Raw genomic sequence first — 60948 nt, 5'->3', positions numbered from 1 at the left:
CCTGTTTTTAAAATCATCATATTTGAGTCTTGCTGATGGGAGAAGGAGGAAGTAACCATGCTGCCTCACATAAGGTGCTTATTTGAGCAGCTTAGTTAAAAAAAGCTATGGCCTTAGTTCCCAGGATAGGCAATGTAAAGTAAGACTCTTCCAGAAGGTGAAGCGCCTTGTTCTGAATTGGGAGAGAAACTTCTCTCAGTTGATTCTGTAGGGAGCACACAAGGAGTAAATACCCTGCTAATAACTACCCTTCACATAGTTACATGCTGGTTAGTAGGTGGTGGGAGTATCTTCCACTGCTAAAATGTTTGAACAACTTGCAAGCAGCAGAGCAACTTAACAGTTAATTGGGTACTTGGACACACGCACACTTAAAACAAATGATCTTTTCTAAATGGCCCTTAATAACCTGCACTTTTACTCATTTATTGAAGGGGAATAAGCTCATAACCCACTTAGGGAGTCCACATTGCAACTTTTGAGTATGTAACCCACTATATGTAGCTACAATAGCAAGATTAATCCTTTTATTATCTGGATTTATGGAAACATAAAAAGCTCTAGGCACCTAAACATATAATAAGAAAGGCAAATTAACATCAACAACATGAGCAATCCTAGTAATTTCCTCTGTGTGTAAAGGGAAAATAAACCTCTTTGCTATGTACTAATCCCAGCCCAAATATTCCCGCAGCCCTCAGCTGCCCTCTTCCTCCCCAAAAGCCCGGGAACAAAGAAGGGGGCTTTACAATATGCCTAAAAGATCAGCAGTAAGCTGGCTTCAGAAAAAAGAAGAGGGAGTAGGAAAACACTAGGAAAAACAAAGCACAACCCTCCTCATCCCTCCTGAACAACTCTTGGCATTTTTTGATATGAAAAGAAGCTTTCTGACACCCCCAGGCTATGTTCATCTTTAGCAAACAAGGATTGTGTGTTCCTTCCTGTTACCCTGATTGCTTGCTCTCTTGTTGTGGGTTTCTTTTCTCTCCCAAGTGAGGGTATGTCCTGGGTTCAGCAGTAGCAGTCATTTTTCCTCCTGACCCATGGGACCCTGGGTTTAAACCACGACAGGGTAACACACAAAATCAGGGGCACTTGGATCGTCAAACATTTATTTTTTAAGCTTCCTAATTTGACATTATCCGCACTCTGCAAACAAACCAAAAATCAGGATGTGGATAGCGAAGAGAAACAGCCAGGTCACAGAACTGCCTTTCCACAGCACTGACAGTTAGGCAGCATTACTAACCCCAACAACTGAAAGCCATTTACTAGATACCCCCAAGCTGGGAAGCTGGTTCAAAACCCACAACATTTCCCTTTTGTGATCTGTGTTTTCTGCCACAGCTGTTTCATGGCATGTATTTAAGAAAACGAGCTAGGAGACTATCTTGAGAACATCCTTTTACTGTTGCTTCCATATATAATCTCCTAATATTTGTAAAGGCAACAAAACCAGATATACTGTCAGAGATCTGTCTTGTGAGTTCACAAATGCAAATCTGAGCTTTCAGCTTCACCTTACACCTCTACCATTCTGGTCAACTTACAAAATAATTCTCCCACTTCAAATGATTGCAGAGCTACAGTACACTAAATTTTGTAAGAAACAAGTGACAAGAAATCTGAACCAATACCAGCACTACCAATTACAAGTATAATTCTAAATAAACTTGGGTATTTCTGTATCTAAAGAGAGGCTGAAGAGAGGAAAACTTGCATATATTTGAGGGAGAGGATGTACACTGTAGCGTTACATAGAAATAGATGCAATCCTGTAAGACAGTAAATTCCATGAAGTGAATGTTATTAAAGACAAGAACATCTGTTTAAATTTCATTCCAAGTGTTCTTAAAAGTTACAGAACAGCTGATGCCATAAAAAGCCCATAGCTAATTCTTAAAAGAATAAAAATAGATAAATCAGATTAAATCCACAGTGCAAACTAGTAACCCTTGTGAACAAATGGAATCAAACCAAAGAAAATGATCAAAACCTCACACCTCTCTGCACAACCCAGCCAGTCACATTAACATTTGATCAAGTTCCCTACTCAGACATGAATTCTAGAGAAAGTGTGAAAGAAAAAACCTGAACGCAAAAGCAAGACATCCTCCACGTCCTACTGACTGCTCTGAAGGCTCATGAACACTCCTGATCATTACACTGAGAACAGTGACAGATGTGAATATAATCTAAGTGCTGGTCAACATGTTGAAAGCAGAGTACAAGTATTTTTAGACTACACCTTCATCTATATTATAAGTCTCCTGCTGCTAGTGATGCTCACAGAAGACCCTGTCTTTCCATGCTGACTCCCCACATAACCCCACAGTATCTTGCCGCAGAGTTTTCAGCCCCAAAAAGAGAAAGTACCCAAAGATCCCCCAAGTTCATTAGCTGCACCACCAGTGCTCCTGCAGAGGAGACAGGCACTGGTGTTCTGTGGCAGGCAAAAACACAGTGACTGCTGTGGGTCCCACACAACAGGGCCTCTGCTGCAGGGACACAGGCTGGACGTGAAGCAGGTGTTTGATTTACCAACCTTATAGCCTTCTATGAGGAAGTGACTAGGTGGAGGGATGATGGTAGAGCGGTAGATGTAGTTTTTCTTGATTTCAGTAAGGCATTTGATACTGTCTCCCACAGCATCCTCATAGATAAGCTAAGGAAGTGTGGGCTTGACGATCAAGTAGTGAGGTGGATCGAGAACTGGTTGAAAGGAAGAAGGCAGAGAGTTGTGGTCAATGGCGCAGAATCTAGCTGGAGGTCTGTGACTAGTGGAGTTCCTCAGGGGTCGGTGCTGGGACCGGTGCTGTTTAATATTTTCATCAACGACCTGGATGAGGGAACTGAGTGCACCCTCAGCAAGTTTGCTGATGACACAAAACTGGGAGGAGTGGCTGACACACCAGAGGACTGTGCTGCCATTCAGCGAGACCTGGACAGGCTGGAGAGTTGGGCGGGGAGAAACTTGATGAAATTTAACAAGGGCAAGTGTAGAGTCTTGCATCTGGGGAAGAACAACCCCATGTACCAGTACAGGTTGGGGGTTGACCTGCTGGAAAGTAGCGAAGGGGAAAGGGACCTGGGGGTCCTGGTGGATAGGAGGATGACCATGAGCCAGCAATGTGCTCTTGTGGCCAAGAAGGCAAATGGCATCTTAGGGTGCATTAGAAAGGGAGTGGTTAGTAGGTCAAGAGAGGTTCTCCTCCCCCTCTACTCAGCCTTGGTGAGGCCGCATCTGGAATATTGCGTCCAGTTCTGGGCCCCTCTGTTCAAGAAGGACAGGGAATTGCTTGAAGGAGTCCAGCGCAGAGCCACAAAGATGATTAAGGGAGTGGAACATCTCCCTTATGAGGAGAGGCTGAGGGAGCTGGGTCTCTTTAGCTTGGAGAAGAGGAGACTGAGGGGTGACCTCATCAATGTTTACAAATATGTAAAGGGTAGGTGTCAGGATGATGGAGCTAGGCTTTTTTCAGTGATATCCAGTGATAGGACAAGGGGCAATGGGTGTAAACTGGAGCATAGGAAGTTCCACGTTAACATCAGGAAGAACTTCTTTACTGTAAGAGTGACAGAGCACTGGAACAGGTTGCCCAGGGGGGTTGTGGAGTCTCCTACACTGGAGATATTCAAGGCCCGCCTGGACAAGTTCCTGTGTGATGTACTGTAGGTTACCCTGCTCTTGCAGGGGGGTTGGACTAGATGATCTTTTGAGGTCCCTTCCAACCCTTGGGATTCTGTGATTCTGTGATTCTGGACTGCAGCGCATGCTTGTGTTCAGTCTGTGCTCTGCCTTTGGGAGTGCCCAAGGCAGAGACCAAAAGTCTGCACTGTGTTTCTGCAGGAATATTAACAGATTGGTAGAGCTCACTGTAGATACAAGTGTAATGTTTATCTGGAGAGAGGGATTTCCTTAAAACTACCAGTGTTCTTACAGTGCTAGCCATAAGAAAAGCAATTCTCACACACTAAAAATTATGCTTTCATATTGACTGGCCAATGCAAGAGCCAGAAGGTCTAGGGAAAAAAACTGTAACCTTAAATACAGGTCTTCCTCCTCTGCTTCTCCACAGCAGCAGTAAGTCCTAACAGAAAGGTCACAGTATCTCTTCTTTCTTGGCAGTTAAAACTCACAAAGCTTAGATGCTATCCCTAGACATACAAACCTCCCTCGCTCTCTTTGATTTGCATTTCCATTCTTTCTTTACTGGGAAGCTTTTCTGGTTACTACCCCTGCAAATAACCTAAAAACAAGGTTCGATGCTTCCATTTGTTTTGGAAAACACAGATGTGGAAATATTACAGGAAAACAAACTTTTGGAAGAGCTACTGGCATTTTGTACACAAATGAATGCCTGTTTATATTGCTGGAACAGCAGAAACACATGGCAGCTCGTTCTGCAGGTGGAGCACAACCAGCACCAGCAGCACTGTGAAAACAACTGCTGCAATGTACTCAGCATAGCAGTCCAGACATGGTCTCTGGAGAAGATCCTTCCATCCCTGCGGTAAAACACTGGCTCTGGGTTTGCTCTTTTCTATACTTCAGGCTACACACTTGGGCTCTAAAGCTGCAGTCCTTTACAGCACTCACTATGCCTCACTCCACTGCACCGGGCCACACGTTAGAAGCAGAGCTTGCAGCAGGTAAAAGGCTAAGCTGTGACCGCTTAAAGAGCCTCCCATGACAGCCGGCAGGAGCAGGGACCTCCCGAAGCCGCCGTACAAACCAGGCAGAGGCTGCAAGTGCCTCAACGTTTTCACTCGTGGCACAACACAGCCAGAGAGCGTTGGGCTTGCCAGGAAGAGCCATCTCTCGGTGGTTAAGTAGCAGTGCCTAAGGGAGGTAACCTGAACTGCCAGGCTGAAGGCATACTTTCCCGGCGTACTCAGAGGTTTTAAGCACCATTTTCACAGATGTTAACACTGCCGCAGCTGGTTATTATGAGCTTCAATGCGTATGAAGCTCATAATGAACTGCAATGAACTGAGCTGTAAGAATACCTGTGAAATACCTCATAGGGAAGGAACTCTGCTTTTATCTAGGTTTATCAGACTCTGAAACATCTTCCCTACTTAACCGTGGTGAAAAGTGCTGGTAACCCGACGCCGTATTCAGAAGCTACCGCGACTGTTCCCGTAGCTGGAATGTGACCACGCGGTGCCTGCCGACGGGACAGAAACCACGCTTCTCCAACAGCCGCCCCGCCGCCCTCAGGAGCACCGACTCGGGCGCGGTGTGCCCCGCCCGCAGCCCGCAGCCCCACCACCCCGGCCGCCTTCCCCCGCAGCGCAGGCGCCGCGCACCCGCACGCAGCCGGACGGGGCCCCGGGACGCTCGCCCCAACCAGCGGGACCCCCGCGGCCAACTGCGGCACCGAGCGCCCCCTGCCGACCGCCGCCGCCGGGCCCCGTGCCGTCCGGAGCACGTGACCTCGCCCAGCTGGCGGGCGGGCTGAGGAGGACGAGCAACCGCCGCGCCGCTGGATCACGTGGCCTGGGCTTCGCCCCACCCACGTCGCGCTGTGGCGTTTGGCCCCGGCTGTACGCCGTAGTGACGTCGCCACCGCGTCCCTCTCCGGGAGCGGCACTTCCGGTGCGGTACTTCAGTTCCGTTGCGGCGGCCGGGCAGGATGGTGAGACGGCGGTGCGGGCTCGGGGAGGGCCGGGCCGGGCGCCGGGAGCGCGGCCGTGTGCGGCGGGGGCTCGGCTGGCGCTGCCGGGGCGGGGCGGGGGGGGCAGGCCTCCTCAGGCATCGCCCCGCCGTTCCTCGGCGGTTTTGCGGAGTCAGCGCCGGGCCCGTAGGCCGCTCCGGCGGCAGTGCTGAGGCCGAGCAAGGCTGTGAGCCGGGCGGGTGCTGTGGGAGGCTCACCTCGCCTCGCCGCGCTAATAGGAAAGTGGGTTTGTAGCGGTGGGCCTGCAGCGTCCCGGCAGCAGGGCCATCGATCGCGCCGCGCGTCCGGCCTTCTGCTAGAGGGGCAGCGGGGCTGGCCCGCTCTGCTCGCGGGAGAGGTTGGGAGCTCTGTGGTACGTGCTGCTTCGTGTCGCTTGTGAATTTACACTGGCAAGGAATGAGCTAAACCCACGATGCACCGCGACAGTGCGGGCAACACTGAACGTGGCCTTCCTGTCTCATAAACCCACGCTTCTCGTTATTTATTTGTGGCAATAAATTGAAATATATTAGTGATTTGTTTGGATAAGAGAAATCTAATGATGTCATTTTTTACATGGACCTGCCCATGGGTTTCACAATTCACAGCAGTGTGCTAATGTTGTCTGTTGTTTTGGTTTTTCTTAGGGTCAAAGTCAGAGTGGTGGACACGGTCCTGGTGGGGGCAAGAAGGATGACAAGGTAACTAAAACCACAACAAAGACTTTTACTTATGGGATGAACTAAGTATGTCTTACTACAGAGAGTGGCCGCAATAGGCTTTATTTTACAACCTACAACTGTTTTTTGGTTTTGTACTCAGAACCGCACGAAATTCTGTTCTTGCTGGCTTTGATGAAATGCCTTCTCTTTTCTGGGTGCACAATGGAGAAAAAGGGTTGCTGTTCAAAAATAGAAAAAGAGGGTAACTGTAAAGGAAAACTAAAGTTATTTGACACTAGTAGTATATATGTTAAAATAAACTATAAATCTGTGAGGGTTAGGAAAGATGAGTTGCCTTCAAGCTGTCAAGTCAGTAGTTTTGGTTTGAAAATGACATCATACCTTCATCTGTATAAGGTCTGTACTTGATGTTGTGGACCATTGGAGATCTTTCCAGTTTTTTTGGACATAGAAGTACAATGCACATGAGAAGCTATGTCTGAGCTGACCCACTGAATGTGTTTTACCTGTGAGTTAAACTGCAGCAGAAACGTTCAGATTCAGCATTTGCCTCATCCTTTTGCGCCTGAGTTTAGTTGTGATTTCCTTCAGGCTTCGCCTTCTGTGTGCTGTATTCACTGAAAATTGGCAGAAATATATATTTGTTACTAAATGTAAAATAAGCAGGAGAAGACGTTTTTAACTTTGATAAAGAATAAGAATATTTCTTTTGGGCTTCTTGTTGTGTATCATAAAGGAGACAGTTTTGTTATGTATCCATTCACTTCAGCTGAGCATTCTCGTTCGGTGCACCTAATGTCTGTATTTTTCGTTGTTAATAACAAAATTGTTTTTTCATTAATTTTGTTTTTATGAATAAGGATAAGAAGAAGAAATATGAACCTCCAGTTCCAACCAGAGTGGGGAAAAAGAAGAAGAAAACAAAGGGACCAGATGCTGCCAGCAAACTCCCCCTGGGTAAGTGTCCTGCCAACCCCAGCAGTGCTGTGGACAGTGGCCTTTGAGAGGTGCAGAGCTGTCCTTTCCCCTTAAGATGGCTGGGTGTTGTGTCACAAGTGGTGTAACAGAAGGGCAAATGTAATCTTACTTTGTTCTTTTACGTTAGTTAGAGTAAGTTATTGTTATTCAAGACGCAGCCAAGAATTCGTGCGTGAGACAGACAGAAATTGAAATGAGGAGAAATGCAGGGGAAACATTATCTTTAAAGATGTTTTTTTTATGTAGGATTACAGTGAGACAAGTAAAATAGTGGATGCTGCTCACGTAGAAGTTATTGGTAAAAAATAAAGCAGAGTTTCTGGTAATGAATTAGTGAATAATTGGTAATATGTCAAACTTGATCTAAAATATTATGATTTCACTTGGATTGCAGTGACTCCTCACACACAGTGCAGACTCAAATTGTTGAAATTGGAAAGAATTAAAGATTACCTCTTAATGGAGGAAGAATTTATCAGAAATCAAGAACAGATGAAACCTTTGGAAGAAAAACAAGAGGTGAGGCTTGAGTTAACTGTTACGTCTAGTATTACAGTAAGTGCTCTAATGGGAAATACAAACAATGGGAATAAAGTGCCATGAATATGTAAGTCAGTACAAACATACTGTATGTGTTACAGTTATTTGTTAAATCTCAATTACTGTCCAAAATCCAGAAGACTTTTTTTTCTAGTGGTATAATGGTTCTAGTCCAAGCATTGGTTACTACAGATGAGGCCATAGTGGGTTTTAGCTTTTTAGTGGTCTGTCCAATTGCAGCTCCCAGGTAGCTGTCAGCAGAGACAGAAAGAATATTCTAGCTGTTCACATCCATATAGCAGCACCTATAGAATAGGACGAAAACAGTAGTGGGTTTTGTTACTGGCCTCTGCTATTACACCACCTAGTGCAGAAGATCAACCACAGGAAAAAACAGTTCTGTTCAGTGTGAACTGTTGAGCCAGTGTTGTACAAGAATGTTTTTGCCTGTGTGCTTGAGTTGTTTCTTGGGTTCTTCTTGGCAACAGGAAGAAAGATCAAAAGTGGATGATCTGAGAGGAACACCGATGTCCGTGGGTACCTTAGAAGAGATCATTGATGACAACCATGCTATCGTGTCCACATCAGTAGGGTCGGAACACTACGTCAGTATTCTGTCTTTTGTGGACAAGGATCTGCTAGAGCCAGGCTGCTCTGTCTTGCTAAACCATAAGGTGAGCTGGTTTCACAAAAAGAAACACAAGTTCTTGTGCGGTTTTTAACTGGCCTTTTTTTCTGAGAATCACAGGAGAGCTGATGCTGTTTATTTCATGCATCTAAACAGATGGGCATTGGGATTAGGCTTGAGCCTGTATTAACAGCACTTGCTTGATTTGACAACTCTTATGCTTGAATTAGGTTCATGCTGTGATTGGAGTCCTGATGGATGACACAGACCCTTTAGTTACTGTGATGAAAGTGGAGAAGGCTCCTCAAGAAACATACGCTGACATTGGTGGCCTTGACAACCAGATTCAAGAAATCAAGGTACTCTTTTACTGATTTGCACTATTCAGCAAGCTGCTGATGTAGCTGCTGTGCTGGGGGCTTGTAAGTGTCACGACAGGGCAACTGCTGATCACACAGTGTTCTGTATCTTGCTCTAGAACTTTTCTTCATTTGGTTTTGCTAGGAAGGCTCATAGGCCTAAGTCTCTAAGGTGGGAGCATACCCATCCACAACAGTACGTACAGCAGCCTTTCATTGGGGAATCTGTAGAACCCTGAGCTTGTAAGATCTCTGCAATAACTTTTGCAAAACTATTGTTTTGCAGTATACAAAGTTACTGATTGTTGCATGATGACAGTTAAAGAAGTGCAGAGGTTGTTTTGAGTGTGTGGTGCCATGCAGTCTGAGGATTTAGTGGGTAGGGGCTTGGGACTTGTTTTGTGTTTGCATTTGTTGGTTGGGGGGTTTTGTGTTCAGTTGGGTTCTGGTGGTTGGTTTTGGGGTGGGTTTTTTTTTGGGGGGGGGTGTGCATTTTTGTTTTCCCTACCAGCAGATCTCTGTCTGAACCCTAGTAAAACTCAACCCTTTTGCTTTGATTTACATGTTTTCAAAATCACTGATGGGATCTGCAGTGTCTGATAACTCATGGTGGAAGACATCCTTTCATAAGGAGTCTTCCATGAGCGTTTGGGAGCCAGGGACTCCAGGGCTCTAGATTCAGTGTTGGAGGAGGAGGAGCACTCAGTGCTTCTCTTCCCCATGTCAGGTGGGAACAATAGGAAGACTGTTCAGATAGAGTAGTTGTCTGCCTTAGAACTGAGGCAGTAGAGAGACAGGCTTTTCAAGGTCTGTCTTGAAATCAGTTAAATTCTTCTTGCCTTCGTTACTTTTAATGCTGCTGAGACCCCCACAGAACTGTGCAGAGCATTCACTCACTGTTTTTCTTGTGCTGCAGGAGTCTGTGGAGCTTCCTCTCACCCACCCTGAATACTATGAAGAAATGGGTATAAAGCCACCTAAGGGAGTCATTCTGTATGGCCCACCCGGCACAGGTATCTTTTTACAGTACAGTAACAGCTCTGCTGTGCTAACACAAGTGAAATAAATATACTTGGTTAGTACTAAAGCAATGCCAAGTTTGTCACAGATTTTATGTGACTGTTTTATTAAAGCACCTCCCTTCCCCCCCCCCCCCCGACTAACTATAGTATCTTTTGCCATCCAAACCTAGGTAAAACTTTACTAGCCAAAGCAGTGGCCAACCAGACTTCAGCAACCTTCCTGCGAGTGGTTGGTTCAGAACTTATACAGAAATACTTGGGTGACGGTCCGAAGCTCGTGCGTGAGCTGTTCCGTGTGGCTGAAGAACATGCCCCATCCATTGTCTTCATCGATGAAATTGATGCCATTGGCACAAAGAGGTACAGTATTCCAGCTCTGGCTTCACACACAAGTGTTACCAAGGACAGTAAATGGTTTACTAGAACATTTCTTTTGCAACCATGTTGGTAGCTCTGCTGCCATCTCATAATACGTTTTTTGATGTAAGTATTTTTAACAAGTGAGACTTCAAATAACTTCTCCAAAACTAAAATACATCACAACCTTTTCATTTTAAATAGGTATGACCGGAAATTTAGCCCCTGTTCTCTAGCTACCTGTTAGCATCTCTATGACATAGTATCTTAGGCGGAAGGAGACCCTGTGTACAAGTTCATAGGACATCCCCTAAGGGCAAATCCAAATACAGTTATCAGCTTCGCTGGTTCAACTGTAAAGCAACATCCTTCATGCAGAGTGTGTCCATTTCTCATTTGCATTGCAGATAGGTGGCTAAATATTTACATTCTTAAAGTATTACATATTAAGCTACAGAGTGTGATACTATGTAGAAGCATTGCTTGTGCCACACTATTGTTCAGCCTGTATCTGAGTTAGTATTACTTTGAAAATTTCATAGGTTGCATGGAACTGTCTGATACAAGTAGTCTTTAAAGTAGTCAGGTGTTTTTAAATAAGTAAACGTGCTCATACATACTGCTAAACAGCTATTATCCTGAAGCTGCAGCCTAAGGCAGCTTCTGCCCCGTGTAGCATGTAGAAGGGATTGGACTGATGGTGAAGTGTGTAACACATGTAGTTATTCATAACCTTTACGTTGCTTTGCACAGTTGCTGTATATGGCTGCGCTGGTTTGGGTGCTGATTGTCTAGTCTGGTCTGGTACTAGCAAAACGAAATAGCTGAGCTACAAAGCGGAGAGCTATGGCCACTGGTACCTGCGCTTCAGGAAGATCAGGGTTAAACCAGGATCCGCACTAGCAGGGCTGAAGGGTGCTCAGTCACAACTGTGTATGTAAGGAAGAACTCTGAAATGGAAAAAGGTGTGACAAGGTGTTTTTTCTATGAAGTGGATGCATGTGCTTTAAATAATGAGGGATTTTCCTTTTTATGTTAATTTTGTTTGGAAAAATGACAGGATTTCCTTTGCAGGATTGCTATTGCTTTCTCCAGCTACAAGAACAGTTCAGTGTGTCTTTGTACCTTGATGTTACAGTATGATTCTGAAAAGGTGCTTTTTATTTTCTATGGTTGAACATTAAATTAACTGATAATCTATTATGGGTGTTACAAAACCCCAACATGCACCACACACTCTTATACTGGTGTGCTTGTAGCAGTCTTGTGAAATACGTTCTTAAGTTCGCCGAGTGCTTTTTTTGACTCTGTTGTGTTATAGGTATGATTCAAATTCGGGTGGTGAGAGAGAGATCCAACGTACAATGCTGGAGCTGCTGAACCAGCTGGATGGGTTTGACTCTCGGGGGGATGTTAAAGTTATCATGGCTACAAACAGAATAGAAACGCTGGACCCAGCTTTAATTAGGCCAGGTAAGAGACTTCCTGCTGTGGGAAGTCATTGCTGGGGCAAGGTGTGGTGCAGCAGCAGCATTTCATTCCTGCCTTCAGCAGCTGGGGGAAGTGGGGCAGCACCACTCATGCCTCATGGGTAAGAACTTGGTCCTGGATTTTGACACCAGGAAGCCGGTCTGCTTCTCTACTGACCGGGGCTGCTGCTGTCATTCAGGGGACAAGTAATGCCGTATTTTGACACATGTAATACATGTTGAGCCAAGAGCTTGAAGAGGCACAAGTAGTATTTTTAAATAGCCACTAAAAATGTACAGTAACGTAACACATCTGGGGTCTGTTCGATTGGAAGGTAGGAAGCAACACGAGATAAAAGGAATAAGCTAAGCCTCCCCTTGGGGTCCTCAGGTAAATCCACAGTATTGAAGAGATTGTGAAGATTCTCCTAAAGTAATAGAGGTAAGATAGAAAGAAAAGGTAATTTAAGCTGAAATTGTCAAAACTGTGCTCTGAGCACTCACTGGGCTGCAGGGTTTATACAAACCTCTGCAGGGTGGAGGTGCTGAGGTGTGTTTGTGGTTTTTAAAAGAAGTCTGGTTTTGTCACCACACTCCTCCAAATCACAGCCAGGAGAGCCCAGAGGAGATACTGTTACATCAGTATTGAAAGACAAGCTGAGATGATCTAAAACTTGATGGAAGGAAGCATCCTACACCTGTCAGCTATTTCCATTACTACCATTCTGTGAGCAATCAGGGCATGTCTAGCAACTGACAGAGCTGCTGTTGTGTAGGATCTTCTGGGGTATTGGAAGTGGTGCCATCAACCCCTTAGAGAAGATGCTGTAAAACTGAAGAAAAGCAGGAATGATCCTGAGATGGAAAATGTCTTTAAAAAGATTGCTCATTAAACTGGAACAATGGGTACCAGAACATCCAAAACCCCTGCTGACACACAGGAAACATCTGGCAGGGGCTTGCAGCACAACTCTTATGGCAGCAGGTTTTGCCTGCAGTTGAGGGTTTGGGTTTTTTCTTTGGGGTTTTTGGTTATAGGATGTTAGTTACACAGGGAGAGGAAGCTGCCATGGTGTTTTGTGTATGTGAATGTGGCAGAAAAATTTGAGAGCTAAGTGTCATCTCAGAGTAGAATGAAATTGATTACAAAACTCTTTATTTGATTAATCCTTTTCTATACTATGATGCACTGGGGGGGAGAGGTTCATGTTTCCCAGGTGAGGAGTCTGTTACTTGCTTGCAGTGACACAGGCTTTTCCAGCAGTGTGGCATCTGTCAGCTCCTATGGCTTGCTGTTCATGGCCAGCAGTCTGATCTTGCTTTCTGTGCCAAGATGTGATTGATTGTGGTGGAAAAGAACAGTTGCTGTCAGCCTCACCTGGAGATGTTCTTCCTGTGCTCTTCCCAGTAGCTGTGTGCAAAAACCCTAAGACTGAGCTTTCCTTTTGCACAGGACGTATCGACAGGAAAATAGAGTTTCCCCTACCTGATGAGAAGACCAAGAAACGCATCTTTCAGATTCACACAAGCAGGATGACATTGGCAGATGATGTGACTCTGGATGAGCTGATTATGGCAAAAGATGATCTCAGTGGTGCAGATATTAAGGTCAGTATACATGACCATTGTTTATACTTCAGAACACAAACTGGACCTCATTTTTACTGCATTCAAAAACTGACAGTTGAAATTATTCTCTAATGACCTGTGGCTCCATCGCTGGGGGACAGTTGGCTGGCTTTAAACTACCTTTTATGAGTGCCATGCACTTGGCTTTACACAGGGGGAATTTATCAAACCTGTAATGATGATGTAGCTTCTGTTGAGAATAGCATGTATCTGTTACCTATTAAAATATTACATTTTAGAAGTAGTGAAGTGGAAATTAGAAGGGGAATGTGGAATCTTGCACAAAGATGCAAGATTTTTAGGTATTACTTAAAATTGCTTCTTATCTTGTGCATCATATAGATTCAGTTGCAAGCAGCTAAAAATGCAGCTGTAGCTCAAGCAGGTTCAGACATAAGGAGTCTGCTTTTCTGAAGTAGCTGGGGCCCTTGCCAGAGGTACTACACATGACATTACCCTCAGCTCACTGCAGAAGGGAATGCAGTCCACATTACTCAAGCTGTAGGTACCTGTCCTCACAGGAGAGAAGTAGCATGGTTATGAAGGTGCTTTTCTGTTACAGCAGCATTACTCTTGCCTGCAGAAGATGTGCTCTTCTGGCTTTATCCAGTGTTCTGTGTGCTTCAGTGCTACTGAACAGTATCATACATCAGAATGCAAGTTTTGTTAATGCTCCTCCCTTCCGCTGGAGCCACTCAGAGGAGTGTGGACGTGCTACTGCCCTTTGAGGTGGGGCTTGAAGGGGCTGTGCAGGGATGGTGACTTACTCTTTCTCCCTGTGGCAGGCCATTTGCACAGAAGCTGGACTGATGGCTCTGAGGGAACGGCGAATGAAAGTAACAAATGAAGACTTCAAGAAGTCTAAAGAGAACGTCCTCTATAAGAAGCAGGAGGGAACCCCCGAGGGACTGTATCTTTAAGTTACCTGCCTCTTTAGGGCTGCCCAGGAACTCTTTCTGTGTTGATGACAGTTGATATCGATGATGTAAAACCAGTCCGGTTAATTGTCATTCTTGAAGAGGTTAAGTGCTGCTGGAGGTTTTCAGTCAGCGTAACGCTTTGCTACCAAAGCAGTTCAATTCAAATAAATGTTTTATTGGGAAACAAAGACCTGCCCTTTACAGGGCACTGGCTGTTGCTTTTGTAAGACTTACGTGAAGTGCTGGTGTCATGAGTGCTTGGCTTGGTGCTCCACACCACACTGTACAGGCAGGAGCCCCACCTCTCAATCATTGTAAGGCACCAGTCTTCTACAACTGCTAATTGCTCCTGCTGTTCAAGTTTTAATTACCATTCTGTATCTCTTCTTAGGGGCCAAGGAACTAGGCCTACAGCAGTCCCTTCTCAGTGTCCTATGTCATATACATATAAATTAATGAAAAACATTCAAATATGCTTTAAAAGGACCAGCTTTCTTTACCACTTGTGCTTACAAGAAAGCAAGGTAGGCACTTGTATTCTTAAAGATCTAAACATGTTTGGGTAAGGCAGCATTACAGAGTTCATGCTTTTTTTTTCCCCAACAGGATTACCGTTCCAAGCATGCTTTCTTTACTGAGTTAGAGGTCTCCAATAGGAACCAAGACAGTAGGAGCTTCTACAGCTTAGTGCTGTCCACAGCAAGATGTAGGTACTACTAAGGCCAAGGTGCTCTGCAGCGAGAAGTTCACAAGTCACATACATGCTGTTCTGCAGCATAACCTTAAAGTGAATTCTGGCCCTCTGCACAAACTCATGGCTGCAGCTCCATCCCCATAGGAGCTGGATTTCTATTTTGCTAGGTGGTGGCAATGCACGTACTGCTTATAAAGTACTTTGTGTAGTGCACTTCTGTTAAGTTCCAAGTAATTAATTTCCAGCTGTTGACTCTTAAGGTTTATGTAAAGTTCCATACACAGAAGACAGCCAACCAGTGTGCAGTCTTTGTTCTGGAAACTTTCTGTGGCGCAAATGCTGGCCAGTAAGACACCAAGAGCTGCACACACATCAATCCCTTTGGTAACTGCCAGTGCTGCAGCAACAATGGCAGCACCAAGGCCAAGAGATTTTGGGTTTCTATGTTAAAATTATGTGGTTCATTGTTAAAAACAAACCCTACAGATGAATGGATTCTTGAATCCGGATTACAGGAACCCTGAAATAGAGTTGGTTTTCATCTGGAGATGATGGACAGAAAAACAACAAGCAGAGTTTTATTACCCATTCTTACAAACCTTAGGAGAGCTGTCTCCTTGGAAAGGTCACAGCCAGCCATGTTTTAACACTTCCTAATCATGGCTGTTGATCTCATCATCACTAGAGAGCTCAGATGTGTGGCGAGCAAGGCTTTTTATTTGGGACATGGCTGGTAATGCTGGCTGGAAACAGCAACTACAAAGCAACTGAAGGAGCTGCAATGTATTAAGCTAAACCAAGAACTGGGTCCTAGTATGCTCTCTGCCACAGCAGTAACTGAGGAAGAAAGAGATTGGAAAATTAAGTTCTTACCTTTTAGAACAGAATTTAACTTCTGCCATTTTCTCCAACATTTTTGAACCTGAGTCACAAAGATCAAGACAAAGGTAATAAAGATCAGGAGCAAGTGAACAGTGAGCTCGCTTATTCACATAAGGGCAGGAAAAGCCACTGGAGTTTCAATTACAAAGCAAGACTGGCTTCAGGAAGGGAGCAGCCTCCAACCGCCCCAAGCGAAGGGGCAGCACCAGTGCTGCACAGTTTGAAGCTGTGCAAAAGGAAGGGCTGAGGAGGGGATGTACAGAAAAGTGTCTGAAACCAGAGTCATTCCTGCCTCCGTCACTGCAGTTTCCACAGTGCAGTTGGGTAGGGTGCTAGATGATCTCACCTAGGCTACCTGTCCCCGTAAAGGTTGGACCAGATGATCTTCCAAGGCCTCTCACAACCTGAGCTGCTCTGATTCCATGACTTTGAAGAGAAACACAAGCAGGAACACAAGTGAGCTTCCCCCGTCTCCATGTCCCTTCCGGGTCCTTACAGGAAATGGCATTCCACTTTGATGGGAGAGAAAACCACACACACCATTTGTGATGTTCAGCGCACAGAGTGACTCCCACCTCCACTTCAGGGGCTCTCAATTCCTGAAAGCAGCACAGATTTTAAATTTTTTTTTATTTTTTTTTTTTTTTTACACAGGCCATCAGTTACTTGTGTAGCAGAACCAGCATCACTTGCAGCCACAGCAGTGGCACATGGCTCTCAGAAGTGCTGTAATGCCATTTAGAATTGCACATCTTGCCTGTAGTGTTTAAATCATTTTAGAAATAAATAAATGAAGCGCAGCCTCAACTAACATGTACTGTATCTTGTATTGTGGTGCTAAAGGGAAACCTGACCCACAGGTTGGTATGGCTTTGTCAAGCCACAGTTTCCATGTAGCCAAATCTCACCAGCCGGATGATCCTAATGGCCTTAGTGCTGTTAGTGACAGATTTCTCCTGAAAAGCCTCTGAAACACTTCTGGCTATTCAGTGCCTGCAGGTGCCCTCTTTTCAGATGAGATCCAGTTTCTGAGTATTTGGGTCTCAAGAGCATGGATGTTAAACAGCCTGGTACATATTTCAGCACAGTCAGTCCTATAAAACAAATATGTAGAATCATAGAATCATAGAATAGTTTGGGTTGGAAAGGACCTCAAGATCATCTAGTTCCAACCCCCCTGCCATGGACAGGGACACCTCACACTAAACCATCCCACACAAGGCTTCATCCAGCCTGGCCTTGAACACCGCCAGGGATGGAGCACTCACAACCTCCCTGGGCAACCGATTCCAGTGCCTCACCACCCTAACAGGAAAGAATTTCCTCCTTATATCCAATCTAAACTTCCCCTGTTTAAGTTTTAACCCATTACCCCTTGTCCTGTCACTACAGTCCCGGACGAAGAGTCCCTCCCCAGCATCCCTGCTGTAAGTGTTACATCCCTGTGTGTAAGTGTTACAGTTTAACCATATCTTTAAATTTACTGTATTTCATACTACTTCTCAAGGAGCTTGCCTAAAGACTCTTGGAATAGAGACTATTAATTTAACATTCATGTTTTGACTACTTTGCCACCTTTGGTGAGGATTAAATACAGACTAGACGTCTACTTCCCTTATGATGATTGCCTGTATTTAGGTCAAAAGCAAGTAATCAGTTACAAAAACTTGTTTATAAGTGAGCTGCTTAGAGGTGCATTATGGATACAATTTCAGTTTTAATACAATCACAGTTTATTAAATTAAGAAATAAAAATAATTCAAGTTCCTTTTGATTTTTCAAATAGGTATATTTTTCATAAATATTCATATTAAAAGGGTCATCTGTCAAAACATACGAGCCCAAAATAGGTGCCTGCTCAAGCAGAGATTCAGCCTGTACTAACAGTTTACATACAGATGTAATGGCTGTTTGACTCTAGTTATGTATACACGCACACGCATACCAAGCTGAACAAAACTACTGAAGCCTGCCAACGGGAGGACAGTGGAGCATCTGTTTGGCAGATGTTTATTTCCTGTGCTGCTCACCAAACCATAGTTGGCATGTACTGACTCTCTGCTGAACTCTAGGGAATGTAATTTCAAACAACAGAATAAGAAATGTGGGCAACGTTCAGCAGGAGGCTATTTATATGAGGGTACCCTTCTGTAGGAGCCAGCAATACTTCAGAGAAATGGATGCATTTTTGTGGGCAAAATGCAGTACTTGACTCCAGAATACTTGCAGCTAATGGAACTCCATTTGCATGGCAATTTATATCAAAGCCTAAAAAAAAATACAAAGAAAACCAACCAAAAAAAAAAAAAACCCAAAAAAATCTTAAGGGGAAAAAAAAAAACAAACAAAAAAAAAACAAAACAACAACCCCAAAACAGAGTATCCAGTCCCAACAGAGTTCCTGTTTGGAAAGAGATAGGTCCAACTGTTCATTTTGGAACTAGCTTCTGTATTTTCCCTGCTCATCTCCAGTCCTTTTTTAAACCTCTAATAGCAGATCCAGCTCTTCCATAGGCAGCCGCACTCTCAGCTCTTTTTCAGTCATTAGGTCAAGTGTCTCCTGCAGGTCATCAGGGAAGTACTCCACTGCATCCATATAGAGCACCTAGAAAGACAATGAGAACGTTTTCTATGCCATCTTTGTATCACAGCCAGAAACATAGTATATAGAAGCACAGAGATATACAAACAACTCCACAGAAACAATGTCAGAAATCTCATAGAATCATATAATATCTCAAGCTCAAAGGGAGCCATAAGGATCCATGCTCCTTGCAGGACTACCTAACACTAAGCCATATGACTTAAGAACATCATCCAGATGGTCCCTGAACTCTGACAGGCTCGGTGCCATGACTGCCTCCCTGGGAAGCTGTTCCAGTGACCAACCACCTTCTCAGCGAGAACCTTTTCCTAATTCCCCATCTGAACTTCCCCTGTCACAGCTTCATGCCATTTCCTCATGTCCTATCACTGGTCACCAGAGAGAGACTGGCACCACCCCCTCCGCTGCATATGCTGCTTTAAAATAACACAAACAGAGTTACTACATCTGCAGTGACACCAATGTCTAATCGAGTCTTTTCCAAGTCTTACTGAATAACTTCACTCCAAAAGATACAACATAGGTCAAGAGGCACTGGAGCATTTGCAGCACATACAGACATTACTGAGGAGCTGCATGTGCTCCTGAATAGTTGCTGATACTAGGCTCTAGATTCAAGTTTATTGGCCCATATATTTGTTACAACTATGCTCACAACGTAACAGGGTCTGAAAGACAGGATCACTTCATCCTGAGGGGAATTATCTCCCTGCCTCATGCAATACAACACCCTTCTGTTCTGAAATGCAAACAGCACTGACCACTGTTTGTTTCCATTTTGGATGCATCTCTTACACGCAGAAAATCTTACAGTACCTCTTCACAAACCTCTCCTTTCATTTGCACATAACTCATTACAACAACTACCAGTGTCTTATCTTCCCTTTTTTTCAAATACAAAACTTCAAAAATTAAAGTATGATGCCAAGTCTGTATTTTTTTGTGCTTACCTTTGCCCAAGGACAGTTTTGAAGGGCTTTATAAAATAATCCTTTACTCTCTTCTTTTTTTCCTACTGAAACCTGTGTGAGGAAAGAAAAATAAAAGATGTTCATGTTTCAGTGCAGTAATAGCTGGAATAATGAAACAATTATCTCCGAGACAAAGAAATTACTGCTGGAAAGCTCAGCGTTCTGCAGAGGAATCCTTATTACTATATATTGTGGCTGTTATGCAACTTGACAGGTTACACTCGTGATACTGCTTACACTCTCCAAATTCATCGAAGAGGCTTTACTTGTACGACAAGTAACAGAACAAGGATAAGCAGAAAGAGCCTCTGCCAAGTATTTCAGTTAAAGTCAGTGCCTTGGCCTATTATTTGACAACAATACTGCAAGAGTGCAAATCATTTAGCAAAATTTACACCTATTATACTACACATATACTACACAGGAGCATCTTTAGTACACTGAAGGCAATAATACATTATTTTTGTGCACTGGAGAGATCATGCCACACACATTCCCTACTCAGCAGAAGCTTGTTAAGACCCTTACATATGGATGTCAAATTAGCATCTATCTGGAAGGAGTTAAAACTTCTTCCTCCAAGTACTCATTCCACTACGTGATACAAGCACACAGCTACCATGAAGAGAAGAGTAGCAGAGGTCAGTGCTGAACAACCTCCCCAGCTTCAGTCAACCCAGTTACAGGAAGAAATAATTATGACTTCTTGTGAAGAAATCTTTTTAATTGGCTACTTCAAAAACCACTGGCTGTAGAAGAAACCTGTGCTGTTCAGGTGTGTCATGATCTCCCTTTACTGAATTGCAATGCATTTTACTCACTGCAAACCCTGCTGCCAGAGCTGTGCACTCAGATGCACACACATCTTTTGCAGCTCTGCAAAGAGCTGTCAGTAGCATTCTGCCTCTACATTTTCACAGAATCACTGAATTAGGAAGGAACCTCTGGAGGCCATCTGCTTCAACCCCTCTGCTCTCTCAAAGCAGGGTCAGCAAAAGCAGGTTGCTCAAAATCATGTCTATTTGGGTTTTGAGTATCTTCATGATGAAGACTCCATAACCTTTGCACAACCAGTTTCAGTGTTCCATCACCCACACAGTAAAAAAGCTTTTTCTTATGCTTAAGTGGAAATTTCTGTATTTAAATTAGTGGCCATCGCCTCCTGTCCTGTCACTCAGCAGCACTGAGAAGTCTGGCTGTCTTCACACACTCATGTGAGGTATTTATACACAGGGACAGCATCTTCCAGGAGCCTTCACTTCCCCAGGCTGAACTATCACAATTCTCCCAGCCTCTCTCTGTACAGTACATGCTCCAACCCCTTACCCATCTTCATGGCTCTTGGCTATTCAAAGGGACCTGGACAGGCCAACAGCAGAAGATGGCGGATCAGCCACTCTTCTTGACTTTTATATCATCTGCAAACTTGACAGTAGATGCTCTCATCATCCAGATCATTAATGAAGACGTTAAAGGGCTCTGCTCCCTGGGGTACAGCACCAGCAGCTGGCCTACAGCTGGAGTTCACACCGCTGATTACAACCCTTTGAGCCTGGCATTTCAGCCAGATGTCAGCCCACCTCACTGTCCACTTACCTAATCCATGCTTCATCAGCTTGTCTGTGAGGATGTTATTGGAGGCAGTGGAAAAGGCTTGCTAAAGTTCAGATAAACTATATCCCCTCATCCACTGAGCTAGTCATCTCGCCGTAGGGCAGCTACCAGATTGGTCAAGCATAAACAATAAATAGGAATTTAAGAGAAATATTTTGTTTCAAAATTTATATAAAAGTTCTGTGTTTTTAACCAGCGAGAAGCTTTTTCCCAAAATACCAAAGACTATCTAGACATATCCAAACAGAAAACAGATCTACAGATCTTAAGGTAATATTAGGCAATAACAACTTCTTCCATATCTGAAAATGTTAATGTTTCTAGTTGATTTTTCTTCTCTGAACAATGCTATTCAAAGCTATTACTGTAAAAGCATTATTTTCCTCCATCTTATTAGCATCTAATAAATACTCTTTCTTGTAAAGAAGATACCTTCCATGAATGCATCATTAGTGACAGAATGCATACTGAGTGATTTCACTTCAGTATTTGTGCATAGTGAAGTCTGAATTACTGTTCTTTACAAACTACTAATTAATTGTACATCCCCATATACAAGTTGTATAAAATATTTACAAGCACGTATTTTGATTGTAATTCATATAATAATTCATAGTACTTTTTATTTATATATTTATTTAATAGGATTATATTTATTATTATATTTATTTATTAGGATTAAATCCATTACGGTGAGGGTGGTGATGCACTGGCACAGGTTGCTCAGAGAAGCTGTGGCTGCCCCATCCCTGGAAGTATTCAAGGCCAAGCTGGACAGGGCTTTGAACAACCTAGTCTAGTGGAAGGTGTCCTTGCCTATGGCAGAGGGCTGGAACTAGATGATTTTTAAAGTCCCTTCCAACCCAAACCATTCTATGCTTCTATGATTTGTTTAGAAATGGACACTGTAATTGTGCTACACAAGACATGTTCTCAAACACAAACCAAGTTTTTCCTTCCCCTGCCTCCCCTGTATTTCACAGCATGCTGACTGCTGTTCCCTGCCCACTTACTTTTATATCCTTACTAAGACTGGGTGCAATCCATCTATTGACATCTTATGATGTAGTTTTTATCTGTGTAAGATGGCAGACACAATAACTTGCCTGCATCCATGTTAACGCTTCAATGCCAGAAGCTATTATTCTTTTTAATCCATAGCATTACATTTCATTAATATTCCCAGCAATAAGAGCATGAAAATTCAAACATTATCACCTTGCAAATCATGACGTATGGCAGCTTTTAGTATTCCTTTTCAATCTACAGTATTGTAAATGTGTTCATAAGAAATTTCAAATATGATAAAAAAAACAAAAACCCAAAAGCAGCAAAACACCAAACAAACCAAGCCCAAACCCACTACTACTTTTCTTACCAGAAAGTTCAAATACATTCTCCACAGCAGTGGACAATGGGTACCATTTTCACTCTGTACCGCATGTTCAAACAGAGCTACAATCCGATTTGTTAGTCCAGTTTCAGGAATAGTAGAATGTACTTCACCAACATCTGCCCTGAAACACAGAGGAAAAAAGAAACCAGAATCCCTTAAATCCAAGCTAAAGGACCACATCCAGGTAAAAGATCATAAAGATTAATGTACTCTCTGTTCACACAGCACTGTGTACTGCCAGCTTTTTCATTTGATGCTACAAACTGTGAAAGCCATAAAGCAGACTTTTAGCACTTGCTAATCCAGTCAACACAGCTCTAAATAGGAAAAATGAGGAAAATCAGTCTTGTGAAAATTCTTTTAGCATGTTGAAAAATTAACCCTGCCCAACTGGAGGAGATAATTTATCTTCGAGTACAATAATGCCTTAAAAACACTTATCTTAGTCTTCACTCAAGGTCCTTTATCATTCCTAGCCTGGCCTAACACCTCAAACCCAATTCAAGTCTACGTCAGCATGCCGCCTTCTGATGCCCAGGCAAGCCTGTTCAAATTTACCCCTGTCACCGTTTGTAAGACCATACACTGGTCTTGGATCAAGGCCTAGATTACAGCTCTGGATCTCAACCATGATTACAATAATGATTCGCTTTTTCACCCACAGTTTCAAATCCACAAAGTTCCAGGTATAATACAAAAGCAGGTACGTATCTTTCATCGAAGCACTGATTTCTATCTACAGCCAATACAGACAGGCTTATTTTTGATGCTTAAGCTTGAAGAGACAGCCTGGAGCACTCATGGCAACATCCCTTTTGCCTGTGTGCACTCTCTCAGCCTGCCAGCTTGTTCCACTACCCACCCTTAACACTTGCTCCTAACTTGCCTCTTTTTTCAAGGGACTCTGAGGTTGTATTTCTTCTTATCTTAAATTTTCTGTGAGGGAAAACGATGAAATTTACTCTGCAGGGAGTCAGACATTTAAAGCACTGTACCTCACACTGGCTTACACAGACTACTGCTTTACCCTTTGTGTTCATTTCTTTGAATAAATACCAAGCACTTAAGCAGAAATACAAAACAGAATAGGAAATCAGTCCCACATAGTACAGACATTTTCTTAGTTTGTCACAACATCATCAACCAGTAGTTTTATGCATGACTAACAGGACATTTCTTTCTCTGTTGCAGTAGTTCAGCTCTGCTCTTGCAATACCCAACTTATCCCTACACAAATATAACCTATAGGAAAGGATACACTAGCAGAGAACAATCTGGAAAGAAACTAAATGTCACAGAGAAAGTAATTGTTCTGGAATTTTAACATTGGTTTCCAGTACAAATAATGAAAAGCTATCACAGTGTCAGTCTGTAATTAACAATAAATTGAATTACAATCCTTCTTTACATTTGGTGTCTGTAGAATTCTTATTACAATTTAGGATGACACACACTGACAGCTCAGGAATGTCACTATCGTGCATGCATGCCTCTTGCCAGACTGCAGCAATCAAAGCAGTGGGCGCACTGTCATTTGAAAGTATACTGATAATTCCGTAATTTCATCAAGTGTGAATATTGTAAGCTTACAGCTATGCCAAGCTTCCAGATAACACTTTCCTAGAAATCACTATTGCTATGTGCAGACACAAAGAACCAAACTGCCAACGCTATTAGAGATGCAAAGGTAGCAGCGTATAGGTAACTCCAAGCAATGGGTAGACAACTGTTACAGACTAAGCTTTAAGAATGAATGCATACCTCTGTTTCCCACATCTCCTGCACTGTGGGCAAAAAATCTGGGCCCAGACCAGACTGTGAATTAAGGAAATTTCCAGCCTCTTTTACCTAGCAACAACCCCAAACGAAAACTACTCACTATGGCAACAGATCTGCCACAACTGTATCCTGTGATCCAGGAGTAAAGCAGGGCAGCAGGCTCAGTCAGAAACTGCAGTGTAGCTCTGTATTACACTCCTTATTGCTGTAATATTAAAATGCAGCAGTTTCTAAGCTCACAGGGCCTATCTTGGCCATCTAAGCAGGCTCTTAGTTATTTACAAAATACTTAAAGAAGTGTGTACCATCTTGATATCAGTCACAAGTAATCAAACACAAAGCCACACACAGCGTGATCCAGCAGAAAGGACGTGAGACTATCACCTATGTCTTTTAATGCTATGCAGGATTCTGCCACTGACTCTTGAACAAATAACCTTACCCAGCTACAGCTTCATCTGCAAAATGAGAACTATGATGGCATTCCTTCTCCTCTGTTAAATGATTAGACAGATTTAAAAAAAAAGCATAACCATAAGGAGCTGCAAGATACTACCTCTGGACATTGTCAGTGAGGTTTTTTCTCATCTGCTCCGCTTGGATTGCGAACAGCCATGGCTCTAAAGACTTAGTAGACCTTGTGACACCATCAAAAAATCTTCGTGCTTTGCTAGCACTGTGAGACTTCCTTTCGATGTGGATATAGGACCTCCAAAGAGACTGGTTGCTAGGATACCGTTTCAGAGCCTCCGTTAGTGCCTCCCGCAGAGGATTCAAAGGATAAATACTGATTTTCATGTGGAATCTCAGTAAATTCGTATGCAGCAGTGTGACACCTTCGAGAGCAGTGGGAAGATTCTGAATGCCAAAATTCTCTTCATTATTTTCACTTTTCTGTGGACCAGAAGCTTCCAGTTTTTCTGAAGTCTGTGCATATATCAATACTGCAGCATCAATCCCAACAGTTAAATACTGGAAGAGCGCATAACAACCAACCAAGTTAACCAGCTGATCAGCATCACTGCCCTGATCCTGATCAGAAACTGACATTTTACTTAAATGATCTTGCAGTGCTTTCTCATATGTTTTACGAGCTTTCAACATATTCACAGATAACAATTGTCCACTATATGGCACATATGGTCCACCCTCAGCCAATGTGGTCAATATATGAGCAGCACGTGACGTAACAGCTACTTCTACACTTTCTAGTATTTCAACTTCCAGCTGAGCGTAAAGCAGACTGAGGCTGCAGAGCTGGGGATTCTTCAAGCCTTCTGCTCCAGCTGCACAAAGAGCTGTGTCAAATACTTTTCTGGCATCATCAATGTTACCAAGCAGCCACTCCAGGTAGGCATACAGCTTCCAGAGAGAAAGGTGGTTTCGGTTGTCAGGTGCTTTAAGGAGATTCTTGGCCAACTTTTTACTCTTTCTCCCTTGTGCTTTCAGCTTCTTTTTGTTTTTTCCTTGGAGACACTGAACTACCTACAGGCGAGAATAAATAGAACAAATTGAGAGGGGTGGAGAACAAAGGAAAAACAAAAACCAACCTAAAATACAGCCTCACAGCATTTTTCAGATTTCATTACTGTGTTTGTTCTTATATTGTTCCATATTTCACCACCAGTCAGATCTGTTGTTACTGAGTACTGCAAGTTGTCGCAACTGCCTGTTGTCAGTTCACTCCAACACAGCCAAATTACACAGGCTTAGCATTCTTACTCCTGCCACTGCCATTAAGTAATATCAAATCTCACACTTCTAAAAGGCCAACTGCTCAAATAAAGAGCTGCTAACCTGTAATGGTTGAGAAACAGGAAATAAATTATCTGTCTGGCCAGATGCAGCTTATGACTAGCACAATTAAACCTCCAAGTAACTTTTCCCAGCAGGGAATGTGCTGACAGACAAATGTGGAGACTGGATGGGAAAATCACATGAGATCTGGTCAGGTAATGTTTGGGTAAGAGACAGGGAACTTCTCCGTAAGGAAACACAATACTAGACTTTTGAAGTGTTAGGAAGACAACCTGGACTCTCATCCTTCTGTGGGCATCTATTAGAGCAGTTTTACTTAAATAAATCTGTACTTAAGTGATAAGGTGTAATGTTATTGAAGGAAACAACAAATTTAACTTGTATAGCAAGTAGTAAATTACTTGATAAGCTCTTACATGGTATTGGGGATTATGTGCTTAATAGTATAGTTTGGTAGAAGTACTTGGCTGACTCACTTTGCGGAAAAAAAAAACCCACTTGCATCCATTCCTGGCTAGCATGCGATGTATCATACAGTAACATTTATCCAAAATTACGAAACAATATTTTGTTAATTGTATGCCATATGTAACACATACTGAAGAGAAGGGTTGGGTGGTTTGTTTGGTTGGGTTTTTTTAAGTGCAATCTTAAGCATTATTTCCTGATGTGAATACTTAGTCCTACGAGACTTAATTTTCAGCAATATTTATTTTAATTCAATATAGCCATTAATATACAAGAAAGCCATACATCACATAAGTGATTATGTGCAGATTCCTCATTACCTTAGATATTTCATACTGTAACCAACAAATGGATAGGTTACATTTTTCCTTTCCTGAAAACAGCGGGAACAGAACATGAAAAACATTCTGTATGAACTCCTCTCCTTCTCTGTAGTGGCCTATGTGATGTCTCCCTCGTAGCATTGTGTTCATATGACCAATACTGTTGAACCCAGAAAGTAGAAAATCAACAGAAGTGAGTGGCTTTTCATCAGAAAGCACACTGTCAAAGATGTTATTTTCATCCATGGCAATATAGAGGTTGGAAGGAAAGAGTTTCTTTGTACATGGAACTCCCAGGAATTGCAAAAATGAGTACAGTATTTGACATTGAAGGTCTGGATTAGAAATCCGGATTAAAGATGGTCCAAGATCATCAAATAATACCTAAAAAAAATCCAAATTGAAACAAATGCCATTAATTTCTGCAATCAAATAGAATTAAAAAACTTGTAATTTATGTAATTAAATAACCGTTTCAAGTCAATAAAGATTTAGAATTAGTACGAAATGGTAATAGCATGTCATTCAAATTCAAAACAGACAACTTAAGCAATGTGTTCTTCCAGTCAGACTGTAAATTTGCTATCAAGAGACTGCTTTGCCCTTGAGTATCAAAGGCCTCCACAAAAAACCTGCAAAATGAAGGTCTGAAACTATTACTGCTTTGGCCATTCAACACACTTTCATTTGAAAAATCAATGCCTGACTTGACCCTTCTCCCAATATGGAAAAAAAAAATTAAAAATCCAACTATCTGACTTGAAGGCAACAAAATCTTTACTGATTTAACACATGCATCTTCTTAGAGGGAGACTTCTGTGACATTTCCACATACAGATGAGAGAAATCACAGAAGAGCAAAGACAAGACTATTTGCTTACAATCCTTTCCAAAATTTACTCTGAGCTTCACATGGATTTCACAAGTCTCAGCACAAAACCTCAGGTACATTTTGAGTTCCAAAGAAATAAAAGATTTTTTCCAAATGAAGAGAAGGATTACTCCTCTAAAATACCCACTGGCAATGAATTCACATGAAAGGATAATGCATCTTATCATTATTTCATTATATCTCAGTGACCTGTCTTTCTGGATCTTCACAATCTTCTTCAGCTTCTGTTTTGTTTTTGTCTGGCCTCCAAGGTAACCAATGCCTGGCTTCACGAGAATGTTCAATATCCAACCAAATTTGCCACTTGGGGAGAGTTTTATCCTTTATTTCTTGATCTTCATCTATCTCTTCATCATCATCATCATCATCTAAAGCCAAATCAGGACAAGCACACAAAATTATTGAAGAAAATTAATCCAGCAAATGCAAAAGCCAGACTTCACTTACATGCTTTTCCCTGTGAAGCATGATATACTAGTTCTTAATCTTGGTAAGTATTTTTTTAAAGTTCAATGCAAAAGCATGAGAAGAAACAGCTTGTACCATTCTAATCAAAATGTTCAGAAGAACACATGAATTTACAACTACACATATTGACATAGGCATACCAGCCTTAACAATCCAGCCACCCTTTTCTTGTTGGTGCATCCATGCTTTCCAGCCTCTTGCTCCTTTTTCTCCAATTCGTGGTTCTCCACTATCCCAAAAGGGTTCAAAGAATTCCACCTGTTGGTTTGGGCAGGGGCAACCAAAACAAAACACAGGAAAATTATTTTTGCTGTTGTACAGACACTACCTGGGTCAACTTAAGTTTTCCAGACCCTAAAATCATTTATCTGGGTGCAATTTCTGTATTTCAAGGCTTTGTTAGATCCTGGTAAAGAACCGGCAGTAAGAACTGAGTACTTCAATTATGCCTGTGGCACAGCAGGACTGTCATCAGCTCTTTTCATGAACATGAAACATGAACATGGAAACAAGATTGTTTATAAAAGGTATTAGACTTTAAAGAAAGCAAAAGACTTCTGTGCCAAAGTCCCCAAGATGCGTCTTTCAGAAACCAAATCTCTCCTTCTCCCTATCTTCCATGGGACCATGAAGAATTTGGCTAATTGAATCATAATTCAGACAACCATACACCTATGGTCAAATCAAAATGTTAAAGTTGGACATAAATATGACCAGGCTGAGGACAAGAGGAAAAGATCAGGGCCATTCACCTCTCAGGTTTCAGGATAGTCAATAACTTCAGGGCATTTTCCAGTGAATCAGAAGTCCAGGGTTCTAGTCCTGATTTTGTCACTGCCAGTATGCAATCTGTCATCTTTACAGTCATTAATTGCCCCTACTTTGTGTATACTTAGCTCTAATGATTGTCACTCTCCTACTGTTCGTTCTGCTGTGTACCAAACCTTGTCTTGGACATAAATACATCACTGTTAATACAAATATTAACAATAGATTTTACTCCAAGAAAAATTATCAACATATCAGAAAATGCAGGGCTTACAGCAACTCCTCATGGATTCATTCTTTCCTCCAAGTGAGAAAGTGAAATGTGAAAACATTACAGAAATAAGTAACTCAAGACTGAGCCACAACGCTTCTGTAACAGGGCAGAATGTGCAATCAGCCGTAAACCTGGCATTTTCTGTTTTCAAAAACTGCACCTTCCAACCTAAATATTGTCCTTTTAAACTGACATTCCTTTGCATCCTGCTTTCCTAAGAGTTTTTAAACATTACAGATAATCCTGAAGTTTTTCAAATTACTGGAAGTATAACTCTAGCTTTATCTGTTTAACTATACCTAAGCTCCTATCCTGCATGGCAATTCTGATCGAACTCTCGTTCAGTCAAAGTTTTCTTGTTCCATTCAAAGTTTTGGCTCTTTAAGAGGACACTGCTATTATTTGAACTAGAAGACTGGCCCATTGGTGCATTAACCTAAAGAGCAAAAATTGAGTCTCATTAATGGTTGCTGGGCAAGAAGCTGATGTAACAGAAGGAAATCACATTTCTGTCCTCTCTGGTAGCCAGCTGCCTAACTGGTGGCCCTCCCTACCGCTCGTTAAAAAGAAAGCACCTCCTGGCAATTCAGTGGGATGATGCTACACAGGCAACTGCCCCCTCTAATATCAACTTACTGATTATTACTGGGGTTCACGCCCAATACCCTCCTGAGCAAACAAAGAGAAAATGTGATTTAATACTTTAACAGAATAAACTGAATGGAACCTCATGCGTCAAATAAAAGATACTTTAAAGCATAAATGTATTCCTAATGTAGCCATCAGAGAATTACTGAAGATATTAAATAATGGAGAACCTAAGAAGTTTGCAAGAACTGTGCGGAACAGAGATTATAGGTCCTATTAGCTTTCTCCATCAACAGTAACAAAACACAGCAGTAGTTTTGGGGAAAAGAAGCAGGGGAAGTGCTAACTAGATACAGACACTGGTCACCCAGCTCATTTCTTTTCCTATTTAATTAGGAAAAAAAAAAAAGGACATGAAATGACTGGTTATCACACTTCCACTACATACAGCAGAAGCAGCCATTTGGCAGGCAGTTCCAGAGGACTCACAAGCATTTTTCCAATGCAAGCATCACCTTGAAGAACCACAAAGTAAGTTGTGATTCAAAATATTTCCCCATGCCCTTTAAAATTAATCAACATTTATCTATTGCAACATTCTCTGTAATGCAAAAGGACATACATCCATTTAAATGGAAATTGTTACCTGTCCCCTTGTTGGCAGATCTTTTACACTGTCAGGTTTAAAGAAGGTGAAGTCAATCAGAGCCTGAAACAAAGACACTGCTTTCTCAGAATGACCAGCCTGTCTCAGAAAGTGGCACTGCTGAACAAATATAGCTGTAAAGATAAAATTTTAATATTTCAAATAAATTTTGTTGCCAAGTATTGTATATTTGTGGGCTGTAATAAAGAAGACATAAGTGTTATAGAGTGTAAATGTTATTGAACAGTATCAAAATCCAAAACACAGGGAGCAGATATTGCATGTGAGAAATTCATATCAAAACTGTTATAGTTTAATTAACTTTAAGACCTCCCACTTCAAATGCACCAAGAGATGGTGCCACACAAGCACTGCTCTTGTTGATGAATAAAAGTATATATGCAATGGCTCCAACTTCAGTTTATCCAACATCTGTTAGAGTGGGTCACTGCCACCTCTGAAGGTGCTGGGCATTATTATAAATCACACAGTAAGTGATCAGAACAAAAACCCTTTTTGCCTCTATGTTGTATGAGCTAGTTACACCAGTAATATGTCAGTAACATTCCATTTCATTTCAACTGTCATTCCCTTTTTCTATTCCTTTACATAAGAACTTGGTTAAGAGAAGTCCGTCTTTTGGTCAAAGTATTACTGCTTAAAACTAGAGTCCTACCCCTTGCTCTTCAATAAATTATTTCTGTAATCACTGTCATATCCCTACCACACACAGAGTCTCAATTCTCAGCTTAGAAAGGGAAGTGAAGCCCCAGTTTCTCTATTCATGTATCTGCAAACAGAGTCTTAAACGAAAGAGCTGGAAAAAAAACAGTATTATGAAAACCTCTATCACTAGGCCGGTTCAAGGACACTTCAAAGATACTCCATCATTCCAAATTACATTCAAGTCTTAACAAAACAATGGCTGCTCAAAAACCAAATTGCTTTAAATTATTATATTAACAGGCTTAAGAAAAAAACCAAAACAACTCAAGCCCCATAAATGAAGTCTTAAATAATTAGTTTTGAAAACAGTTCTTCAAATACTACTGTTTCTTCATTAAATTCATTTGCTTTGGAGGATTTTAAACAACCAAAATATTTAAGTGGCTACATACACACATCAACTGCTTCTTAATGAAGATCTTATTTTTTAATACAAAGTGGTAAAAAATTTACTCCTTTTACCTCTATTCAGATTTACATCAGATGTGTACACATAAAAATCTGAACTCAGAATATACAAACTAGGCATTCCACCTGATTTTCCTGCAAAGTCAGTGACTGTTTCTGATAACGAAAACCCTGCAACTTCTGAAGGTATTTAAACAACAAAAAGTATGCTTAAGTACATAAAAGAACCTTCCAAAGTATTTTTACCAATTTAGGTAGTGTATCCAATTGACACGGAAGCCTCTCAGCTTCAAACAGCTTTGATTAAAATAGTCTGAAAGTAGAGAATCTCTCATTAGGACTTGCTGCCAAACTGGAGCCAAAAATAAATTCTAGCATAAGGTTTTCTGCATGATAAAAAAGAAAGATATTTGAAGAAATGCAAAGATCAGCTTCTTGTTTGGTTGGTTTTTTTGGTTGTTTTGTTGGGTTTTTTGTGGTGAAAGCTGAAAAAATCCTGAATAGACACTTAATCCAAGTCATGATGCTATGATAGTTCTGCAGCTGAGCTGACCTGAAATATAAGGTTGTTTCTTCCCAGCCAGTAGGTATAATATGAAAACCAGGACTCCTTTCTCACAGCAAAATTTGAGAATGCTTACCTTCATCTGCTTTATATTAACAGGTCTTAGTAAATGTAAAACATTACAACTTAGTATCTCAAAATTTAAGTAAAACTCAGCTACAACTTGATTTTGACCTGCTTTCTTAAATTTCATGTTGTAAAGAAACACCCATCTATTTTCAAGCAGATAGTACAGTGTACTGAAATGAACACTAGATGGCAGGGTCCACCACTATTTAAAACTGCCTCTTACACTTTGTCATCACAAAGGTCAAAGGTTGAAGACAAGCCTACCAGATTTCCACACTGCTACTTACATCCTAATCAATCCGTGAAATTCTCTGTATATTTATCTTAATGAAAAATTTGGTAATCTTCCTAATAAGTACACTGACAATGCAAATTCAGCCCAAGAACTAGATAGTTGAGTCACTAAAAAAAAAAAATCTCAGATCAGTAAGTCTCCCCACTGGAAATTTCTCCACTCCTATCATTTGAATTCGAAAAGGGGGGGGCGGGGCAGAACCAAACAAACCACGAACAAACAAACAAACAAAAAAAAAAAGCCAACAAAAAAACCCACACACAAACAAAAAAACCCAAACCTCAGTGTTCATAAACTAATTGCTACAGTATGAATACAGAACAAGACATTAAGAGTGGAACAGAAACACAAAGTTTAGCTCATTTTCATTTTAACCTATCTATAGACATTGTCAGCAAACAAGTATTTTGAATCAATTTAAAGGAACTCAATTTAAAAAAACAGTAACGTCATACCATTGGATAAATAGTATTTAACAAGTCAAGTATGTTCTGTGCAGGCAAACAAAATGAAAGGAAAACCTTCCTGATTGGGGAAAAAGAAAAAAAAAATAATAGAAGAATAAAACATTTGTCCTGAGAATCATTCATTGTGATTGCACCCACATGCCCAACTGACTGAAGCATTGGAAATCAGAGACAGTAGAAGCAATTATAAACTATCAGGCAGTATAATATCCACCTGTCAGCACAGGATTTTTCCTTTCCAGCAGTTTTTCCAGTGCTTGATCCAAGAGGAATCAACCAAAAACCACAAAAGATCTGAACACCTGTAACCCAGCATCTCGATCTAACAACCTGTAACCCAGCATCTTGATCTGTTAAGTCCAGACTAGATATTGCATAACATAGCATCATTGCTCAAACAGCAATTACAGGACTTGAAGAAACGTGGACTGCTTCATAATAGTCTCCTCTATATTTAAAATAAATTCTAAAACGAAAAAAACCCTAACATATTCATAGTAACACTAATATTTTCCCACTCTCACTGTATTCATAGATTAATAATCACAATGACCCCTGAGGCAGAGAAGCAAAATTGAAAAGGGATAGGTTAAGTCATTTAGCTTCAAATAAATTTAAAGGCCATGCCAGAACTGAGCATGAACTCATTTCTTCCCTGAATCCAGTCCAGCATCCCAACCAACTAATTTTCTTTCCAGGGATAATTACATCATAAATTATAAGTAGTAGATACATGTATACAGTAAATAAAAAGTCATGATCACGAAGTATTACAGTTTAGAATTCTTCATCTACAAACTGGGATGCTAACGAAAGTTTCACAAGAGACTTCTCACGTCCCTTCTCTTTTCTGGATTAAAGTAATTACCTATAAAACTTCTGAACAAGAGAGAACTGATTCTTTCACAAGCCAACTTCTTATTTTTCTTAATAAATATTTCTCAAAGATAAAAGCACATCTCTTGGCTGTGGGCTGCAATTCTCCAGCCTTGACATTCGTACTGTAAACCACTCAGCACATTAGACTTTACTGGATGTTATATCACAAATTCCCTTTGGGAAAAAAAGCATCTGTTATATCCATATTTGGCTGGAATATCTGCTTTAATTCTCAGCTAAGGAATCAGGATGACAGGCATTTTGAAGAGAATAGGCACTTCCTGTAATACATAGGAAAGTCTATTCTTCTAGAAAATGTAGTTAACTCCTATGAAATTCTGACCATAACGTGAAACAGAAGGAGCCTTACCTAGCATAGCTTCTTCTGTGCCAGGCAGAAGAGGATGTGATACCATGCTGCCGTCCTGTACAGCTGCCAATGTAGTCAAACATTTTCCATAGAGACTATTGATTTTTGAAACGGAAAAGGTAGTGAACTGACTTTGACAGAACAGGAGATATTTCTTCCACAGCTCTGGACTATTGGGATGTAAGAAAATTAGCTTCTGCCATTCCTTGATCAAAGCTGGTGGCTCCCAGAATTCTGTGCAAATCTTCAGCCTGGCAAGTTTCAGATCAACATTACTTGGATTGCTTTCAATTGCCCTCTCCAAAATTGCTAGTTTCTTTTCTAAGATAAACTTCAGTGATTTTCTTCTTACTTCCTGCTCTCCCTTACTGGCATAAGGGCCAGGTCCTCCCATCAATTCATCCTTAAAACAGAAAGAAAAATCAACATTTTTACACTAGAAAGAATCATCCCTAGGATCACAAGCAGAATGCTGACAATTGTGAAGATGAACTAACAGCTCATACTTCACCAATGGAAGATACACAGTCCTAACAAATGAAACTACAATTAAAATGTTCATGTATTTATTACTTACAATAATCAAGCAGGTCTGTCAGAACACATACCTGAAAAGAAACAAATTCCATCCAAGCATTAATATCTCCTGGGTTTTCTCTGACTTTCTTGTTATGCTCTTCCACTTTTGTCATTAGATCAGACTTAATGTCTATCCCAGGCTCTTGAATTGTTTGCTGTGTAGTTTCACGCTCACTGTCTGCACTCTTGCACCCTTTTCCTTGTAGCCACTGTAAAGTTGATGAATCATAAACCCCAAGAGGATTTAACTCCGTTGTGTCTGAAGGATCATCAGTTTCCACTTGGAAAATTGGTATAAAAGTAGCTGGGCCAGATGGAGAAATTTTGCTGCAAACAGGCACTCCATCAGTTTTCAGCATCTTCACATTGTCCTTTGTGAAATAACGCTCAGGTTGCCTCTGCGATTGCTTCTTTTTTGATGCAGAACTGTCCAAAGTTACAGACTGTTTCTTGGCATCTATGCCAAGACAGGACTCTCCTTTCCTTTTATATCTTAGGAGAAAAAATACAATTAAACATCTTCTAAAATATACACAAGAAAACGGAATAAGTAATACAAATTAAGCCAAATAATGTATGCATACACCTTTAAAAGTGTAAGAACGTGGTAACTTTCCTCTTTACTTAAGACTTCAATTTATGTATTTTTTCAGTGCCATTACAACTTTTATTGTTGTCATACTAAGCTTCCTCAGAATTCAACATTATCTGCCATACTCAGCACAAGATTTTTTTTTTCTCTATCATTTTAAGCCATGTAGACAAACCTAGACAAAGAACATCAGACAGCATTATTTAAGGCTATTTAAATTAGATAGAAATTCAGACACCAGTAGTTCAGTCTGGTAATCTTTCTGTATCCCTAAGCCTCTATGCATATTATATGCCAAGTAGGCAGTGGGCTGGAGAAGAGAGAGAGAGCAGGTTCATAAAGGCTGCAATAACTATGGATTAAGAAAGGAAAACAACATCTTAAACCATTAGCAAGAATGTAATTTCAGTAAAGTGGCAGAAATAGTGATGTGCAATGCTAAAATAACAGTTTTCATCTCAAACAATAGCAGACAATCTGAAGGTAACAGAAAATTGGAATGGATTGTAACCAGGCAATTTTACTGCAAAGGTATATACACTACAAAAATAAAATCCATAAATCCTCCCTCCTCTACAGATGATTACTTTTTATATATACAATTTTCTTTCAGAACATCAAGAATTAGGTGTACACACATAATGCATGAGCCCAGCATAGGCTCCCTTGGATGGGCTTCTTTGTTAATGTGGAGAAATGTTCTGAAGGGTCATCACAGTACCAGTAACCCACCAAGGATGTTGAACATGCAATTTTATTTATACTCATTTGAAATGCAGCAATGCATAAGATAGATCATCCAGACATTATACCAAAGGCTAACACAGAATCTGCTTGCTAATGAAGTACCTGTACTCTGTGCAAGGATATCAAGCTACTAAAGGAAACAAACCTTTTGAAAAATCTAGCATGAAATTATTAGTACCTTCTTTTTCTGACAGAAACAGAATAATAGAGATCAAAAGGGGCACTCGCCCAATGATTTATAACAAAACCTGGGATTTCTGACCGCAAAATCATGCTTTTGAATCTGCCCCATGTGGGCACCTCCAGCTAGAAGGTCTATAAACTCACATGCCTGTAGTCTGCAAGGATACAGAGAATATTTAAAAAAAAAAATTAAAATCATGCACTTTATTCCATTATTTCACCATCACCATTTGTGGTCAATGGCGCAGAATCTAGCTGGAGGTCTGTGGCTAGTGGAGTCCCTCAGGGGTCGGTGCTGGGACCGGTGCTGTTTAATATTTTCATCAATGACCTGGATGAGGGAACTGAGTGCACCCTCAGCAAGTTTGCTGATGACACAAAACTGGGAGGAGTGGCTGACACACCAGAAGGCTGTGCTGCCATTCAGCGAGACCTGGATAGGCTGGAGAGTTGGGCGGGGAGAAACTTGATGAAATTTAACAAGGGCAAGTGTAGAGTCTTGCATCTGGGGAAGAACAACCCCATGTACCAGTACAGGTTGGGGGTTGACCTGCTGGAAAGTAGTGAAGGGGAAAGGGACCTGGGGGTCCTGGTGGATAGGAGGATGACCATGAGCCAGCAATGTGCTCTTGTGGCCAAGAAGGCAAATGGCATCTTAGGGTGCATTAGAAAGGGTGTGGTTAGTAGGTCAAGAGAGGTTCTCCTCCCCCTCTACTCAGCCTTGGTGAGGCCGCATCTGGAATACTGTGTACAGTTCTGGGCCCCTCTGTTCAAGAAGGACAGGGAATTGCTTGAAGGAGTCCAGCGCAGAGCCACAAAGATGATTAAGGGAGTGGAACATCTCCCTTATGAGGAGAGGCTGAGGGAGCTGGGTCTCTTTAGCTTGGAGAAGAGGAGACTGAGGGGTGACCTCATCAATGTTTACAAACATGTAAAGGGTAGGTGTCAGGATGATGGAGCTAGGCTTTTTTCAGTGATATCCAGTGATAGGACAAGGGGCAATGGGTGTAAACTGGAGCATAGGAAGTTCCACGTTAACATCAGGAAGAACTTCTTTACTGTAAGAGTGACAGAGCACTGGAACAGGTTGCCCAGGGGGGTTGTGGAGTCTCCTACACTGGAGATATTCAAGGCCCGCCTGGACAAGTTCCTGTGTGATGTACTGTAGGTTACCCTGCTCTTGCGGGGGGGTTGGACTAGATGATCTTTTGAGGTCCCTTCCAACCCTTGGGATTCTGTGATTCTGTGATTTCATGTCATCTTTTCCCTTTGAAAATATCTATGCCCAGTGTAAAGTAAAATTTTGAAAAAACAAAAACCAACCAAACTATTCAGTTATCCTAACTTCTCATCTCCAACACCAAAATATCACAGCCAGACTTAAGTTAATGAATCTTGAGATACTGACTTTATGATAGCCTGAATACCAATAGAAACCAATATATTGTACCTTGGTATGTCCCTTTGATACAGCGATTTGTAGGCCCAATTTGAAGGGTCTGGCTTCTTGTCTATTATGAAGGTTTCTGTGGTAGAAGCCTGGATATCATCAAGCCAAACAATGCGACTGCTGGTAGGATTTGATGTTTTCTTATCTAGACTGCAGAGAAGGAGAAGTATATTCTAAGCATTTGTGCACATACTGAGCATTCCCAAAACCCAGGAAACATTCCATTTTGGTAGTTATTTAATTTTCTCAAAGTTATGGTATATGACCATTCTTGCAAAATCAGTCACATGGTCGGATAAACAACTAGAAATACATCAACAGGACCATCAAAACAAAACACAAACACTGCTTGCACTCCCAAAAATTAGATCTGTGATTATGGAAAGCAATAGCCAGATTAAGTCAATCCATTGCTTGGCAAACTATCATCTAAAAGCCATATATTACTTCTAAAATTTACTTTTTCTTAGTAAGATGCTACAATTCATAAAAAAGAGGATCATCTGTATGAAGACTTTGCTGATTAGCTGTAATTATACCCATGCATTTGACAAAACAGTGCACATCAAAGTGGTTTACAGATTACAGTTATGCAGAAGAATTTAAGTGGAAATTGCCACCTGCCTCCAAACCATAGACAACTATGAGCTTCCAATCTGAATTCATGCTACAAATACGTAACTAAGTGAATGAGTTTTACTGTCCTGGGAAGCTTTCTAAAATTCACCAGACCTACTGCATTTAGAGCAATTTTGTGGTTCAGGTTTCAAAAACAGTCTCCTGAAAACTCTGGATTCTCTCAGCAACAACAATTTATGGAAAGAAGTAAAAAAAGCACCCTGAAACAACTTCAACTCCTTCATCTGGGCATATTAAGCAAGTGGTTCTAATTCTGTTTTCATTGCTCTGAATGCAGGTTTAAGCATACACAGCTTTGCAAAGAAAAAAAAGAATCCTCCCAGTGGTAAGAATTTCATCCATAAAGTTGAAGAGATAAGTACCAAGTACAAGAATACAATGAACTTACATCTTTCATAGTAGTAATAAATACATACTTCGCTGCTGCTCCCTTTTGGTGATTTCGGCCACTTCCTGCACCTTTGTCCTTGATGTCCTTAATGTCCACATCTGATTCACTGCTACTGGAGTCCCCTCTGGTTTTCTTTTTTGCCTTCTTATAGTGGTGATGCTTTTTCTTTTTCTTTTTTTTTTTCCTTTTCTTACTTGACTGTTTCAGATTCTCATCTGTATCGCTTTCCCCTGACAACTCTGATCTTGATGTACTCCTGCTTGGAAACAAGTACATATATATCTATACATACCTGAATAGTAGAATTGTAAAGAAATACCACCATAAGGAAGTTCAGAATCATTTTACCCTTTATCTTTATTCTCCCTGTATTTTTTGAGAGAAGAATTAGCAGCAACACATAAAATACAAAGAATATAAAACTGTATTAAATAACAACTGTATTTTTTCAGCTGCTGGAATTACTGACAACCAGTTTAATTGTCAAAAGCATTCTGATGTGTGATCTGCATAAATATCCATCTGTTATCACTGCCAAATTAAATAACATAACTGAGCTGATAAAATTTCCCAATTTTGCCAGGACAACTTAGATCAAGCTAAAAAGGATGAGAAATCTTTCAGGATGATCTGCAAAAGTGAAAAACCTTTACTTTTTTCCCTTGTTTCTTTATGATTTACGTAAGACATATCAAAAACATACTTTTAAAATCACTTTCAGATTAGAAATACAAATCTCACCAATTAAGGAGCCATTTTTGATAACTACTGAATTAACGTTATTACATGATATAATGTAGCAACAAACACTACATGCAACAGACAACTGACTTGAGATCACTCAAAGGACAGATAGTTTTGGCAAAACACATATATAGCATTGCACGTACTATTAACACTCCCATATTTAATAATCAGCTGAAATAATGGATGTCTTCTCTAACCCTTAAAAGCACAAGCTCTTTTTAAGCAGTTTTTCTGGAGCCTTTCAATAAAGGAGTGAAAAGTCTCAATATCCCTAATATGTCAATAAAAGAAATGCAGCATTTCAATAGCAAAGCATCTCAAAAAACCCCAACCAACATACACAGTCTAAGGGCACCACGATAAAAAAAAGCCATGAGAGAACCATTAGCAGGCCTTCAAAACAAACACACCCACCAAACCAAAAATCTAAACCAACCTCCCCACAAAACCACCAATCATGTCGAGTAATTGGTTTATATTAAACCAAGAACATACCTTAGTAATTGGCAAAAAGACAAACATTCATCTGCACACTAGTTTTTGACAAATTATTTTTCAAAGATTAATTAAATATGGTGGGTTTACTATGTCATCCTATCTGAATGATAATTTGCGAATTCCTTAGGTTTATGACGTGAAAGTCCGGAAAATGTTTGAAGAAATGCAAGCAGAATATATTGACTGATTTCAATCACACAATGCATATAAATGTAAGAATAAGTACACAAAAAGATGTATTCAGCAGTGCTTGTTAGTATAAAGGTATATTCTATCATGACCACCAACACTTATTGTAAATACAGGAGCTTGTATCAAATTAAAAATTACTCAGATTTTGAACTCAGCAACTGCAACTTGATTCCATCAATTACTAAGTGCTAGTTACAGTGTAGATATGCCAAGTATAGCAACTATTCTAGTGAAGGTAATAAAATCAGTTGTTCAGCAAACATGGCTGCTTAAAACTAATTTTTGTAAAAAAATGTAATCACCCATTTGAGTGATCAGCATGTTCTAACAGCACAGCCTCATACATGAATTATTTCATTAATTCACATCTTCAACTGATTTTTAAAAAGTAAAAAACTCAACTATGAAATGGCTGACTGAACAGGTTTTCACAAAGAAATCACAAAGATCATGCTTAATCTTTACATTATTTCAAGGGTCACTTAGGACATTCAAAAGCTAATGAAGAATTATGATCACTCAGTTCCTTTTCCATTCCAAAATAACAATGATTTAAATGCAGCTGTGAGAAAAAGAATATGGGAATGTAACTGCATAAGTGTAACTTCTCATTATTTTAAGTTGAAGGACATGGAAGCATTATTCATACTTTGATACATGACTCAGTTCAGGACTTCTAAAACAAAGAACAGTGGAACGAAAAGCAGCCCTAAAATCTCCTGATTTTGGTCTCTCATAACAAAAGATAAGCAGGACATAAGAAAGAGCCTGTTTTAAAAGATACAGAAGTATATTCTACCTTGTCAGTAGTGGTGATTTTTCAGGGGTAAGATTTGCACCTTCTGTAGCACGCTGATGCAGTAACAGTGCATCTTCTGAGGAGAAGCTTGGGTTACTAAGCCAGTCCAATTCTGCAGGTAAAGAGAAGTGTGAGATCTATATAAATTAGCTTGCTGTGCTTTCTAAAATTCAGGGTTAATCTAGTTGACAGACAGCTAAATTCACAGCAAATGTCACTGAGTCATGCGTAAAAATGGAGCATATTGGAAAGCAGTCCATGAAGTTTCCATTTAGCAGAACACAAGGTTGTAATGTGGTAAAATATTTAAGGAGCTGAAATGTTCCCTTGACATCAATCTATGCTTTCAAAAACCCAGTATACAATGGTACTTGAAACTTCATACCAAAAGCAGATAACATGTTTCATACACTACTATATACTTTAAAAAACCCCAACCTGTCCAATATTAATTTTTACAAAATGTACTTTACTCACAGCATGGACACAATGTTATTGATGGGGACACCCAGTACTAATAAGAAAACTCAAATGTTTTATACAAGGTCAAAATAAGTTACTGGATTCTCAGTTCTCTAACTACAGAATGTATTAGACTTCAAAATAGTGTGAGAAAAGGTTATTCGATGCTAATTTTGATATATTAGCATTAAGCATTCTGCATCTAGACCTCAGCCATTTCAGTCAACAGATCAGATACTGACAGGATGTGGAGGGGGAATTTTTTGCTATAATTTTACCGGTATTAAAACTTTCATAACAAATTCATAGAGATTTCATTTCTAGAATTCTTTTAAGTATATGAAATTTTCTAGCATATTAAATAACAAACATTATTTCGCACAAGCACAAAATTTAACAGCAGCCTCTCTGGTGCCAGACCACAGAAGGTAACAACTAAAGGAATCTGGTCTCCCTCCTGTTCTTCACACTCTTTACAACCATTTTTGCCTTGGTGTTCTTCCTGTCACACTTCTGTCTTTGTGCTTTTGACTACACTGACCTCTAATCCTTAAATAGCATGAACTCATTGTCTGCCAACCCATACATCTCTCCTCCTTCTAAAGTATTTCTTTCAGAAATAGCTCTTCATACCAAATTCTTTCTTCTGTCTCAAGTCCCTGAACTGTTGTCCACAAAAGGATTTAAACTGGAGCAGGCTGCAGAACAGTTTGTTAGCCTAAATTAAACTCATCAAGCAGTATGCACAACCAAGCAAAGCTCCAGTTCACATTTCCCAAGAGACTGCCCCTGCTACCAAAGGGCTGCAGGGAGGGCTACCTTCCCTGGTTGATCCTGAACCTCCATCTCTTGGCAGAGGAGAACCCACCATTCAAGGCACTGTCAGAACCCAAACCCACAAGGCACCTCAACTAACAGGCTGCAGAACACTCCCACACTATGCACCAGCTCACAAAAACATAGGATAAAGCCTGAAAAATAAAAATTCAGCTGTGTAATACACACATTTATTATTGTAACCTTCTGCCTGGAAAGCAGAATCTCAGAACCTGCAAATCAACAGGAGATTTTTTATTTTCCCTTCCAGGAAAATAGTTAACATACATCAATGCAAAATTAGAATAAAATTTTAAACCTTAAAACCATGATCCTCACTTGCCTATCCAAAATATTATCAAAATCTACCATTTAAATTAACCCTCCCTGGCACAAGGGCCTTCATTTTAAGTATATGTCTGTAACTTTAAAACTGTAAATCTACCATTTACAACAGTAAATGGTATATTTACTGTCTTCCATAACCTTTGGTGAGTTTAAAGGAGAAAGATTTATGCAGGATAATATCCAAGCAACATTTCACTAGCCTGTCTAATTATTCCCCCCCGTTGCGGGATAAAGTGTTATACAACAATAAGTTACTTTCTTATTTCAATCTTGTAAGAGATGTATTAAGAACCAACCTAAAATCAGAATTACTTCTTAGAAAACTTGCATTTAGTATTTTCCATGAAATACTAAAACGTTTCTCATGGATAATTCTGTAACTATTATATACTTAAAACACAAGGAGTCAAATAAATTCATGTACCTGATAACTACATAATTAAATTTGAGTTAATAAGTCAATATATGTCACACAGTATATATACTGCCATTTTATACCTGAAATTTTTGAGGTACATTTAATAAAATGTGATACTGATTTTAAAAATTATTATCTTCCTTATATTCAATTATTTCTGCTCCTTTGGTAATGAAGATCAGGTGTAAAGGAATGCAGGCATAAACTGCAACCCTACAATGTTCTTCCACTATTCACACTCTGGTTTTCATTAAACACAGACAAATTCAGAGAAACTACAATGGTCCAGAGCACTCCAGATTTCAGTAAATGCAACTAATCTGTGAATACAGCCTTTTATTTATTTAAAGAAATAAAGGAGACAGTTCCTTAAAACAAAAATCCATCTTTGTTTTGTTTTGTGTTGTATTACCCACATCTACCTAACAAAACAGAAAACATTACCGGTTGGCAGTCTCTGGTCTAAATGTGTGTCACGTAACAGCACAAAACTGTAACTTATTAGCCAGAGAGATCTCCTTAAGATTATTATACCTGCTCCAAAGGTATACAAAACTTATCTAACTTGTGTTTGGCCAGAACTCCAATAGCATACTTCAGTCATGAAGACACTCTCTGTAGCCTTTGAGCTTCTCTTCTTTTTAATAAGCTATTGTTCCCCTTCATAATGTGTAACAAATCATTTACTGGTATTATTTTTTTATAGAAATAAATTTATTGTAAGGTAGTTCTGCAGTGATTTGAATGAAGAATTATGGTTCAGAAATCACCTGATACATAGTAATACTGACACTCATGATGCTTAACAAACATTGGGTTATGGGGTTTTTTAAAAGTAAGCGTGAAAGCAGAATAAAGTTAAATAATTTGCCTTTAGACATACAGAGTTCTGAATGCAAGAGTTACAATATTCAGACCACTAAGAAAAAAGTCCCAAGATGTTTGACATTTAAGTTCATGATCTAAGGTCTGTTAAAACACTTTATACATTAGAACAGGCTTTTTGTTGATTTCAAGAGAATAATGTGAGGTCCTCCAAAGACTGATGCAAATAATGCATTTTTAAATATTATTCAGTGTAAACACTTTAGATACAGACCAGCCCGAACCAGGAAAAAAGTGTTTGCAAACAACATCAAGTATGCTGAATGTTATAACCTTCAGCCTTATGGCACTACAGTGCCAAATAACCTCCAAATGGAGATTCAGATCCTAAGCAGCACTAAGAGCTTCAGTCTTAACAACTGAAAAATATAAAGCAACAGATTTATTTTTAAAATTACATTACCAATCATACTGACAAAACGAACAGAGAAAAAAAAAAACCCAAAAAAAACCCACACAAAAAAGGCAGTAAAGCTCCAGCTGTTTAGAAGACACACTAAGACATGGGGATGACCAATGATATAAATTTCCCTGAGGCACAAAACACAAATTAAACAAGAGGCTAGACCTGAACAGGCAGAACAGTGGAAAGCGGTTATCTTTATATTTATGTGTTTAAAAGCCTGTTCTAAGATCAAACCACATTCTTAAAGAGTGCATTGGTAAAGTTTGTAATTCCCCTCTTCCCTTCTGCAAATTAACTCAGAATTAAGGGTTTTAAGGTGTTCAAACAGAAGAATGAAGCCTGGATTTCTGAGTTGTACCCTCCATCCTTTACACTCCCCACTGCTACCACAGCTTCAGGAATTTATCTAGGTTCTCTAGACCCTTCTATAGTACTTTGTCATGTTCCCTGATTATCAGCTGGGCAAGAGGGAGCCTCTGCCATGTCAGACTGTGATGTCAAAAATGTTTCCTGGTTGGTTAATGTACAGATGCTCATTGCCAAGCCCATCTACCCTGGTAACAGTTCAATTCATATTATAGCCTCTCTTGGAGCAGTGGCACTTTATCTAGACTTATCTTTCCTGAGCAAACGTAGATTTTCACAGACCTCCTCTGTTTTCGCAATTTCTCTCTCCCACTATAACAAACATGACCGAAACGGTTAAAACTTGACAAGGAAGAGAGAGATACTGAGGAAGTAGGCTAGCAGACAGATGCACAGCAAGCACGCGTAAGATTCATTTCCATAGAATAGTCACCTTAAATATAGCAAAATAATGTATATTATCACCACTAACTATTAGAAATAAACTTCCAAGATGTCATCTTGACTTAACTTTACCTGAAAGTATCTGTTACTCCCTTACAGTTATAAAGTCACTCATTAAATTGGTGCAACACAATTAAGAGAACACAAGAAGAATAAAGTTTATTTTTTATATTTTAAATTACTGGTTTAGGGCCTCCAAGGAAAACTCACCTTGAGAAATGGAGTCATAAACATTAATCCCCTGACTGTGCCTGTAACTTGGTTCTACCTGAGCAGATGAGATCAAATTGCGTTTTTAAAACACTGAAGGATCACACTGCAAGAACCAACCCTATAGCACACTCCGTATGCCTCTGTGGATACACCAGAGAAATGTTCAGAATTCTCCAATTACAGTATTTTCTGAGCAATTTAATCAAACTGACCTAATACTTTGGAAAAAGCTGAACAATTTTTTCCATTACACAACACACAAGTCCAAACCTCCTTGTAAATAATCTCCAGTGAATCAGTTAGCTGGATACAAGCATTTCAAACACCAAAATGCGTTCCAACCTTTAAAAGTCTACCTTTCAATCTGTTGTTATCTTTTCTTGTCAGGTGCCTAAAAAGTTTATCATTTTTGCAGATGAGACTTACATCTGAGCATAAAGAATAAAAAATATTATAAAACTTCTTTTGTGATAACATGCATGTACCCATTATTGCTCTATCACCCACATTTCTGAGCACAGTAGTAGAAGAAATCCAACTGCATTCTTTTTATACTTTCCCAAGCAAAAAAATCCAAGAAAATTAAGTGTACAGTGCATGCCTACAGAGACAATTGTAAAGAGTTATGCAAAGCCTTTTGCTGCCTCCCAGAATCCTGAAAATGTTTTCAGCAAAAAAAAAAAAACTCACTGCATCATCCTACCCATAGAATAGTTCAGATTCTAAATAATGCTGTGCAGAATGCTTACTACTGTCAGTAGGGTTAATTATTACCACTGCTTTGTTCATGGCTACTGATAAACTTGCAATTTATCTTCTACCTAAAGCTAATTAAGCTTGACAACATAATTGTAAGAAACTGTATACAAAATTACTTTGTGCTCTAGAGGTTGCTGCAACTCGGCAATCTAGCAGGGCTGGAAGAGAGTACAGCAACACTTCTGTTTCAGGCAGCACTTAAAAATGGTTTAGGAAGGTTTGTAAGAGTCTGATACAGAGGTGGTCAGAGGAACGAAACATGGCCAGCATGTTTACACTATTACCTCAAATTCAACAATAAAACTATGAAGCAGTCCTAAATGACTGCAAAAGATACCTCAGTGTTGCATAAATACAACGTACTCTGACTGCTGTATTATGACAGACTTTGGCTTCCTATCAGCTCTGAGGAAAGAGAGCCATCTATCAGAGAGATACCAAAGTTGTTCATCAAGTTCTCAAGTTCTCACAAGCTGAAAGCGTGAAATTTGATATATGCCACCATAAACGTGGTTCTGAGTTGATACTTGATTTTTATAATTTGCACTGAAGTGCAGCTGTTAAAAACAAAGTACAATATTAACTAAAAAAAGCTCCATAAATTATGTTCCTTAAAGTTTTGTCAGTAATTCTTATACAAAAAACTTCCAGTAGATCAAAATATAGCTCACAAACAGTGCAAATAACTGAAATATAGATCAAAAAAATAGTTTTAACAACTTTTTCAGTGTAATCTGATCTTCCAGACAGGTGGTCTGCAATGATACAGACTAAACCTGATACATCTGTCCTAAAGGATAAATTCCCAGAGTTTTACAATATAAACAAGGTCTTACTACTAGAGAATTCTACTGTACTCCTGCCTGGCAGAGCAGCTCCTCCCTTCCTAGAAGCTGTAATTTGGGATCTTATGTCCACTACTCCCTGCACCAAGTGTTATTACCAGAAAGGCTCCTTATCTCTGTACTGGCAGAATCAGTATCAACAGGTGAACAAGAACTAACCCCCATCTGCGTTGCTAAAAGCTTAGAAAAGTCACCATGCTGACTGAACCAAATATACAATAAATTCAGCCTAAGTAAACAATTATCTTAGTGTTTCCCCTTGCTGTAGTGCCTAGAGGATGGGCAGACTCGAGGCTGGTGGCAGCTGGTGAGCAAAACGCCTAGTTCAAAACATCGCCCAGTAGAATTAGGAAATGTGTATATTGCAGAGGTTGTCAACAGACCACACAGGGTTCTTTACTCATTTAATAAAACCACAACTTGTTAGACAGCAACCATGACAGTCAAAGTGATAAACGGAATCATAATCTCATGACCTTCCATAAATAAATAAATAGGAAAAAAAAAAAAAAACACGTTAAAATTTGACTTAACAAACAAGGAAATGAAAAGACACTTTTCAAGTTACCCAAGGCTAGCGGTTAAAAATAAAACCACGACCACCTGATTTTCTGCATAAAACAAGCCTTCTCCACCACACACGAAGTTAACATACACTGATTTTTCCAAAGGTATCTCAACAACCATGCCTCCAACACGCACCAACAGACAGCTGGAAGGGAATCTGCACGCCCGCCAACGAGCGCACAACACCGTTTTCACAAAAACGCTCCTATTGCAGGCTCTCCCCAAACTCAGCTCGCGGAAGTTAACTTCACTCCGCGCGCCGGCGACACGCCTCGCGCGGGGCACGCCGCACGTGAAGGCGGAGCGCGGCTGAGGGACACCCGGCGCTCGGGAAGCGGGGGCCGGCCGGGCGGAGAAACCCCGCGCCGCGCTCAGGAGCCGCCGGAAGCGCTGGGTACGGCCCACCGCGGCCGGCGGCCCGGGCCCCAGCGCTGGCACCGCCCATGCCGCAACCCGGGGCGGGGGCGGAGCGCCAGGGCCTGCGCGGCCAGAGCAGGCCCGGCGGGGTGCGCAAGAGGGCCGGCCCGGCGCACAGGACTCCGTGTGAAGGCGGAGGGAAGCGGATGGGCTGCCCGAGCACCGGGCCGCGGGGGGCTGTTGGGGGAAGGAGGGTTCTCCTAGGACTTTACCTTTCCTGGAGCCCTCGCCGCTGCTGGTTGAGGGCTCCCCGGGCTCGGCGGCACAGGCAAAAGCCGGGAACAAGGCCATGTCTCAGCTTACCATCAGTACTGTCTGCCTGAACTGACCCGCAGGCCGGCGGGGCAAGATGGCGCCGCGGCGCGGAGCACTCTGGGAGGTGTAGTTCGCCCTAGAGACCTCTTAAAATGGCTGCGGCGCCCGGAGGTTGCTGAGGGAAATAAGTTTACGTGTTGGGGTTATTTTCTAATGAAATTTGCATATCTTGCGCCTTCCGCTGCCGTCACTAGACTAGAGAAGGGAACTGCTAGGGGAAGAGGAGGGCATGGGGTTTCCAGAGCCAGCCTTTCCTTTACCACCCTGGGAACACAGGAGCCTTTACCACCCTGGGAACACAGGAGCAACAAGTCTCCTTGGGACTGGAACGTTCAGCTGTATAGGAGAATGTTGTAAGAAGCCGTGCATCCTTTCAGTTAGTATCCACTGTATGTTTGAAAGCTCATCTAGCCAGGCAGCTTGCCTCAAACACCAGCAGCAAGGGCTTAGGGAAGAAATAACTTCCTGCACTTAGTCCTTTGTGAGCTCCTGACCAGGGAGTTGCCCATCATGTTTAATGGTATCCATGAGCCTGCCCTCCATAAAGGAACTGGAAAAATAGTTTTTTATGCTGTTACATTTCCGCCTTCTTGGGCAGGAAGGAAAATTAATTATGTATTGTCTGAAACAGTATTTCCTTTTTGTCTCAAGCCCAGTGCCCGATTCTTGCATTGTGATGAAAAATAAGCGTCCCTACTCACTTTCTTTGCAAAATCTTATACACTGTTAAGATATTTCACTTCAGTATTCTCCTGTCTGGGCTGGAAAGTCTGCCTTTTTTCTTTATGTATTAAAGCTAGGCCATAATGTTCTCCTTGTTGAATTTCTTTTGTTTTTCTAACTCCTACACTAATACTGCTGCATGACCAGAATTTCATGTAGTGATTAAAATGTATATGTACCATGGGTTTAGGGATTATATGGAATTAGAATGGCTGGTTTGCTTTCTGCTCTTTTCCCAATACCTTCTGATCGTTCTATTTGGCTTTTGGCTTCTCCTGAGCTACAGTGTCTCCTAAGAGCCTATTCCTGAGTGGCAAAAGATAGTAACTAACTATTGTGTGTAGATGTTAGGATTAGCTTCCCTATACACACCGCTTTGCACTTGCCAAGCTGGTCTATTTGATCATTCTTTAATTTATTTCTGAAATACTTCAGCAACTTTTCTCACTCAGCTTTCCAGCTGATTAGCCTGAAGACTTTTGCACCATCTGCAGACTTTTACAACTTTATGTTCACTACTGTTTGCAGCCATTTTGAAGATGTTGAACTGTCAGATTCCGAGGGATCCCATTGGTGGCTTCTTCTTTTAGAAAACTATAAAACTGTTTCTTAATCCTTGTTTCCTACCTTTAATTTATTAATAATCCATAAAAAGCTATTAATTTTTATCAACAGGAGAGAATAATACTAAGTTAATATTAATAACAGAGAGAAAATGATTCAGAACAAAATGGTGGTCCTGGGAGCTGATAGTCTGGAAGTCATCAAATGAGTGAGGCTTGATTGCTAGCTTGGAAAGAATGGGCTTTAAAATATATGCTTACATACTGATGTGGAGCAATGTTTTTGTTCAAGTCTGTTAATATCTATCAAGTTTTGTAGTAAAACATTGGAATGTGGAAAATGCAGTACATAAAACACAGAAATATTTATCTGCCTAGAACTGATACAGAAGATACGGAAAAAAATCTAAAAGAAGCACATTACCAATTTGTGACCAAATTCTGAAGAGACAATTAAAAAAAAAAAACAAATAAAACCTATCTCGTCACATGCACTTTTTAGCCTTTTTCCTGAGAAGAGAAAGCCTGTGTAACTATGCCACTTGAACATGTGTCTTTCTGTCTCCCAGGCATAATTTCTCCAGGTACTTTTAGAACCTGGTTTAACAGGAGGTTACAGGTTATTACATTACTTCAAATTACATGAAAACAGGTGGCAATGCAGAGCAGGATTTTCAGTGGTAGGAAAACTCCAGTGTACACGTAGTTCATGTCGGGAGTCTAACCTACTGGGAAAGTTGAGTCAGAACTCTCCTGTTCATGGTAATACTTGTTATAATCTTATTTGGGTACTTATGGAAGTTTGTAAATGCATTTATTCTGCATGCTTGAGCACTGGGAAAACTACCACCTAAACCTATACAAAAAATGAGTTATTTCCCTATTTTGTTATGAACCAAACTCAAAGCCCTTTCAAGATGCTCCAGATGCAAGATAAACAAAATAGATTTCATAACAAAATCATTGATTTTATTTGCTGGATATCATTATATTGTCTCTCAGCTGCTCATAGTGATGGTAGCTAACAGCTTCTTAACAAAGAGAATACAGAAAATATGCTTTTCGAGAGTAAGGCAAGTGAAGAAAGAGTTTATAAGAATCCTAACTACAGATTTATGCCCTGCATCCCTAGAAATCATTCCATAATCTGGATAGATGGATAAATTAATAAAGGTATTATTGTTGCCATACATATATTACTGTGACATTTAAAAAAACAAACAAAAACCACAAAGCAAACAAACAAAAACCAAGAAAAAAAAATTCAACACACACACACACACCCCCCACTGTATTTAACACTACCATATAAATGCAGGCAGTATTTTCCATTACCACAAGTGGAAGTTAAACTGGCATGAATGTTGCTTTTAGATTATTGCATTTATTTGTACAAGCAGTTTATCATTAGTAGAAATTGGCTATGCAATAAAATCTTCTACATTGACATTTCCTTGACTTACTGACTGAGCAATGCCCATTCTGATGAAATGTAGTTTTCTGTAGTCTATTTAGCCTCATGTCTAACAAGTTTTATTTCACACCTTTTGTCTTAAAACTCTGCAAAATACATTTTAATAATGTTATATAGATATTTTATAAGCCTTTACTGGCAAAAAATAATATGATAAAAAATTGTTCGCCTCAACACAGTTGAGCCAAGATGGATGTTTCTTAGGATTTAATGAAGAACATGACCAAAACATCTCTTTATGTCTACAGTTAAGTTACCCGAAGCACTCAGCATTGTTTTTTCAGCTCTAGCCTAGTAACAGCAAACCATTAAGCCTTTCACAAGATGGACAAAACTACAGGAGCAATATACAACAAGGATTCCTTGTTAGTAAGAAGGAACAACTAACTAACTAGAGGAACTAATAAGTTCCTTACTTAAAAACACTCTGGTCCACTTTTTACATTGTATCTACCTATTTAACATGTTAAAATTAATTTTTATTATTAATAATCCATTTTAAGAATTTTTCTTCTTTGGAAAGCCTTACAAGCCTTACAGTGAGTCATGTACTGCACTGCCTAAGCAGATGTGAGAGCAAGTTTTCACTAGATTTGGGACTTGAATTCTTTTGTATATCTTGATAAAAATCATAACATTATAGGGAAAAAAAACAAAACGACACCACAGACCTCTCATCAGGTCCACATTATTTTCCTTATTACAATAAAACTGTAGCAGACATTTGTGAATCTGACTGTTGTGGAATGGGTGCCATATGAGGCAGTAATTCAGGCCCCTCATCAGGGCCTGAAAGGCCACAGAGGGACGGTTTAATTCTTGGCCTCACACATTCACATTTTTCTCTGTCATTGTCTCCACACCCTAACTTTACAGCCTGTGATATCATGCCTTTCATATCTTTCATATTTTCTCTTGCTTCTCCAGACTATTTCCTCTGTAGTAAGTAAATCCTGTAGTTAGTTTTTCCTTCCAGTCTGATGATTGAGGAGCTGCTGCTAGGTTCATCTCTCTGTGGTATCTCTCTGATATCTCTCTATAAGGTATCAAAATACTGTCCTCTTTACAAACAAGGGTTTGTTCTTGTATGCAGAAAATTACAGAACAAGCGTATAGAGCTATTGGTGTAATTTAAAACATACACAGTGGGTACCTTGAGTAAAAGCATCAGAAGTAAAGGCAGCTATTCTGAGTAACGGCTACATTGCACTCATTTAAAGGAATAAGCATCCCTAAAATAGTGTAAAATTTTGTAAGACTGTAGGAGCAGTGATCACATTAGGGAGGACAAAAAAAAAAAGGAATTCTGTGTTCACACAGAGCTAGAGGGACAATTCGATGTATTTATGTGTGCAGCCTTTGGCCTGCCTGAACAACCCTCATGGGATGGATTACCAGGCTTCCACCCCAGTGTCCCACCAGCCTTCTCAAGCCTTGTTGACATACTGAGTGTTGCCAGCATCATGTGACAATGTAGTTGTCTCATGATAATAATGCTTATGAAGGTTACTCTTAATAAGAAAATATGTGGGTTTAATATGACATGTTTGGCATGTTCCAACAGTGAGAGGAACTGGGCAAATGTAAAAGGGGGTGCTGTAGCTGTATCTCCCTGCAGTAAGACCTGTAGAGCACAACAGGGTTTCCAATAACACATGTTCCTGTTCTGATGGCGTGCCAAGTTTCCAGCCTTCCTCTGCATTTTCCCAGCCCCTTCTCAGGTTTCTCTCACTAAGAAATCCTTTTGTCTATGCCAACACTACTCAGATGTATTGAGATCTACTGAGTAATTTTACCAAGGGCTAATTTTTTATTGAGACCCACTCAGCAGACAAGAAACGTGAGAGCTCCAGTTTCAGCTCTGCCAGGTGCAGTGCACTGCCACAGGGCTTTAACCTCAGCACTGTCCCACTGCCAGCTGCACCAGGAGAACAGCACAGAAGAGATGATCTCCTGCAGGAGCATTGTCTGCTTGGGACTTTAATGATGCCATTCCCCTTTGAAGGTGCTGTTGCACTTCCCACCTCTTCACCCTTCCCATCTCTGCCCTTCACTTGAAGAGGGAGAGGACTGACCTCCCCTGAATCTGGATGTGGCCTTGCAGCACCACTGCCATGCTCCCAGCTCTCCTCCCTGCCTGCTTTCTTTCCCAGCAACCAGATTCAATGCTGTAAACATTAGGTGTGGCATTGCTGGATCATTTTGCAAAGGAAACTGTAGAGCTCTTCATTTTCTCATGCATTGCCTTTGTTTGAGAGTAGCAGCTCAAGAAGACGTCTTCTAAGAAAATATTCTTAAATGTCTAGATACTATTTTCCCAATCCTCAAAACTAACAGATCAAAATTGAACACAGTTTGATACAAAGGTGTAATAATTTTGCATCTGTCTTTCAAAAACACTTTGTTTGTATCTTTAAAGGGAAATGAGCTGACTCATATTTAGCCACAAATTCCAATTACTAACTTTCTCTTCAGGTTTTAATTATATATTGCATTACACTTACAGTAAATATGCTAGATGAGGCTATTATATCATACTGCTATTAAATTTTGTGCATTATATTTTACCTGTAAAGTACCTATTTTGCAGATCATTGTGTATATACTTTGTAAAGTCTTACACAAATATTTTGAAAATTATGTTATTGCTCATTGAAAATACGCAATTCTACTCCTGCCTATTTAATAAATAACACCTGAATAAAATCTTAGCAGTTTAAATTATTAATAAAAAAGGAATATAAAATTGCAGGGAAGTGGTGCAAATATTTTCCTTCAACATATGAAATTAAATAGAAAATAAACGTATATAAGTTGATCTTACTCAGAGATGCATTACTGCTAATACTTTTACAGAGGCTGTCAGGCCATCTTTCTGATACTTTAATAAATCTGGAGATTTATTTACTGATCCAAGTTCTATCTGTAAAATCTTCAGTTATGATAAGCTTGATGGGTTATCAAACGCTTGCTGGGTAGACCGGCTATTACAGCTATGTTTGATGGACATATAATAATGATTACTGGATCAGTTCAGATATAGCTTCTGGTTCTACACTTCAAAAACCTAAAGCAGATTTTTGCACTTGATTATTGAAGCCACATGATAGTGCTTTCCTTGAACTTTGAACTAAAGCCATGGTCAGACTGACCCTCTGTGCATGTATGAAATATGTGTATGCTGTTCCATAATACAAAACAGAAAAAGCAACCAAATTAATATGAAAAACCTTAGTTTCAAAGCCATACTGTAGATAAGCCTATTAGTTTAGACATAAACCTGTGACCTGTATTTTAACTTCTGCTGTACATGCATGTATGCGTATGTGAATATAAATCTGTATTTCTATATTTATATGATATTACAAAAACTGAGGTTCTTGATATTGCTCCCAGTGTATTTACTGAGAATTTTGCTGTGAACAAAACTACACAGAGAAGAGGAAGGAGGTATTTTACAGAAAAAAGCAGAGCATTCTGTTTGCTAGAAATGCCCCCTAGCATTTTATACAAGCTTTCTCAGGATGAACACTGGAGAATTTTAAGAAATTCTGAATTATCAGAACTTCCTATATACTCAAAACCATGCATTTTATACACTTTTTGTAGAGAAACAAGGCAAGGAGTTTGACTCCTGAAAAAACCCAACCCACCCAACCAAAAAATCTACCCCACCTCAACCCTTATTTTTGGCCTATTTTTTCTCTTTCACCCTGGAGACCCACCATCCTTCCTTTTAAAACAACACAAGAACAGATCTTCCTGTAAGAAAATTGCATTTGACATACTTCTTTTATTCTCGAATCAAAACAAGGAAGCATTAGATACCATTCCAACAGAAAACATTAAACTTCTTGCAGCATTTTGATGTGGCTTTGTGACTTCATCATGCAGCCACAGGTGAAGCTTCCAGTTACTGTAATGGGGTGGGCTTTTTGTGTCTTGGGATCATAGGTTCAGATATTTTCATTTTGGGGAGAAGTAATATTCCTGATGAAACTCTTAAAATGCAGCCTATGAAACACAGCATACTTAAATAGTTAGCATTTAAAAAAAATAGGCTACACTGTCTAACAGATGAGATTTTCCATTTTCTATTGCAGTTAGCAATTCTGCTGCATTTTCCTTGGGTTTCATGATTTCTTATGTAAAATCCATGCTAATTTCTCATTAGGCTTTTCCCCAAGTAAAGTTTCTCTAGCCATTTATCCCTAGTCTGTAAACTTTTATGAAAATAAGTCTGGAAGGGATGGTCTGAGTTCAGCCTTCTCTGCAGAAAACCTACCACATAAGTCTGTTCATATATGCAATTTTGAAATTTGTTGGGCTTTTTACCAACAACCCCCATTGCAAAACAGGTCCAGAACCTCCATTTTCTGATGCTTAGAAACATCCTGATTTCCTCCTTAATTTAATTCATGCTCTGTTTATATCCATCTGTTTTGGGGCCAGCATTTTCCTATGGCTTAAAATAGCTCTTTGCTTCACCAGGGTGCTAACCTGGATGTAATCTATGCACAGACAGCAATCATATGCCACTCAGGCTTTCTTCCATTAAGCAGTTTTAAAATGTTGTAAAATCATTTGCTCAGTCCCCTGACTTTTTTTTTACTTTTCTCAGATCATATTCTGAACTAGAATTGTACACAGACACAGCGGTACTCTGCAGGGTGGCCTGCTTCTCATTCTCTACTGAAAATATTCCACAGCCCTGCATTTATCGTTTAGTTTGCTGAATGATACTAGTGGCTCATAAGGTTCAATAATTACATTTGAGCATTTCCAGTCTATCACTTCGTCTGATGAATCCCTCATTATATCAGAACATCTTGTTATTAATCCCTAAGGACATGGCCTTGTATTTTGTAGTAAATTTAACTTTACTTCTATTACTACAGGCTGCTAGGTCACCTGTTTTCTAGGAATTAAATTCTTGATATGGCTTGTTGTGAGCAAGGTGTATTAGTTTTTTCCGTCAGCAAGTTTAGCTAGCATGCTTTTATTTTTGTGCCAGTGCCTTTAAAAAGTAAGATTGGGCCCAATGCTGGTATAGGAAGCCCCACTTGAAATCCCTCTCTGGTCTCATAGTGCCTTTTCCAGCACAGACCTATTTTCATCCCTCTTTTAGCCACTTCTTTATCTAACTTATATTTTTTGTGTTATTTCCTGTTTCAGCTAATAATCTCACAAGTACTACGTTGTCAACTGCTTTGCTGAGATAAAAATCATAGAATCATAGAATAGTTAAGGTTGGAAAGGACCTTAAGATCATCTAGTTCCAAGCCCCCTGCCACGGGCAGGGACACCTCCCACTAAACGGTGCCACCCAAGGCTCTGTCCAACTTGGCCTTGAACACCGCCAGGAATGGAGCATTCACAACTTCCCTGGGCAATCCATTCCAGTGCCTCACCACCCTTACAGTAAAGAACCTCTTCATAATATCCAAATCAATCGGATCTATCACATTTCCATCCACAAAACTTCTGCTGCCATTAAAGTTTACCTTTAGTAAACTTGGGCTGCATTTTATCCCATCTTCCATTTGTATCCATAGTGCTCATTATTTTCAAAATTTGTTTTAAAGCTTTGAGTGTTATTGTAGACTAACAGAATAACTGCAAATATATTGAACATTTATAAACAGTGAAACTTACTATATAGCACCACCACAATACAACAGATGGATTAAAATCTGTACCACAAGCCATAAAATGTTATGCCCTAGTTCTTACATTAGTCATTAATAGTTCCCCATTTAAGCAAGTTGAGCTCACCTAGTTTAGCTTCCCTGCCATGGTTCACGTTGTGTATCTTCTCTTCTAACAGCAAACTTAGCTTTGACTTTGCTTTCTACATTTTTGTTCTGAAACAAATTACTCAGTAATTTGCTGCAAAAATTACTCAGTAGGCTGGGGTGTGTAGCTAGATTATATATAACATCAGTGCTTTAGGGTTCCCCTTCCTTTTATGCTAGTTGCAATGTGCTACATAAACCACTAGTCTTTTGCTTTTTGGTTTATTCTTTGCAAGATCTAGCAAAGTCTAGGTTTGCCTAATCATCGTTGAGTCCTTTACCTCCAAATCTCCAAGTAACAGCTTGCTTCATTAATTTCCCTTCTCCATTCCATATAGACTTTTTCCTTGTTTTTTACTCTAACTGCTGAGGTGGTTACTCATCCTGCTTCCATACTTGGAATGTAAATTCCAGACAGTTTTTGCATCTCTGAGTTAGATAAAATCCAGATCTCTGTCATACTTAAGCTTCTGATTTATTCAGTCCATTCGTATACCTCAATTTTACTATGTCTAATGTACCAACATTTGTTTTTATGGCGTTAAAAAAGCCCTTCAAAACTTTAATTGTTAAAATGGCATTGTTTATTCTTCCATTTAATTTGTATTTTTCCACCCTCAGAAATACAAGCTTTGACATATCACTGGGATGGAACCAAGGCATTACTAGGACAAAGGAACAACAGCCAGCTTATGAGTCCAGGCTAGACTTCAACAGCTTGCAAAAGAAGTGTTATGGGTGGTCCAGATGTGTGAGGGAACGTGATACATGTATGGAGTGAGAAAGATTGCATTCTTCTTTTTCTCTCATACCTGTAAGTCTATCTGTAATTATACTCGGCTTCCAAAATACTGTGCACATCTCTACAAAATGGCAAGGTTGGAGGTAACCATAGTGGCCTTGGTGGATATCTCTAATTATCTGTCATTCTTGAGAGGTCAAGCATTGGAAACCAAAGCTTATAGCCAACAACAAAAAAAAAAAAGGTGTTCCAGAGCTTGTAATGAGTGACTCCATGAATGAAGAAGCCAAAATATTGATTTCATAACCAGCGTTTGCTTAAAATATGTTTTATGTTACAATTGAAATCATCTGGAATACTTCAAAGTCTTCTAAGTCAATGTGTCAATACATAAGTTAATATAATTAAGCATTCTAATGATGAAATCACCTGGTGGATATTGTTTTCGTAGGTTATCTTGCTTCTAACTGTAGATTTGTAGAAAAGTAGTTCATACAGTTATTTGAGATCTGGGGGATACGGGTGGGTGTAGGTTAAAATACAAAAGGAAGGAAACATTAACCTTTATCCTGCTAAAGGTTAAACACCTCATGAAACCTATGAGGCTTGATCCCAAAACTTTATAGGACCAAGGTTACTCATTATTTAAAATACTAGACAGAAAAAAAACCCCAAAACCACAAAAAGTTCTATTTAGTATTGTCTCCTCTTCAAACAAGTGAAAAGTTTCTTTATTGAGGGACAAGTATTGGGAAAATTACCCAATAAAATCTCAGTACCTTAAGTGTATTATTCCTTTTGGCCAACAGCCACCAGAGAAAGAACTGTGAGAAGCATGTAGAAAAAGGAATAAAGTCTTTCCCTAGAGCAATGTGAGATCATTTGGATGTGAGATCATTTGGAAAATAATTACAACAGAAAAAAGGGCGAAAGAATCAGAAAAATGTAAAACTACTGAATTTCTATAATTTAGTGTTATTTGCCAAGAATTTCTTCTACAAGTGGAAGAGTACTATTTAGATATGGAAACCCTCTAAAATGCTTCAGTGACAGTTTATTATTCCATACACTTTACTTTGATAAACAGTCTTAGTCCATTCATTTCTGTGTACTCTTTCCATTATTTTCCACATTAGATGTGAGCTGTTCTATATATAATTTAGCCTAGCAATTACATGAGGTTGTTACGCCAAACTAGAAACCATATATATATATAAATAAAATAGAGAAAAATCATATAGAAGTACATAGAAATGCAGGAATATGTTCCTGAACATATTTTGCAATTTTTTAATGACTAAGAAGTTAGTATTAGTATTCATCAGTATATCCAGAACAACTTAATTAATCTTTAAAGTGTAGCCAACCATAGTAGACAATCTTGTACTGGAAGCAATAAAACATGGCAGCTGTATTTCTCAGGAATTGTAACCACTGATTCCTGATATTTAGGACTGTTCAAGGTCCTAAAATCCGAGCAACAGTGAAATGGTACTCTACCACCTTTGTTACCAAAAGGGTGCCAGCAAGTTTTAGAATAAAATACTTCTTTTCAGCTAAGCATATGCCATTTAAATGAAGAAAACACACCATATGCTTAAATCAAAAACTTCTGGCACCTACACACTGAAAGGGGAAGCCGCACTCCACCCCAAACTATGTTACAGCCTTTGGCAGAAGTATACAGTAGCCTCATATGAACTGTGGAATCTCTAAACACTGTCAAAGCAACCTTCATTTAGGAATAGCTACATGAAACAGGTTCTGCTAGGTTCGTCCAAGCTCATTTATAGAACACTATACCTTGGGTTTGTGAGTCGGTGTCCCAAATTTGTTAGCAAACAAATGGCTAACAATATACTGGACAGGAAAAAAAAACTCAAATGTTGACATTATAGAACTGCTTGAAGAGCCATAATCATTAATGGAGGCCCTGTACTAGAGTACCACTACTGAAATACAAAGCCTTAAGATTTTAAGACTTAGTCTAGAAAGCACTATCTTTTAAAATGCTAAGATCAGGGTTTTACTTTGGCTGATAGAAGGAATTACCCTTTATTGCTATTCAGTAAATATTTGAGAAAGGTAAATTAATAGGACTACCTGTTGCAGACAAGCCTGGAGATCAACATATTCAGATAACCAGCGCAATATGTTCAGTAAGTTGTCAGGAACATAGAGAAGTTGGGGAGGGGTAAAAGGAGAGACTAAAGAGTTTAGGGAGGAAGGAAAGCAATAAGAGAGGATAGAGTTAGAAAATAAGACATGCTAAATGCCAGTTAATAGTGTAGCCAGGGAATTTTCTGGTAATAGAGTCTGTTCTTCTCAAGTCAAAAGAAATACAGTGTTTGCAGGTGATCTCTGTTGTTGAGGGATCTCTTTCCCTGGGGTTGCCAGCTGTGTTTTGATAGTCAGATTGGGTGGGAGATTTCTCCAGCTCTTGACAGTTTTCTCCCCTGTTGAGGAAACAGCTTGACAGCCATCAGTTCCTTTGCTTGTCAAGGGAATTTTATTTTTTTTTTTTTTGGCTCCTTGGAAAAGTGCCTGCTCTGTATTTATTCCCTTTGTTTGGATTTATTTTCCTTTTCAATGATCTTTCCTGTACACAAGGATTCTCAACCTTCTCAAGGAAAACCGATCATATGCCACTCTTAGAAGTGACTCCTGAAGCCTGGTGATCATTTGTGTCCACCTACCCCGTACATTTTCCTTTCCCACAAGTGCAGCAAGAGGAGGCAGCAGCAAAGACAAGCAGGGATTTATTTCTCTATAATTTCTGGCCCCCTGACACCATGCCTGAGGGGTAGAGAACTCCCTGCAGCCACTTTGTTTGTAGCCTTTTCTTCATTGAAGCTGCTGACAAAACTGACTGGGAAACCCGAGGCTCTATTGTTTTTCATTCCCAACAAGCCATGAAGTGCACAGTGGTACGCAGCTCCATGAAGCCATCTAGTTTTACAGAGTACTGTGTGTGGTTTGTAATTTTGCAACCCTGCAGTTTTCTAAATGGTGGTTCAGTACTGAAACAAAGAGAATGCTGTTTTCATGTGCTAAAATGAAACAATTCTGTTTATTAATACCATTCCTAAATTATTTTATTTGCAGGGAAGAAAAAACCTTCCCTCAAATCTCCAGCTGCCTAACAGCATTTTTCATTTTTTAGTATTTCACCTTCTCAGGGCAAACATATTTAGTGATTTTGGAAGTATTGTTTTATTTGAGGTTATTCCTAATATACAATGGTACAGCTATTAAAATTAGTGGAATTACAGGAGTATAGCTGCCCTGTAGCTACTGTTTCACAATAAAAAATGGCAAGAGTAGCCTGAAGCCTTCTTAATACCCTCTCTACCCCTCAGCTGTGCCAACACAACTGCTTGTAGGACTTCTTAAATAGTCCTTAAATGGAATTAAAAAAAAAAA

At 40.0% G+C, this 60948-nt stretch overlaps 2 protein-coding genes across 4 annotated transcripts; one reads left to right on the top strand and one right to left on the bottom strand.

The window, feature by feature from the left end:
- The first annotated feature begins 5540 nt into the window (after positions 1-5540).
- Positions 5541-14433, top strand: PSMC1 (proteasome 26S subunit, ATPase 1). 2 transcript variants are annotated; one of them, XM_065685849.1, is made up of 11 exons: positions 5541-5642; positions 6308-6361; positions 7204-7300; positions 7716-7840; positions 8350-8535; positions 8720-8848; positions 9765-9861; positions 10041-10230; positions 11549-11700; positions 13150-13304; positions 14111-14433. In XM_065685849.1, exons 1-11 carry the CDS (start codon positions 5640-5642, stop codon positions 14243-14245), a joined length of 1323 nt encoding a protein of 440 aa, XP_065541921.1. In that variant the 5' UTR covers positions 5541-5639; the 3' UTR covers positions 14246-14433. The 2 variants fall into 2 exon arrangements, with proteins under 2 accessions (XP_065541921.1, XP_065541922.1); XM_065685850.1 differs by lacking the exon at positions 5541-5642 and adding an exon at positions 5933-6033.
- A 3156-nt stretch (positions 14434-17589) lies between these two features.
- NRDE2 (NRDE-2, necessary for RNA interference, domain containing) lies at positions 17590-48277 on the bottom strand. Of its 2 annotated transcripts, XM_065685851.1 has the most exons (15): positions 48126-48277; positions 40968-41079; positions 38800-38987; positions 38757-38766; positions 37702-37851; positions 34759-35221; positions 34151-34553; positions 30372-30505; positions 28236-28353; positions 27817-27995; positions 26733-27119; positions 24743-25671; positions 22390-22528; positions 19377-19448; positions 17590-18426 (listed from the first exon to the last, which is right to left on the bottom strand). In XM_065685851.1, exons 1-15 carry the CDS (start codon positions 48202-48204, stop codon positions 18301-18303), a joined length of 3489 nt encoding a protein of 1162 aa, XP_065541923.1. In that variant the 5' UTR covers positions 48205-48277; the 3' UTR covers positions 17590-18300. The 2 variants fall into 2 exon arrangements, with proteins under 2 accessions (XP_065541923.1, XP_065541924.1); XM_065685852.1 differs by having other exon boundaries at positions 38757-38987.
- Positions 48278-60948: the final 12671 nt, after the last annotated feature.

Source organism: Lathamus discolor, chromosome 6 (genome assembly GCF_037157495.1).
Source record: "Lathamus discolor isolate bLatDis1 chromosome 6, bLatDis1.hap1, whole genome shotgun sequence".
Lineage (NCBI taxonomy): Eukaryota > Metazoa > Chordata > Aves > Psittaciformes > Psittacidae > Lathamus > Lathamus discolor.
The sequence above is the reverse complement of the archived record's forward strand: the minus strand, read 5'-3'. Positions and strand labels throughout refer to the sequence as shown.

Excerpts from the sequence above, each read along its gene's own strand:
- PSMC1 (XM_065685849.1), top strand. Across the intron at positions 8,536-8,719 it reads CTGTCTTGCTAAACCATAAG|GTTCATGCTGTGATTGGAGT; the intron begins GTGAGCTGGTTT and ends TGCTTGAATTAG. Across the intron at positions 10,231-11,548 it reads GATGCCATTGGCACAAAGAG|GTATGATTCAAATTCGGGTG; the intron begins GTACAGTATTCC and ends GTTGTGTTATAG.
- NRDE2 (XM_065685852.1), bottom strand. The coding sequence starts at position 48,204 with ATGGCCTTGTTCCCGGCTTTTGCCTGTGCCGCCGAGCCCGGGGAGCCC. Across the intron at positions 37,852-38,756 it reads CAAAAGGGAGCAGCAGCGAA|TCTAGATAAGAAAACATCAA; the intron begins GTATGTATTTAT and ends CCTTCTCTGCAG. Across the intron at positions 28,354-30,371 it reads ATCTGCCAACAAGGGGACAG|GTGGAATTCTTTGAACCCTT; the intron begins GTAACAATTTCC and ends CCAAACCAACAG.